Source organism: Mauremys reevesii, linkage group 13, assembly GCF_016161935.1.
Source record: "Mauremys reevesii isolate NIE-2019 linkage group 13, ASM1616193v1, whole genome shotgun sequence".
Classification (NCBI taxonomy): domain Eukaryota; kingdom Metazoa; phylum Chordata; order Testudines; family Geoemydidae; genus Mauremys; species Mauremys reevesii.
In genome coordinates, this window is record NC_052635.1 from 11,496,719 (window position 1) to 11,568,405 (window position 71,687).

Genomic DNA, 71,687 nt, shown 5'->3' on the forward strand with positions numbered 1-71,687 from the left:
GCCATCATGACTGCTCTGATCAGCAGTTTCAACTCCGCTGCCCTGCATTTACACAGGTATGTGCCACATGTATGCACTGTTTAAAGGCCCAGGATTTTTTGATATTCCACTTCCTGTTTGCTTGATGTGGACAACTCACGTAGCATCTTCTCAGCTGACTATGCTGGTTTATCGCAGCAAATGCACTCTGGCATGGAGTTCCCCAGATGTGTTGGGTCTGTGGGGAAAGGAGGCTGTGCAGTTGCAGCTCTGATCCAGACATAGAAACTTTGATACCTACAAGCAGATCGCTCATGGCACGGATAAAAGGGACATGCAATAGTGCCGTGCTGAGATCCAGGAGCTGAGTCAGGTGTACCGGAAGGCAAGGGAAGTCAGCCATCACTCTGGAGCAGTGCCAAATACATGCCACTTCTACAAGGATCTACACATCATCCTTGGCAGTGACCCCACCCCTACCACCAAGAGCCCTATGGATACCTTGTGAGGGACTGGAGGCAGCAGCTGGTGGAGTCAATGCCAAGGATGAAGTGGAGGATGAGGTACTCAAGTTGGAGGACGATGTGGGACAGGTGACAGGGTTGTCTGGAGGCCTGGCAAGCCAGGACCTCTTTCTAAACTACAGAGGGGTCTAGCCAGTCCCAATACTCTGGCTCTGATGTACCTGAAGCAGGAGAGGGAAGCTCTGGTAAATGCTCATTTTGGTTTGATATTGCACAGTGACATGAGGTAGATGTGTCCTTTATTTAGTTACATGATGCAAGTGGAAGAAGGGATAGAAATTAAGAACACTAGGTATTGTTTGCATCTGCATCTCTTTCCCCTGTGCTGCTACTCACTGGGGGCCCTGCAAAAAAGTTTGCCAATACACCCAAGGATCTCCCGGGAATCCTCCATTGTGAGCTCTAGGAAATTTTCCTGAAGGTACTCTGCAATTCTCTGCCGAAGGTTCTTTGGAAGATCTGCTTTATTTCTTCTCCCCTCTGTCGGGGTTTGATTCATCACCACTGGCGCCTCCTGCTGCTCGCTCTGCGAATTAGCTCTCTACTGCTGCGGACTGCCCTCGACGCATGGTGTCTTGCCCATCATCTGCTCTGCTGCCTTGGTACCCTGCTGCCCTGGGACTGCTCTTCGCTCGGCAGTGCCCCCTTCAGGACAGTCTTCGTTCACTTCAGGACACTGCCCTCTGGCAGTGCCTGCTACTCCAGTCTTACCCCCTTCCAGGGGGGTGTTAACAGCAGTGCCTCTGTCTGCACCTGCCTTGGTGGCAGGGCCGGCTCTAGGCACCAGCGGGCCAAGCACCCGCTTGGGGCGGCATCCTGGGGAGGGCGGCAGATGGCCCCGGTGGACCTCCCCCAGGCATGCCTGCGGGCAGGGCCGCCCAGAGGGGGGGGGGCAAAGGGGGCAATTTGCCCCGGGCCCCGCAGGGGCCCCCAAGAGAAAAGCGGAGGCTCCCGCCTCCGCCCCTCTCTTGGAGCCTCGGTGCATCGAGCGCCGAGTCTCCTGCCGAGCCCCTGAGCCCCGCCCCGCTCAGAGCGGCGTGGGGAGGGGGCGGGGCAGCTGCCTCCGCTCGGCGTGGAGCTCACAGCCCCGCCCCCCCCCCACGCGGCTCTGAGCGGGACGAAGCTCAGGCCCCTCCAGAGACGCGCTCCGGTAAGGGGGGGGGGAGCGGGAGCCGCCGGGGCCGGGCCGGGCCGGGCCGGGGCCTGGGTGGGAAGCGGCCGGGGCCGGGGCCGGGGCGGGTCGGACCGGACCGGGGAAGGGAAGGGAGCCGCCGGGGCCGGGCCGGGCCGGGCCGTGGGGGGAAGGGAAGTGGAGCCGCCGGGGTCGGTCCGGGCCGGGGAAGGAAGCGAGACCCGCCGGGCCGGGGGAAGGGAAGCGGGACCCGCCGGGGCCGGGCCGGGGGAAGGGAAGCGAGACCCGCCGGGGCCGGGCCGGGGGAAGGGAAGCGAGACCCGCCGGGGCCGGGCCGGGGGAAGGGAAGCGAGACCCGCCGGGGCCGGGCCGGGGGAAGGGAAGCGAGACCCGCCGGGGTCGGTCCAGGCGGGGGGGGAAGGGAAGCGAGACCCGCCGGGCCGGGGTGGGAAGGGGGACCGGCCGGGGCCGGGGTGGGGAAAAGAGGGACCCGCCGCCGCCGAAGCGCAGCCCGGTCTTCGGCAGCGGGGGGCCCCTTCTGTTCCGGGACCCGCCGCCTAAGTGCCCCGAAGACCCGCGGCGGGGACCCCCCCCTGCGGATCTTCGGGGCACTTTGGCGGCGGGTCCCGGAACGGAAGGGGCCCCCCGCCGCCAAAGACCCCGGGCCCCCGGAATCCTCTGGGCGGCCCTGCCTGCGGGAGGTCCACCGGAGCTGCCAACCCGCAACCGCCAGAGCGCCGCCCCCGCCCCAGCAAATCCTAGCCGCGGCTGGGAGTTAAAAGGCTCTGGGCTCCCCGCCGCGGCGGGCAGCCCGGAGCCCTCTGATTCCCAGACGCGGCTGGGAGTTAAAAGGCTCTGGGCTCCGCGCAGCGGGGAGCCCACAGCCCTTTAGACACGCCTGCCGCCCTAAGGGCGCAGGGACTGCCCCCCCCCCCAGCCCAGGGCGGCAATTCAGTGCGCTGCTTGGGGCGGCAAAAACTCTAGAGCCGGCCCTGCTTGGTGGCCAACCACAACCCTAGAGTCTAGCCCCTTGTCTCAGAGGCAAGTTGCTGTCTGTCTCGGCCCCACTCCTCGGTGGCCAGGTGCACTGCAAAGGGGGAAGGGAGGACCCAGGCCCACCCGCTACTCTGGGTCCTGACCCAGGGACCCTCTAGCGGCAGCCTCCCTCTGTCCTCCTTCTCTCCCCTCTAGTCTGTCTAGTTTCCCTGGGCCACTTCCCCTTTGGCCCTATGCATCTTCTCGACTCTTCTTAGCAGGGGCCGCAGCCTGGCAGGTAACTGGGCCGGAGCTCCACTCTGCTCCCCCAAGCCTGCCCAGCACTGGTCTGTCCAAGATGCTACTCCTTAGCTCAGGAGCCAGTCCTCCTCCCTCACTAGTCAGGGAGTAACTGCCTTCTCCTCTTCTAGGCAGCCTTTATATAGGACCCAGTGTGGTCCTGATTGGCTGTCTCCTCCCCTGCCCTGTTTGGCTCTCCTCAGGCCTTTGTTGATTGGCTGCTGGTCCGCGCAGCCTCTCTGGCCTGGCTCAGCCTTTTTTCTCAGGAACTGGGGCACCGCCCCACTACACACACACACACACATAGGAACCCCTGCCATGCCAATAGGCAATTACTTCAGCAGGAACGAAAGTAGCCCAAAGGCGATCAGCATACGACCCAGTCTGAAGCCATATGCATGCAGGAGTTGCATCCTTACATCCTCCATTACCCTCAATAGTGTGATATCAGCTTCAGTCTCCCCCAGCTGTGGAAAACATTGTAAGTGTTCAGAATAGTGTCCCTAGGCACTTGTTATGATCCTCTTCTGAATCCACCCTCACCCTTTGTTCCATATTGTACTATAGCAAGGAGGCGTGGCCTCCCTCAGAGATTGACAGACATGCCCTCTGGTGTGCAGAATCATAAAAGTAATGCCCGCCCCAACGGTAGCTGGAAGCAGAAATATAAAAGGCAGGACCTGCAGCTTAGTTGGGCTGGAGCATCCAAGGGAGACAGAGGCATCCTGCCTGCTGCTGGAATATGCAGAGAACCCCTGCCAAACTGAGGACTGGCCAGTTCTCTCTGGACCACCAGCTGACTGAGACACTGAGGAGCTGCTGGGGCTGCCACCTGAGGTCTGTCCAGAGCTACCTGAGGAGACAGAGGACAATCAAAGTATGGTGGTACCAAACCCCAGGGATGCAGGAAGTAGCCCAGAGAACTAGACTACTGTCTGGTTGAGTATTAACCTGATACCAGGTCAGCGTATTGCAGGAGGATCCCCGCTGACTCAGTGATGGACTACTCTGCCACTCTTAGGGCCATGGGCTGGGACCCCGTGGACCTGGGCCCCGTGGGTGGGCCCGGGTTTCCCTACCCCCTTGCCCTCTCCACCCTGGGGTGACAGCCTCCCCACCTTTAGGCCAGGAGACCTGTGTTTGTCAACCATCCACCAGAACTAGGATTGCACTGTTAAACAATAGAATACTAATTGGCATTTATTAAATATTTTGGATGTTTTCTACATTTTCAAATATATGGATTTCAATTACAATACAGAATACAAAGTGTACAGTGCTCACTTTATGTTATTCGCATTACAAATATTTGCATTGTAAAAATGATAAACAAAAGAAATTGTATTTTTCAATTCACCTCATGCATGTACTGGAGTGCAGTGGTTCTCAAACTTGGGCCGCCGCTTGTTCAGGGAAAGCTGGGCTAGTTTGTTTATCTGCCGCATCTGCAGGTTCGGCCAATCGCGGTTCCCGCTGGCCAATGGGAGCTGCAGGAAGCGGCAGACAGCACATCCCTCGGCTTGAGCCGCTTTCCGCAGCCCCCATTAGCCTGGAGCCGCAAACCGCAGCCAGTGGGAACCATGATCGGCTGAACCTGCGGACCACAGCAGGTAAGCAAACCGGTCCGGCCCACCAGGTGCTTTCCCTGAACAAGCAGCGGCCCAAGTTTGAGAACCACTGCTGTAGTGCAATCTCTTTGTTGTGAAAGTGCAACTTTACAAATGTAGATTTTTTTGTTACATAACTGCATTCAAAAATAAAACATGTAAAACTTTAGATCCTACAAGTCCATTCAGTCCTACTTCTTCTTCTGCCAGTTGCTAAGACAAACAAGTTTGTTTACGTTTTTGAGGAGAAAATGCTGCTAAACATTCATATGCCCCTTCATGCTTCGGTCACCATTCCAGAGGACATGCTTCCATGCTGATGATGCATGTTAAAAAAAAAAAGTGTTAATTAAATTTGTGACTGAACTCCTTGGGGGAGAATTGTACGTCTCCTGGTCTGTTTTACCTGCATTCTGCCATATATTTCATGTTATAGCAGTCTCAGATGATCACTCAGCATGTTATTCTTTTTAAGAACACTTTCACTGCAGATTTGACAAAACATAAAAAAGGTACCAATGTGAGATTTCTAAGGATAGCTACAGCACTCGACCCAAGGTTTAAGACTCTGAAGTGCCTTCCAAAATCTGAGAGGGATGGGGTGTGACGCATACTTTCAGAAGTCTTAAAAGAGCAACACTTTTAAGAGAAACTACGGAAACCAAACCACCAAAAAAGAAAATCAACCTTCTGCTGGAGGCATCTGACGCAGATGATGAAAATGGAAATGTGTCAGTTTGCACTGCTTTGGATCATCATTGAGCAGAACTCATCATCAGCATGGACTCATGCCCTCTGGAATGGTGGTTGAAGCATGAAGGGACATTTGAATCTTTAGCGCATCTGGCACGTAAATATCTTGCAACACCAGTTTAAACAGTGCCATATGAGCACCTGTTCTCTCTTTCAGGTGCTATTGTAAATAAGAAGCAGGCAGCATTATCTCCTGAAAATGTAAACAAACTTGATTGGCTGAACATGAAGTAGGACTGAATGGACTTGTAGGCGCTAAAGTTTTACATTGTTTAATTTTGAATGCAGTTCTTTGTGGTACATAATTCTACATTTGTAAATTCAACTTTCATGATAAAGAGATTGCATTACATTACTTGTATTAAGTGAATTGAAATACTGTTTCTTTTTACACTGCAAATATTTGTAATAAAATATTATGTGAGCACTACACACTTTGTATTCTGTGTTGTAATTAAAATCAATATATTTGAAAATGTGGAAAACATCCAAAAATATTTATATAAATGGTATTCTATATTGTTTAACAGTGTGGTTAATCACATGATTAATCATGATTAATTTTTTTAATCGCTTGACAGCCCTAATTTTTTCTGATGGCATTACACTGTTGACTCATACTTACCTAGTGATCCACTATAACCCCTCAGATTCCTTTCCACAGTACTCCTTCCTAGGCAGTCATTTCTCTTTTTGTATTTGTACAATTGATTGTTCCTTCCTCAGTAGAATACTTTGTGTTTCTACATATTGAATTTCATCCTCTTTACTTCAGACCATTTCTCCAATTTGCCCAGATCATTTTGAATTTTAATCCTGTCCTCCAAAGGACTTGCAACCTCTCCCAGCTTGGTATCACCCGCAAACGCTATAAATGTACTCTCTATGCCATTATCTAAATCATCGATGAAGATACTGAACAGAGCCGGACCCAAGACCAATCCCTTCAGGACCCCACTCAATATTCCCTTCCAGCTTAAGTACGATTTGATGATTACTCTTTGAGAAACGTTTTTCAACTAGTTATATAACCTCCATCTAGCCCAGGGTTAGACAACCTATGGCACGCGTGCCAAAGGCAGCAGGCGAGCTGATTTTCACCGACACTCACGCTGCCCGGGTCCTGGCCACTGGTTCGGGGGGCTCTGCGTTTTAATTTAATTTTAAATGAAGCTTCTTAAACATTTTAAAAACCTTATTTACTTTACATACAACAATAGTTTCGTTATATATTATAGACTTTTAGAAAGAGACCTTCTAAAAATGTTAAAATGTATTACTGGCACACGAAACCTTAAATCAGAGTGAATAAATGAAGACTCGGCTCACCACTTCTGAAAAGTTGTGGTCCCCTGATCTAGCCTATATTTCCCTAGTTTGTTTTTGCATTAATATGGAATGTGATAATCTATTGTGATTTACCAAATTAAAAGCAGCCAACTGACAGAGAGGCCAGAGTGAATAATTCACAGCTTAGATCCTTGGGATGTATCGACACTTCAGCCAGGGGTGTTAATGGTAATTCCTATAAACATAGCCACTGTAGCCATACGCTAGCTAGCTCGCAAAAAATATAAATGAGGAAACCATGCTACTGGCTTCAGTGCCAGCTGGACAAGCAAGAATGTCCTGTGAGCAAAGAGTGTCTCTGGGCAGCAGAGGGTGAGGGATGGGAAAGGAGCAGCTCTACTGTTGCATTGATACTAGGGATAGCAAAGATTGAGAAAGGGGCGGCTGTGCTGTATAATGGTCACTAGGGGGAAGCAGAGGTTAATGTGGCCAATGTTTTATGTATCCTTTCTAATGATCTCTAGGTGGCAGCTGATCATATGGAATGGCAAATAGACAATAAGAATTGTTAATCCTGAGATTTCAGTTTAAAATATTGCTTAGGTGATTAAGAGTCAATACATTTGGATATAAAAATGTAAGCCCTGGTGTGTGATGATTCAGGTCTATCCCTTGTATTATAGCCAACTTTCAGTTTAGACATGTATCCTATAAAGAATTTGGCAATGGGATTTCATCCCTAGCTAGTATGTTTGCCAGAGATTAATTAAATAACAACAAAAAAAGAAAACAAAACAAAACAAGCAGCCTAAGAGAGTTAGGTGCCAAACTCTCATAGCAGTGTCATGGGAGTTGAGTGTTTATTGTGTACATTACCCCCCGCCCCTCGTTTGACAATCCCAGCCTAAATGTGTAAAGCACCTTGTTGTCCTTGCATTTTATCTGAGTAATTATCAGACAACATTTTCAAAAAAACTTAAGTGAACTTCAAAGGTGTTTTAGGAGCCTAAAACCTGTTGACTTTCAATGAGGTTTAGGCTGCTAAGCCTTTAGTAACTTAAGGCACTTTTTAAAATGGGAGTTAGGCTCCTAAATGCTTTAGAATTTTTTTTAAATATTACCTGAACTTATTGAGTAAGTTTATTGGATGGGGACTGGGTACTTGTGTTTCCTGCTATCAAGGGCAACAGGAGGTTTGTTTAGAGAAAGTGCAAGCTCAGCTAAGTATGCTGAGATTTTTCAAAGCTGCCTCAGGGACATAAATGAGAAATCAGTGTATAAATCACATAGGCAGATTTGAAAATCTCTGATGTAAAATGTAGAATTAGTGCATTATTTCTTGACAGTCACCATAGCATTCACCCAATAAAAAGAGAGATTAATTTTAGGATTAGAAATTTCTTCCCTCTCTAGGACTTTCCCTTTGAGATTAGAGGTTTGACTCTACTGACATTTTCTAAAAACAAACCAAATACCAATTTTTCCTTGACTGTTACATTCCCCACAGCAGATGTGCCTCGGGAGACTGCACCTTCCCACAGGAGGATATATAACGAATCAGAAAAGACCTTCCCCATTCGGCGAAGGGTCTGAGGAACAGTGTGCATTACTATATGTGGCAAAGGAACCTCGGTAGCTGTTCTGGGATATGATGGTCTATTTACAGGGAACACGGAAGCACGTGAATGCGGTGGGGAGAGAAGCTGTACTGAATAACCTGGATCCTGACTCCTGAAATGCTGAGTGAAGAGATGTCAGCAGACTCCAGCTGCTGACTGACCCACCTTAGAGGTAAATCAACCTTTTCGGCCCTTCTTCTTGAAGCTCAAGGTTTTTGAAGCAATGAAACCTTGTTAGGTAACTAATCCACGGGGAATCCAAGGGGAATTTTGCAATGATCTCTCTCAAAATCCCCACTCAATGCAAAACGACTGCATTTTGAAAAAGGCAAGACCTGTCACCATGGTATCTGGGCACCTCACTGTCTTGAATGTATCTAGCCTCCCACCACCCTAGATGGGGACCTGGCACACAGAGGGACAGATGTATAGAGGGATGCAGACACCCTTAGGGGGAGTTGAAATCAATGGGCATTAGGTACTGCACCCAATCTGGCACCAATCCACATTTTTAGGTACCTACAGAGCTTTGAAAATCTGGTCTAAAAGTCACACACCGATTTTGTTACAAAGGAGGGAATTGAACTAACATCTCTCAAGTCCAAGGCAAGCTCTTCAAACCCTGAAGCAACCATCATTCCACTGCCAGCAACCTTGCTGGGGCATGGAGAGTGTTAACAAGATGGTATGGGTAAAACAGAGCTGATATTTGCTGCTGTGCTCAGTGCTCAGGGAGGAGACATTGACTATGAGTAGGCGTCACAGAATTTAGGCTTTTTTAATGCAATTTTGCTGACTATTATTGATTTTTTTCCTGATTTGTAGCTGTTTTAATTATTACGGTTGCAGGAAATTCAATGGGGGACAGGGGTAGGGTTAGGATTAGGGTTAGGGAAGCTCTGACAGCAGGGCTGCCAGGGGCTCCCAGCAGTGACCAGTGGCTTACTGGTGGCTCCCTGCATGGGCAAGAGGTCCAAGGCCCTGGGGTCAAAGGTGCAGGGAAGGCATCTCTGCCCCAGGCCATCAACCTTCCATGGCCAGGGCTGAGGAGGAGGAGGATGACAAACCCCCTGGTCATAGGGGTAGTGACTGCATAATTAAATGGCTCCATCGGTGGGCAGAAGCCATTCAGTAGTGGGTTGGACCAGACCATATCCAGGCACCCTTCTTCCCTTTCGCAGCCCAGACTGGAGGTCTTAGATCTGGCCAGCCGTCCCTGCACCTTGCACCTGCAGGGATGGGTGTCAGCAGCCTCATGGACGTGCAAGAAGCCCTCCGCAGCTCCACTGTCAGCCCACCCCCTGTCCTGATTATTCACACTTGCTATCTGGTCACCCTAGCTGTCACTGCCCCACTCACTCACTGCAGTGATGGCTGGGTGCAGAGGGTTCTTTGCACGGTCACAGGGCTGCTGAAAGCATTCCCGCAGGCACAAGATATGGGGGCAGGGGGAGGCTGCACTAATACCAACTGTTATTGATATTTTTTGTTGTTGATGTCAGCTGAGATCAATATTTACCGACATCTATTGATTGAAATCAAATCATGCCAAGCCAAGCTATAAATTTCATAGAAGGCTAATGGGATTAGTGTGCCAAATTCCATTAAAATCAAAGGATCTAAGTCTTGAAGTCAGTGGAAATTTTATCTTTAACTAAAATTAAAGATGGGGTATGGAGAGATGGCTCAAAATGAAGAGAATTATTCCTGGGGTGTAAAATTAACTCTGTGCAGAATCAGGTCCTTACTTAGCAGTTAATAAGGAATAGTAAATTCATCCAATAAACGATAGTACCTCACCCATCCTGTCTCTCTACGAATTAGTAATGCAAGAGAGACAATACTGGCAGATAAGACAGTTGCAAACAAAAAGAGAGACAAAATTCATATGTTTAACCAAACATAAAGCAAAAAGAACAAAATGTAGCGATGATAAAAACTGATGGAATATTTTTCTGTGAGAAAATACCAATTGGTCAAGATCAATACACTCCATGGCAACATATTTATTTCTGCAACATTTTCTTTAGGAAACAAAGTTGTTGTATTTTGGTTTATAAAATTAAATAAAATAAAAATAAATTTAATTTAAATACTTTTAAAATATGCAAGTAAAATGCAATCAAAGATAACATTTTAGCAATACAAAATATAAATCTATAAATAAAATTAATAATCACTACATTTTTAAGTCAAAATTGGAATTAAATGCAACATTTGATATCATGAAATTGCCCATGAAATGGAAATTTGGGTTCTCCACTGCTGTAATAAGAAGAAATGTTTGTTACAAATTTCCAATAGAAATCATTCATGCAAAAGAGGGTACATTTTTAGCTAAACTGGTGGTTTCTAGCTGGTGTTTTGTTTTTTTAAGTAAAGATTGGGTAGCTGTAGGACCAATAATAACATTTTCACCCCTGGGGGCTAACCACAGGGTATTTCAGATTTTATTCCTTTTTGCATAAGGTGGACGTCCTGCTGGGTCTTTATATGCCAAGTATCCTAGTACAGGACAATGGAATATTACCATAGGGAAGGACAGACATTCTTCTTTGTTTAGGATATGTCATAAACATGCAGCTAAGGGTATAGAATCATAGAATCTCAGGGTTGAAAGGGACCTCAGGAGGTCACCTAGTCCAACCCCCTGCTCAAAGCAGGACCAAACCCAACTAAATCATCCCAGCCAGGGCTTTGTCAAGCCTGACCTTAAAAACCTCTAAGGAGATTCCACCACCTCCCTAGGTAACCCATTCCAGTTCTTCACCACCCTACTAGTGAAAAAGTTTTTCCTAATGTCCAACCTAAACCTTCCCCTCTGCAACTTGAGACCATTACTCCTTGTTCTGTCATCTTCTACCACTGAGAACAGTCTATATCCATCCTCTTTGGAAACCCTTTTCAGGTAGTTGAAAGCAGCTATCAAATCCCCCCTCAGTCTTCTCTTCTGCAGACTAAACAATCCCAGTTCCCTCAGCCTCTCCTCATAAGTCATGTGCTCCAACCCCCTAATAATTTTTGTTGCCCTCCGCTGGACTCTTTCCAATTTTTCCACATCCTTCTTGTAGTGTGGGGCCCAAAACTGGACACAATACTTTAGATGAGGCCTCACCAATGTCGAATAGAGGGGAATGATCACGTCCCTCTATCTGCTGGCAATGCCCTTACTTATACAGCCCCAAATGCTGTTAGCCTTCTTGGCAACAAGGGCACACTGTTCACTCATATCCAGCTTCTTTTCCACAGTAACCCCTAGTTCCTTTTCTGCAGAACTGCTTCCTAGCCATTCGGTCCCTATTCTGTAAGAGTGAATGGGATTCTTCCATCCTAAGTGCAGGACTCTGCACTTGTCCCTGTTGAACCTCATCAGATTTCTTTTGGCCCAATCCTCTAATTTGTCTAGGTCCCTAAGAGTAGCGTAAAATCCCTCCTTTGCCTGTTAGGAGTTAAGAAGCTCAAATAACCTGGTTGGCACCTGACCAAAAGGACCATGAAGGGAAGAAGATCTTTTGAAATCTGTGGGGGGAGGTTTTGTTTGGGTCCTCTTTGTTGGTCTCTCGGACAGAGAGGGACCAGGGCAGGAAAAGCCATATCCTAAAACCGTACCTGAAATAAGCATCCAATATTACAAAATTTGTAAGTAATAGCGAGGAAATGTGTTAGATTATCTTTTGTTTTAGCTTGTGAATTTTCCCTATGCTAAGAGAGAGGTTTATTCCTGTTTTTGTAACTTTGAAGTTTTGCCTAGAGGGGAATCCTCTGTGCTTTAAATTTTATTACCCTGATTTTACAGAGGTGCTTCTTTTATTTTTTTCTTTATAATAAAGTTGTGCTTTTAAGAACCTGATTGGTTTTTAGTGTCCTAAAAACCCAAGGGGCTGGTCTGTGCTCACCTTGTTAACCTATTTGGTTGGTATATTATTCTCAAGACTCCCCAGGAAAGGGGGTGAGGGGCTTGGGGGAGATATTGAGGAAACAGGAACTCCAAGTGGTCCTTTTCCTGAATCTTTGTCTAACTCACTTGGTGGTGGCAGCAGTACATCCAAGGACAAGGAAGAATTTGTGCCTTGGGAAAGTTTTTAATCTAAGCTGGTAGGAATAAGTTTAGGGAGTCTTTCATGCGGGTCCCCATATCTGTACCCCAGAGTTAATAATGGGGAGGGAACTCTGACGGGATACAATTTTCAAAGGCTGACAATTTTTCTTGCAGTTGACTTGGAGTTGGCTGCCCACCCATTGCAATTCCCAGCCCTGTTTGCTTGGTTTATTTCTTTATTGTGGCTTCCCCTAAAATATAAAATCCTGACCCATTTCAGCAGTGTAACTGCAACCTACTTTGTTATGCTTTTAGACACCAGGAAGTGATGTATGTGACTATTTGAACCAGTATCTATCTAATCTGTCTGTGTGTCTGTACTGTTGTGTCTGAGCCTCTTCACCATCTGTGCCATCTGTCAAGGCACTACACGGGTTTCGAGAGAGATTAACATTTTATTTTAACCTGCAGTCTGCTCAGATATGAAATCTATTCCAGGGGTCAAGAGAGATGTCATTTCCTCTCCCCTGGCTTCCATTCTCCACTCAGCTATTGTTCCAATAGCCATCAGAGAGAGACAAGGAAAACAACGCTGATATTTATTGGGTGGATGTTGTTCATTTATGTTGCAGCATTAATTTATTTCCTGTAGTCACACCCCATGGCAAATCCAAAACAGGGAAATGAAACGTCCATCACAGAATTCATCCTTCTGGGATTCTGGACTCATCGTGATCTGCAAATTCTTCTCTTCCTGCTGTTTCTAGTGCTGTATATGGCAACCATGGCCGGGAACATCCTCATCATTGCACTAGTTGTGTATGATCAGCACCTCCACACTCCCATGTACTTCTTCCTGGGAAACTTGTCCTGCTTGGAGACATGCTACACCTCCACCATCCTGCCCAGGATGCTGGCCAGTCTCCTCACTGAGGACAGGACAATTTCCTTCAATGGGTGTCTCACACAATTATATTTCTTTGGTTCTCTGGTTGCCACAGAATGCCTTCTCTTATCCGTGATGTCTTATGATCGCTATGTAGCAATATGCAATCCAATGCACTACACAACCCATATGAGCGGCAAGGCCTGGCTCCAGCTTGCAGGTGGCTCTTGGATAGGTGGCTTCATAGGTAATAGCATAACAACACTGTCAATATCCCAGTTAACTTTCTGTGGCCCGAATCGTATTGACCATTTCTTTTGCGATCTTATCCCCCTGATAAAGCTCTCCTGTAATAACCCTCAGCTGATGGAAATGTTGGCTTTCACACTCTGCTTGATTTTCTCCCTGGTCCCATTCCTGCTTACCTTGATGTCCTACATTTGTATCATTGTGACCATTCTAAGAATCCCATCCTCCACTGGGAGGCAAAAGGCCTTTTCCACCTGCTCCTCCCATCTCATTGTGGTGATAATTTATTATGGAACTCTACTAATTGTCTATATGTTCCCAACGACCAGCATCCTGAGTGAGTTCAACAAAGTGATCTCTGTCATCTACACTGTCCTGACTCCCCTGGTCAATCCCCTCATCTATAGCCTGAGAAACAAAGAGGTAAAGGAAGCACTGAGGAAAGCTTGCAGGAAATTTGTGGTTGAAAAATGCTAACTGACCAATTGCCTTAGGTTAAAATAAAATAAATATAACATAGGCTGGGATAGGGCCTGAACCGAAGCCTGCTGAAGTCCAGGGTCCTGTTTCCATTATATTATAGGGTTTCATGTCATAGTCTTACAGAGTTACAGCCCTGGAGAAAGTGGAAACAGAGAGCCCTCTAAAAACCTGTTACTCATTGTTTTTAGGACCCATATCAGATTTCACAGGTGGGTACTACTGGGCTGGTGGGAGACTGCCCCTTCCCACAGAAGGATATATAATGAATCAGAAAAGACATTCCCCATTTCTCATAGGGTATGAGGCACAGGGCATGTTACCAGGCATGGCAATGGCGCCTCAGTAGCTGTTCTGGGATATGACATTCTATTTACGGGGAACTTAGCTGTGATAGGGCCACACACCTTTGGACTGGAGAGCCAGGAGCCAAGCCAGCCCAGGTTAGAGAAGAGTCCCCATCTCAGGGGAATCAGGCAATTTCCAATAAAAGAGCAGAATGGGGATGTAGGAAGAGGCAAGCTCGGGAGTCTGAAGAGAAACTTTAGAGAGTGAATGAGGGAAAACCCTGAGACTGGGGGAGCTGCTCTATCTAGAAAGAGCTGGGAGATGTGTGCAAGACTCACAGGAGATGGGGGTAGTTTGGGATGTAGGAAGCCAGAGGGAAGATGTCTGTGTTTAGTTTTGAAATTTAAGTTAATAAATGAAAATAAACTAAACCTAAATGACGACTGTTGTTATGAGACTGGACAAACCTGTGTGGAGTTTATTTAGGGAACAAAGAAGGGCATCTGAGTTGAGGATCTACATTCGGGCCTGCCTGAATGCCTCCAGGGAGTGCCCTGAAGGGGTAACTCATCTACTCTGATTGATTTTGTTGGGGATTGGTCCTGCTTTGAGCAGGGGGTTGGACTAGGGAAGGGGAATAAGCTATACCACCATAAGGGACCACAACATTGGTAAACTGTGTCCATACTAGAGGTTGTACTGGTAGAATGATTTCCATAACAGACTTACACCACTAACCAGAATAGTTATACCGGTGCAAAATCTGTGTGGGGACCTCGCATATGTGAGTCCCTGTGAAAATATTTCAGTGCATTCATGGCTTTGAAAAGTACTCCAGTAAGCCAAGGAAACTGGCTTTTGCATTAAAATATAATGCTGATAATCTACACTGATTAGCAAAGCAAAAGCAGCTAAGTCAGTGGTCCCCAACCTTTTTGTCTGGCGGGTGCCAGACGAAAGACTGTGGCAGCGGTGGAGCACCACCGAAATGCCACCGAATTTCAGCGGCATTTCGGCAGTGACACCTCTTGATGACGTCACTTGTCGGCGGCAAGCGGCATCATTGAGAGGCGGATGCGCCATTGCCAGCCAGGACGTGGGCGCATTTAGATGCCCCCACGGGCGCCATGGCGCCTGCGGGCACCACGTTGGGGACCCCTGGGCTAAGTGATAGAAAGAGGCCTGAGTGAATAATCTACAGCTAGGCACTTATACACTGCAGCGGGTAGGGGGAGGAGTGAGGAGACCATTGAATGGACAGTAAACATCACTACAGTAGCTCTACTCTAGTTAGCTTGCTAAAAATACAAGTGAGGAAACCACAGTATCAATGTGCTTTGGGCAACCAGATGTGCTTGAGCAGCAGTTGCTGAACTCTGCATTGAGGGGTAGCAGAGGGTGAGGGATGGGAAAGGAGCACTTTATTGTATAATGGATACTCAGGATAGCAGAGGACAAAGGCTGGGAAAGGGGTGGCTATGGTATATTATGGGCACTATGGAGAAGCCAAGGTTAATTTGGTCAGTGTTTTATGTATTCGTTCTTATGATCATTAGATGGCAGCTGATGATAGGGAATGACAAATGGACAGGAATAAATACAAAACCTGTGATTTCAGTAAAAAAAAATATTGTGTAAGTGATTAAGCGTCAAACTTGGAATTAAAAATTTAAGCCACAGTGTGAGCAGATTCAGGTCTATCTCCGTATTATAATCAATTATATCCTTCAAAGGGTTAAGCGATGGGATTTCATCCCTGCCTGCAATATTTTGTAAGGGATTAATTAAAGAAGAAAACAAAAACAAAAAACATTTAAAAAAAACCAATTATGTGTGCCACAAGTATTCAGAATTAGGCATTATGAAAACAAAGTGTTGGCAGCACAAAATTATTCACACAGATGTGAATAACAATCATCTAGTTTGTTTTGCATTCAGAAATAAGTGGATATTTGTATTCTTCTGTAAAGGCTGGAACAAACCTTTCCTTTGGGGGAAGAGTAGTAGTATGTCAAAAACTTCATGCTGAGAAAGCCAAGTTTTTTAATCAAATTGCAGAATTCCATAGTACACACAAATGAAATGATCCTATTCACTGTATCCAAATAGGGCCATGAACTGGCTGGTGGGAATATATAACCAATTCTGTAGAGGAGACAAATCAGTAGTGTTCTGAGGCTTATCATACATTCCAATATGCCAACAAGGGACCTATAGTTTTGGTACAAGATTCTCTAATTTGTATAATTGCCATGGAACTGAAGAGCCCTGAAACTTTTCGGGGATATGTGAAGAAACCATTTGCACTTTATAATCCCAGGTGGCTAGCAATTCAGTGGGAGCAGGGTGTTTATTGTATATATTGTCCCCACCCCTTTGAAAATCCCAACCTAAATGTGTACATCTCCATTTGTTCTTTTCCATAATGCCTGACCAGGGCACCTTGAACTAAGGGTAACATTTTGAAAAACACTGGAGTGAATTTCAAAAGGGATTTAGGAACCCAAGATACATTGACTTTAGCTTTAGCTAAGACACTGTTGAACATTCTACTCTAAATGGCAGCACCCTCTTCAGTGGGGTACTGAGAGGGCTAGCAAGATAATGTGAGTAACACAGCACTGATATTTGCTGATGATGATGCTCTCAGTTCTAGGGTTTGGGATATTGGCTATAAGTATTGAAGAAGGCTAAAGTTGTTAGCTGTCCAAATCCCATTGAAATCAAAGGCTGCAATCCTTTCAGTCAGTGAGAATTTCATCTTCGACCTCAGTGAAAGAAGGCTATGCATCAACACAATTATCCCAAGGTGTAAAATTAACTATGCATAACTCTATGCATGATCAGATGCAGGATTAGTAATGGCTGGCAGGCAGCCAGAATGTAATGGCAGACTAGACAAGATATCCACAAAAAAGAGGAGAGAGAGAATTAATATTTTTGACTAAAGAAAACAAAGAAAATATAGAGATGATTAATAATTTTATAATGGAATATTTTTCCATCAGAAAATATCAAATTGTCAGGATCAAAATTTTCTATAGGAAATTTCTACAAAATTTTGTTTAGGAAAAAAATAATTACTGTGTATTATTTTATAAAATATTACAAAATGAAATATACAAATACAATAGTAGGATAGAATAGAACATTAACATAAAAAGTAATACAAATGAAATAAAATAATCTCAAAGTAAAATTCAAAATATATTGTTACAAAGTTACTCCTCTACCTTGGTGGGTCCTGCGCTTATTGGCAGATTTGCTCACCTCAGTGATCTTCCCCACAGTCTGGGTCAACTTCTCCTGTGTCTGACCAGGAGTTGGGAAGTTTAGGGGGAACCCAGGCCCCCCCTCTACTCCGGGTTCCAGCCCAGGGCCCTGTGGATCGCAGCTGTCTATAGTACCTCCTGTAACAGCTGCATGACAGCTACAACTCCCTGGGATACTTTCCCATGGCCTCCTCCAAACACCTTCTTTATCCTCACCACAGGATCTTCCTCCTGGTGTCTGATAATGCTTGTACTCCTTAGTCCTCCAGCAGCAGCACCCTCTCACTCTCAGCTCCTTGTGCCTCTTGCTCCCAGCTCCTCACTCACACTTCCTCTCCTCTGGCTCCCCCCCCTCCCTGACTGGAGTGAGCTCCTTTTTAAACCCAGGTGCCCTGATTAGCCTGCCTTGATTGGCTGCAGGTGTTCTAATCAGCTTGTCTGCCTGAATTGGTTCTAGCAGGTTCCTGATTACTCTAGTGCAGCCCCTGCTCTGGTCACTCAGGGAATAGAAAACTACTCATCCAGTGACCAGTGCTCTCTTCCAGTCTCCTGTACCCCACTGGCCTGGGTCTGTCACAATATATATTTTTGAAAAGTCAGAAATGGAATTAAAAGAAAAATTTGAACTCATGGAATTCCCCATGAAATGAAAATTTTGGTTCCTGAATAGCTCTAATAATGAGAAAATCACCACATTTCTGACAAATATCATACAGAATTTATTTGTGCAAAAGAGGGTAAATTTCCAACTAAAGGGACAGTACATTATAACAGGCCATCATCTAGTGTTTCATTATTAAATGAAATATTTTCCCTGATGGGATTTCCTCCCCTTTTATAAGGAAACCATAAGTCACACTAGGCAATGTTGACAACAAAGCACTGGGGAGGTGCCAGTTGAGGCTGTTAAGTGTGGCTTCCTGGTGGCAGGGGAGAAGCTTCTGGACTGGGAATATAGAGGGGTCAGAGGGCTCTGGGCTCTGGGACTCACCCAGATGGACTATGCTGTAACTTTTTGTTTTCCATGGTAATTAGAGATATTCTACACTGTGTTCTAGACATCTAATAAACCCTCCTGTTTTAACAGTGCTGGCTGAGAGTCACTCCAGAATCAGGAAGATGGGGTGAATTGCTCCCTTTGGGTGTGAAAGTCTTCCCCAGGTGTCCAATTCAAGTGGAATGGCTGAGGGGAGCTCACGGGGAGAAGCAGGAATGCTGAATGCTCTGAAGTTGGGTCTCAAGAGGTCATGAATCCAAAAGTCCTACCCTAATGACTGTGTGACCCTAAGGGGACTGTCATACTGAAAGGGCCCTCCCAGGGGCTGTTCCAGAGCCATTCATGACCACCAGACATGTGGATCCTAAGGACGGAGTCATCCATCTGCCAACCAGACCAGGAGACTCAAGAAGTGTTCTGCTTGCCTGGAGCTAGAATCCAGGATGTAATGGAGTGTCTGCTGAGACTGATCAAGACCTTGGACCACTACCCCCTCCTACTTCTCCACGTGGGCACCAGTGATACTGCCAAGAATGACCTTGAGCGGATGACTGCAGACTACGTGGCTCTGGGAAGAAGGATAAAGGAATTTGAGGTGCAAGTCATGTTCTCGTCCATCCTCCCTGTTGAAGGAAAAGGCCCGGGTAGGGACCATCAAATTGTGGAGGTTAAAGAGTGGATACGCAGGTGGTGTCAGAGAGAGGGCTTTGGATTATTCAACCATGAGATGTTGTTCTGCGAAGGATTGCTAGGAAGAGATGGAATCCACCTAACAAAGAGATGGAAGAGCATCTTCACAGGCAGGTTTGCTAACCTAGCAAGGTGGGCTTTAAACTAGGTTCAACAGAGACGGTGACCTAAGCCCAGAGATAAGTGGGGAAATGGGATACCGGGAGGAAACACAGGGATGAGGGTACATGATGGGAAGCCTCCTGATTCATACTGAGAAAGTAGGGCAATTGGCTAGTTATCTCAGGTGAATGTACAGGAATGCAAGAAGCCTGGGAAACAAGCAGGAAGAATTGGATGTCCTGGCACAATGAAGGAACTATGATGTGATTGGAATAACAGAAACTTGGTGGGGCAGTTCAAATGACTCGATTCCACTGTTCCACTGTCATGGATGGATATAAACTGTTCAGGAAGGACAGGTACAGGAGGAAAGGTGGAGGAGTTGCATTGTATGTAAGAGAGAGATATGATTGCTCGGAGCTCCAGTATGAAACTGGAGAAAAGCCTGATGAGAGTCTTTGGGTTAAGAAAAGAGGTGAGAGCAACAAGGGTGATGTCATGGTGGGTGTGTGCTATAGACCACCGGATCAGAAGGATGAGGTAGACAAGGCTTTCATTGGACAACTAACTGAAGTTTCCAGATCACGGGCCCTGGTTCTAATGGGGGACTTCAATCACCCTGACATCTGCTGGGAGAGCAGTACAGCAATGCACAGAGTTCAGGATCCTGACAAAAGGAAGAAAGGAGAGTAGCAAAATACAGATCCTGGACTTCAGAAAAGCAGGCTTTGACTCTCTTAGGGAACTGATGGACAGGATCCCCTGGGAGGCTAGTATGAGGAGGAAAGGAGTACAAGAGAGCAGGTTGTATTTTAAAGAAGCCTTATTGAGGGCACAGGAACAAAACATCCCAAAGTGCAGAAAGAATAGCAAATATGGCAGGGGAGCAGCTTGGCTTAACAGTGAAATCTTTGGTGAGCTTAAACTCAAAAAGGAAGCTTACAAAAAGTGTAAATTTGGACAGATGACTAGGGAGGAGTATAAAAATATTGCTCAAATATGCAGGGGTGTAATCAGGAAGGCCAATACCCAACTGGAGTTGCAGCTAGCAAGGGATGTGAAGGGTAACAAGAAGGGTTTCTATATGTATGTTAGAAACAAGAAGAAGGTCAGGGAAAGTGTGGAACTCTTACTGAAGGGGGGAGGCAACCTAGTGACACATGATGTGGAAAAAGGTGAAGTATTCAATGCTTTTTTTGCCTCAGTCTTCACAGACAAGATCAACTCCCAGACTGCTGCACTGGGCAACACATTATGGGGAGGAGGTGAGCAGCCCTTAGTGGTGAAAGAACAGGTTAAGGACTATTTAGAAAAGCTGGACATGCACAAGTCCATGGGTCCAGATTAAATGCATCCAAGGGTGCTCAGGGAGTTGGCTGATGTGATTGCAGAGCCATTGGCCATTATCTTTGAAAATTTGTGGCAATCACGGGAGGTCACAGACGAGTGGAAAAAGGTAAATATAGTGCCCATATTTTAAAAAGGGAAGAAAGAGAACCCCGGGAACTACAGACTGGTCAGCCTCACTTCAGTTCCTGGCAAAATCATGGAGCAGGTCCTGAAGGAATCAATTCTAAAGCACTTCTAGGAGGGTAAAGTGATCGGGAACAGTCAACATGGATTCACCAAGAGCAAGTCATGCCTGACCAACCTGATTGCCTTCTTTGATGAGATAACTCCCTCTGTGGATATGGGGAAAGCAGTGGATGTGAGATATCTTGACTTTAGCAAAACTTTTGATACGTCTCCCACCATATTCTTGCCAGAAAGTTAAAGAAGTTTGGATTGGATGAATGGACTATAAGATGGATAGAAACCTGGCTAGATTGCCAGACTCAACAGGTAATGATGAACAGCTCGATGTCTAGTTGGCAGCCAGTATCAAGCAGAGTGCTCCAGGAGTCGGTCCGGGGGCCAGTTTTGTTCAACATCTTCATTAATGATCTGGATGATGGGATGAATTGCACCCTCAGCAAATTCATAGATGACACTAATCTGGGTGGAGAGGTAGATACGCTGGAGGGTAGGGATAGGGTAGGGATAGGGTCCAGAGTGACCTAGGCAAATTGGAGGATTGGGCCAAAAGAAATCCAATGAGGTTCAACAAGGACAAGTGCAGAGTCCTGCACTTAGGAAGGAAGAATCCATGCACCGCTACAGGCTGGGGACCGAATGGCTGGGCAGCAGTTCTGCAGAAAAGGACCTAGGGGTTACGGTGGACGAAAAGCTGGATATGAGTCAACAGTGTGCTCTTGTTGCCAGGAAGGCTAACAGCATATTGGGCTGTATTAGTAGGACCATTGCCAGCAGATCAAGGGAAGTGTTTAGTCCCCTCTATTTAGCATTGGTGAGGCCATACCTGGAGTGTTGTGTCCAGTTTTGGTCCCCCCACTACAGAAGGGATGTGGACAAATTGGAGAGAGTCCTGTGGCGGTTAACGAAAATGATTAGGGGACTGGGGCACATGATTTATGAGGAGAGGTTGACGGAACTGGGATTATTTAGTCTGCAGAAGAGAAGAATGAATGGGGATTTGATAGCAGCCTTCAACTACCTGAAGGAGGGGTTCCAAACAGGATGGAGCTAGGCTGTTCTCAGTGGTGGCAGATGACAGAACAAGAAGCAATGGTCTCAAGTTGCAGTGGAGGAGGTCTAGGTTGGATATTAGGATACACTATTTCATTAGGAAGCACTAGAATGGGTTCTCTAGGGAGGTGGTGGAATCTCCATCCTTAGAGGTTTTTAAGGCCCGGCTTCACAAAGCCCTAGCTGGGATTATTTAGTTGGTGTTGGTCCTCCTTTGAGCAGGGCTTTGGACTAGATGACCTCCTGAGGTCTCTTCCGACCCTAATATTCTATGATTCTATGATTCTATTCTAAGATCCGTGACAGGTGGTAGCAGAGGATGCTTGGTGAATGCACACAGTAGATGGTTGGCTACTGAACGCACCAGAAGAATCTTGTGGTAAGTGAGTGGCAGCAATAAAACAAGAGCAGTTGAAGGAAACTGTGAGGAAATGACGTATAGCCATCTCTTTAAGAAGAACATTACAAACCTGTGCAGAACGAGAGGGTTAAGTGTAGGGAAGCTCCACAAGGTGCAGCTGATTGCATGGATTGAGAAGGATGACCAGGCCAAGTAGCAGGCTTCAGGCCCAAGCAGGGTTTCGGGAGACTCTGGGAGCAGCAGAGGCAGTAGCCCGAGCAGAAGCAGGGCATCCATGATACCTCATTCTCTATGCACCAGGAGGTCTTCATGACCTGGCTCCCCATTGGTAGATTTGAAGTGGTTGGAGTTGTATCTGAGAGCAAAGGAGCCAGAGGACTGGGAGAAGCAGTGAAAGCATGAACTGGAGATGGAGAAGCAGAGGAGCAAGAGGACCCACTGATGAGAAAGTGGGGAAAGGCCCCAGGATGCACATTTCAAAGGGAAACTCGATTCCAAACTGTTGTCCCAGTGTACAACAGCCCTGAGACCACTGCCCTTCATAGATGCACCTTCTCAGCAGGTAGCTATGGATATAATGAAGCCCCTCAGCAAGGTAACCTGGTCAGGGAAGGAATGCATTCTGGTGGTGGTAGATATCGCTCTGTCCTCCATCAAGGCAGACTCAGTGACAGATGTGCTGTTGACCATTTTCAGCGCTGTGTGGCTCCCCAAGGAGATCCGTACAGACCGGGGTGAAATTTCATGCCATCCCTGCTTTAGTGCTTGTGGGATAAATGTGGGGTCCTGCACACTGGGACTTCTGTATATCTCCCTCAGTCCAGTGGGGCTTCTGGGAAAATTTAATGGGACTCTAGAAGATGATGCTGAGGACTTTTATTCATCAGCATCTACAGGACTGGGACAAGCATTTACTCCATCTTCTGTTCACTTATAGAACAGAGAAGAGTGAGGGGACCCTGGGACTTGAGGGACAAATGGAAGGAAAAGGCCTCTCCCAATGGGGGATAAGTGGTTGAATATGTCCTGTCTTTTTGGGAAAGGCTCACCAAGCACTTGGGTTTGGCCAGGAAGAACCTAGCCAGAGCCCATAAGAAACAGGTCTGGTATGACTGCATAGCACATGCCCACTCCTAGGGCAACAGGCACCAGATGATGGCTCTCATCCCTATAAGCTCCAGGCTGCCTGGCTTGGACCCTTTGTCATCAAGCAGCTGAATGAGGTGAACTATGTGGTGCAGTTGTCAAACGGGGATCCCTGCCACTGAGTGTAGCATGTTAACATGATACAGCCATACTTGGAAAGGGAGAAGTTGGTGCTGGCTGTGTGTGGGCAATGGGAGGAGCAGGGGGATGATCCCTTCGTGGACTTCTTCCCTGAGACAGTAGCTGGCCTCCTGCTGGAATCATTTCCCCTTTCTGACCAGCTAACCCTTGCCTGGCAGGCAGAGATCAGAGAGGTGCTGCAGTCCTACCAGCAGCTATTTTCCAACTGGCCTGGGCTCACTAACCTACCTGTATCCCACCCTCCCATAAGGTGTTCCCCATTCAGAGTCACTGAGAAAACAGCCCAGGACCTGGAGAGAGAGAGGTCAAAGAAATGCAGGCTTTAGGGGTGATCCAGATGTCCACCAGCCCATGGGCATCTACCATGGTGCTGGGGTGCAAGAGAGATGGATCAATCAGAGTCTGTAGGGACTACAGGAAGCCTAAGGCCATCATGGTGTCTGATGGCTATCCGATTCCTCACCACTAGTATCTCATCAAAGGCTACTTGCAAGCGTGTTTGGATCCAAAAAGAAGTCTGCCTTCATCACCCTCTAGAGCTCTTTGGGTTCCTGGACCTGCCTTTTGGCCTCAAGGGGGCACCTATCACATAGAATATCAGGGTTAGAAGGGACCTCAGGAGGTCATCTAGTCCAACCCCCTGCTCAAGGGGGGAAACCAATCCCAATACAGATTTTTGCCCCAGATCCCTAAATGGCCCTCTGAAGGTATTGAGCTCATAACCTTGGGTTTAAGCAGGCCAATGCTCAAACCACTGAGCTACCCCTGCCCCTGCTGGGTCAGTTACTGAGGGGAATAGTGGACTTTGCCCTGGCATACATTTATGATAGCTGTATCTTTCACCAGACCTGAGAGGAACTCTTATCCCAAATGAAGCGGGTGCTGGGTCTCCTTGAGGAGGCAGGACTGAGTTTAAAGATTGGAAAGTGTAAGGTGGGGATGGTAGAGGTGTCCACCTGGATCACATGGTGGGGAGCGACTGAATAAGGCCAGAGCCTGCCAAGGTGAAGGCGGTAAGAGATTAGCCCACTCCCCAAACCAAGAAACAGCCCCAGGCCTTTATTGGGCTACCAGAGGTTTGTACCCACCTTTAGCTCCTTGGCAGCTCCCATCACTGCACTATGTAAAAAGGGTAAGATGGACAGGGTGGTCTGGACCTCTCTGAACTGAAGGAGGCTCTAAGTCATTGCCCAGTTCTGGTAAACCCTTCCTGTTGCTCACAGAGGCCTCAGACACAGGCTCGGTGTGGTGCTGATGCAAACCAGTGCTGAGGGGGACAGAAACCCAATTGTATATCTAAGTGAGAAACTGCTCTCCCAGGAGAAGAAACATGCTGCTGTAGAGAAGGAATGCCTGGCCATGGGGTGGGCTCTTAAATAGCTGCAGCCATATGTATTTGGGAGACACTTTGCAGTGTCTACTGACCACTCTCCAAGTCGGCTGCATTAAACGAAAGGGGCTAAAGCCAAGCTTCTGAGATGAAGACTGATCCTCCAGGATGATGATATGGAAGTGATTCATGTTAATGGGAGAGAAAATATTATAACAGATGCTTTGTCCCCGAAACAGGTAGCAGAACTTCCCGAGGTCACTGGCTGAACTGACCCCGCTCAGTTCCATCTCCAAGGAGGAAGAGATGTGACAAAGTGGGAATTTTTTGTAATGTTTTTTATGAATTTTGTGTGTACCTCAGTTTCCCTTTGTGGAGCATACTTACCTAGGTGTGGAAAAGCATTGTTTACTCCCGGCAGAGATTCAGAGACATAGGTGTGACCGGCATCTCCCAAAAATGTTACCTGTGTTTCATCATGATGTAAACTGTTTTCCACATAGGATCATTAGACTTTAAAAAACATACAAATATACAAATCATGCTGTAGAAGTCCCACTGGGCATCATTAGCTACAAACCTTTGAAGACACCAAGTGAACCAAGTGGGAGAAAGGTTGAACTGGGACCATATTAAAAAGCATGAAGACCAAATACAAATATGGGACAGCATTTACACGTTGTAAATCAAAGCTAATTTTCCACAGGTAGAGCAAATGCACCGGCTCATTCCTTCATGCAACTGTAGGTTTTTTCGTGGAGAAAAATCCAGTTTCTCCAGAAAATGGAGAGACAAGAACCTCAGCTGAGGAATCTGGCATCCAAACTCTGAGAAATAAGAGCTCATCACTTCAAACTTGGTCTGTCCTGTGGTTACAGGTGAGTATTATCTTCCTGACTGCATTTCTATACCACCTTCCAGAGAGAGGCATGGATATAGTTTGTGAATATTTCAGGGACAAGGTATGTAAGGGGATATCTTTTATTGGACTAGCTTCTGTTGGTGAAGGAGAGAAGCTTTCAAACTAAACAGAACTCTTCCTCAGGTGAATATTAACAGTTTTAGCCTCAGTCACTTCCCACAGCCATGGCCATCAGCATTCATAACACCATTTAGCAGAGATGGAGCTTGAGATCCATGTCTTGTGTCAGGTCCTCAGCTGGGGATCTGTCCCACTGCCACAAAAGGAGCTACCTTGAGTAACAACAACTGAGGGTCTGGCTCAGTGTGTGTCCCAATGAGGTGTCAAGTGGTGACAGAGTCTTCCTATTCCTGTTTACACATGGCAGATGGTTTCTAGACTTTGAGTTCAGGGATAGCATCTTCCTTCCCACCCCAGGGTCTTTCTTGTTCCTGTATTGTCATACCACAGTCAGTATGGAGGGTGGAGAGTTATTTTCCAGTTAGGGCTTCATATCAGTCTGGTTCTGCCCATTCCTAAGAGCTACCCTCCAAAGAGCTGTATTTTATCACTGCTACATAGTGAATATCGGGAAACACGTCACTGTCACCAGCACATGAACGAAGGGATAATTTATTCCACATCATAATTTATGGCATAAATTGATCTCTTGTGAGGGGGTGAAACCTGAGCTGCCCAGGCCAGGCACATCAGCAGGCGTCCATGACTTCCGTGACAAACACAGAGCCTTACCAATGATCTGTTCTCAAACTCAGACTCCTGGCACTTAGCTCTGACATCTACATTTAGCTTTTAAATTTCAGCCAGTGACAGGAGAGTTTATGAATATTTATGGAATTAACTCATGAAAACTGATTAACTCTTAACTCTGAGTTCTTCTGATTCAATTGTAGTGTTATTGTTCCTGGACTCAACCAATGGCAGGCTCACATTGGAGAAATCAAACAGTTGTCACAGAATTCATCCTCCTGGGTTTTGGGGATCTCTCTGACCTGCAAAATCTTCTCTTCCTGATGTTCCTAGTAACCTACATCGCAACTGTAGTTGGGAACGCCCTCATCGTGGTGCTCATTGTGGCTGATCAGCACCTTCACACCCCCATGTACTTCTTCCTGGGGCACTTGTCCTGCTTGGAGACCTGCTACACTTCCACCTTTCTGCCCAGGTTGCTGGCCAGTCTCTTGACTGGGGACAGAACCATCTCAGTCAGTGGCTGTTTCACACAAATGTATTTCTCTGGTTCCTTGGCAGCTACTGAATGCTATCTCCTAGCAGCTATGTCTTATGATCGGTATTTAGCTATATGTAAACCCCTGCACTATTCAGTTCTTATGAATACCAAGTTTTGCCTACAATTGGCTGCTGGGTCATGGTTCAATGGTTTTTTGGCGATTACCATCTTTGTCCTATTCATATCACAGCTAATATTCTGTGGGCCAAATCAAATCAACCATTTCTATTGTGATCCCATTCCACTGATGGAACTGTCCTGCAGTGACACACGCCTGATGTTATTGTTCAATTTCATTTTAATTTCTGTATTCACCCTGCCACCATTCCTACTAACCTTGACATCCTACGTGTGTATTGTTGCCAGCATCCTGAGAATTCCTTCCACCACCAAAAGGCAAAAGGCCTTTTCCACCTGCGCATCTCACCTCATAGTGGTGACAATTTTCTATGGAACCCCAATGATTGTCTACATGCTACCGAAACGTAATACACTGAGAGACCTGAACAAAGTGCTCTCTCTTTGCTTCACAGTCCTGACTCCCCTGGTTAACCCTCTCATCTACAGCCTGAGAAACAGAGAGGTCAAGGAAGACTTGCGCAAAGCAGTCAGTAAATGTGGTTTTCAAGAAAACCATGCCGAGACTCCGAGATAATAATTTAACCTGAGGTTTTCAATGCTGCTTGGATGATTGAAGCAATCAGTCCCCATAAAAATTAAGTTGAAAACTCTCAGTGAAAATCTCAGCAGTCGGTGTTGTCCAGCTCGGTACATGGACCAATGTAGGTGGTGGCCATAACCATGAATCATAGAACATCAGGGTTGGAAGGGACCTCAGGAAGTCATCTAATCCAACCCCCTGCTCAAAGCACGACCAATCCCCAACTAAATCATCCCAGCCAGGGCTTTGTCAAGCCTGACCTTAAAAACCTCTAAGGAAGGAGATTCACCAACCTCCCTAGGTAACCAGTGGTCCATGGGCTCCTTATTCCATGGTCCCCTTATTGAGTTTTTTAACTGGGAACCAAGAAAAGTGGAGACAGAGTAGAGGAATGAGAAAGGTGCAGCCAAAGTGGAAGGACAAGAAAGGAGGAAATTACGTAGTTGGTCCCAAATGACCAACGGAGGGAAGTAGATAGGGAGGTGAAGCTGTATAGTGGTGTATGAGTGGTGAGGAAAGAGCACTGAAGAGAAAAGGACTTCTATGCTATGTAATGATCTGTGGATAGTAACACTTGTTGTAGCTCTTACACTCAATAATGGCCACCAGGTGACACGAGTCACAAATTGGAAAGAGGCAGCTATAGCAAAGTGTTGCCGAGTCTCACGAGAAAAAAAAGTGACCTTGCCATTCAAAACAAGAACAAAACAAGCCCAACCCATTTCAGAGGGAGGGGAGTATGGGTGTTTATACAAATTAAAGTTTTTTTAGTAGTTTTAGTTTTGCTGTGTACAACATTAAGTTATACATTTAAGAAAATAAGAACAGCTATACTGGGTCAGCCCAAAGGTCCATCTAGCCCAGTATCCTGTCGTCCGATGTGACCAATGCCAGGTGCTTCAAAGGGAATGAACAGAACAGGTAATCATCAAGTGATCCATCCCCTTTCACCTAATCCCAGCTTCTGGAAAACAGAGGCTAGTAACACCCCAGAGCATGGTTTGCATCTCTGCCCATCCTGGTGAATAGCCATTGATAGACCTATCCTCCGTGAACTTATCTAGTTCTTTTTGAACCCTGTTATAGTCTTGTCCTTCACTACATCCTCTGGCAAGAAGTTCCACAGGTTGACTGTGTGTTGTGTGAAGAAATACATCCTTTCGTTTTTTAAACCCGCTGCCTATTAATTTCATTTGGTGACCCCTAGCTCTTGTGTTATGAGGAATAAAATACACTTCCTTATTTACTTTCTCCACACCAGTCATGATTTTATATACTTCTATCATATCCCCCTTTAGTCATCTCTTTTCCAAGCTGAAAAGTCCCAGCCTTATTAATCTCTCTTCATATTGAAGCCATTCTGTAGCCCAATACCTTTTGTTGCCCTTTTCTGAACCTTTTCCAATTCCAATATATGTTTTTTGAGATGGGGCAGCCACCTCTGCCCGCAGTATTCAAGATGTGGGTATACGAGGGATTTATATAGAGGCAATATGTATTTTCTTTCTTATTATCTATCCCTTTCCTTATGATGCCCAGCATTCTGTTAGCTTTTTTGACTGCTGCTGCGCATTGAGTGGATGTTTTCAGAGAACTATCCACGATGACACCAAGATCTTTTTTCTTGAGTTGTAACAGCTAAATTAGACCCCATCATTTTATATGTATAATTTGGATTATGTTTTTCAATGTTCATTACTTTGCATTTATCAACACTGAATTTCATCTGCCATTTTGTTGCCCAAACACCCAGTTTTGTGAGAGCCCTTTGTAACTCTTCACAGCCTGCTTTGAACTTAACTATCTTGAGTAGTTTTATATCTTCTGCAAATTTTAGCACTTCGCTGTTCACCGCTTTTTCTAGATCATTTATGAATATGTTGAACAGCACTGGTCCAAGCAGAGACCCCTGGGAGACACCACTATTTACCTCTCTCCATTCTGATAACTGACCATTTCTTCTTACCCTTTGTTTCCTACCTTTAAACCAGTTACCAATCCATGATAGGACCTTTGCTCCTATCTCATGACAGCTAACTTTGCTTCACAGCTTTTGGTAAGGGAGCCTGTCAAAAGGCTTTCCAAAAATCTAAGTACACTATACCCACAGGATCACCCTTGTCCACATGCTTGCTGACGCTCCCCCACCCCAAATAATTTTAGTAGATTGGTGAACCATGGTTTCCCTTTACAAAAAATGTGTTGACTCTTTTGAATTCATGTGTGATGCATATGTGCAGTTGCAATATTTCTGTAGTGGGGTGGTCACCCGCTCCTGCCCTGAAGGGCTTGAAATCAGCCCTGACAGAGGGCTGCAGTGGTAAAAGCAGCCCTGGAGAGGGCTGTAGCTCTGAAGGCTGGGCTGATTGGGAAGCAGCCACAGCTGTAGCTGGCTTAATAAGGGACCAGCTGGCCCTATATAAGAGGTTGGGAGCCAGGAGCTATACAGTCTCTCTCTGCCTTCAGAGAGAGAGGAGCCTGGCTGCTGGGAAGCTTAGGGTGCCTAGAGTGAGGCAGGGGTGGGGAAATGCCAGAGGGGCTGGGGAGCTCCAGGCTGGCAACTCCCCAGGGTGCAGGGCCTTGTCCAAGGCCCCACAGAGAGTTGGAGAGAGAGGCAGCAGGTCCAGACCCAACCTTGCCTGTCATGAGTTGCTTATACTGCAGTCTGCCCCATGGCACAGGGGCTAGCTGGTGACTGGCAGTAGCCTACAACTGAGGCGAGGTGTGGGTGGGGGTTCCCTGGTGAGGGGAGACCCTGAGACTGAAGGGTGTACAGCCAGGGGGCAGCTCCCCGGATAAAGGGGCATCGGGGTCTGGGAGGGACATGGGGGCCAAGCAGCAGTGGGATACCAGCCTGCAGAGGGCGCTCCAAGGCTTGGAGGGCTAATTCCTGAGACGACCAGCAGGAGGTGCCACAGGGGCAAGTTCAGCACTGCTACAATTTTCTTAGGAAATGTCACTCAGTAGTAAAAAATAAATGGGTAACTAATACAGTTAGTCTCATGTTTATTTTGTTCTCTCTTCTGTCCTCGTACTTAGTCCTTCTAGATTTCACTCTCTCCTGTTACCAGATTTTGGCCAGGTTTAAATTACGTAGTTGGGCTGGCATAGCTATGTGAGTCAAGGGTGTGGTAAAAACCACAACCCCTTACCAACATAGCTATGCCGGCAAACACTCCAGGGTAGGCACAGCTATGCTGGCAGAAGGCTGCTTCTGTCAGTGTAGCTAATGCTGGCAGAAAAACTCCTCCTGTTGGCATGTGCTTTATCTACATTAGGGAGCACTGCCAGCATATCTATACAGACAAAGACAAGGCATCTGTTTCTCTTGCCTCTTTGGGGCAAGGCTGCAGATTTTGAGACATGGCAGGTCAATTATCCCTGTGGAGCGGAAATGAGTGACACGCTCCCAGGGTAGTTTCTTCGTGTTGTTTGTTTAATTACAAACTGTATACAAGTCACCTTACCCTTACCCTGACCAGTGGATGGTAGCCATTGCCAATGGCTCTCTTTGGCAGAAAGCAATGCGAAGGTACCACTGTTCTGTCCCAGCATCTCTGGAGTCCCACACAAATATCAATTGGTTTACCAAACACCTTCTTCCTTCTGTCCCAGACTCTGAGTTTCCTACATGGGACTGCCCTCGGGCTGGCGGTTCTTTGATTTCCATGGGAGCTAAATGCCTCAACGCCTTTGGAATGTTTGAAAATCCCAGTAGGCATCTCTCTTTAGGTGCCTAAATAACAGAGCTGGTTGGGAACCGGAATTTCTGTTTCACAGGGAATTCTGACATTGAAAAAAAAATCATTCCAAACCAGAACAAAATGTCAAATTTTGAATTTCTCATGAAACGGAACTTTTGGGGAAAAAATCAGTTTGGGTCAATCAAAATATTTTTTATTTAGACTTTTTATTTTATTTTATGTCTGGGTTTTATTCAGTTTTGGCACTGAGTTTCTGTCTCTCAGTTAATAGGGGAGAGTTAACTGTCTCTACACAGCTAACTGACACAGCAGACTTTATTCGCACAGCCCACAAAGACCACAATACTTGGTTTAGTAGTGAAGGCACCCCCTGCCAGGTTTATTGTCAACCAAGCATAGTCCTAGCTCCCCCAATCAGTGTCTACAGTTACAATAGCATGTGTATGCCTGTTGCAATTGATTCAGCTTAGTGAATGGCGGGTCCCCCACTCTGAGACAAAGAAGGGTGGGATAGCTCAGTGGTTTGAGCATTGGCTTGCTAAACCCATAGTTATGAACTCAAACCTTGTTGGGCCCACTTAGGGATTTGGGGTAAAATCAGTAGTTGTTCCTGCCTAGTGAAGGCTGGACTTGATGACCTTTCAAGGTCCCTTCCATTTCTATGAAATAGGTATTATAAGAAGTTACACATTGTCCCCAATGTGTTACCACCATTTACCTTGTACATGTTGGTTTGAGCAAAACATCTCTATCCATCACACTGTTATCCTGACCTTATCTCTAAGAAAGGTTAACATTTTCCTATCTTCAGGAAGTGTGTTTGTACCATACTTAGTATCAGGGTGTTCTGTTACCATTCTTCTAGAATGTGTTTGTGTGAGTGTCCTGTGTCTAGCACTTCTCAGGAATGTGTGTATTTTTGCAATACCAGCCCTGCTCTTGCCAGGTTCTGTGAGCCTGCATGCAGGCAGAGCCTGACTTCTGCTAACAGCCTGACTTTTGCTAAGTTTGCTTTATATTAGCAAGGCTTGACCACTACTTTAGTTCAAGCCTCAGGCCTCATAATGTGTCTCTTATACCAGGCCTAATGTCTCAGGCTCTTTCTAGTACAGCCACCTTTGTAGATATTAAAAGAGTTGTGTAAAGGCAAAATTATATTATTACCATCCTCATGGCAACCCCAGGCTGCAATGAAATTTTCTGTAAAGCAAGATTATTTGCAAGCACAGGGTAGATACAACTCATGGCCCATTCTGTTACTGGCCTCTCTGCTGAGCACATGAGCAGGAGGTTGCATTTTTCAGATGAGGACACCCACCGAAATGGGGAATACACCGGGACCCATATAATGGTCAGAAAATCCTTATCATATAGGGACAACTTTCAGTCAGTGCCAACCTTAAATGCCTGCTGGATTCACTGAGGGATATGGTAGATTTTCTGTCAAGTGAAGACTTTAAATCCAGATCAGGTGTCTCCTTCTAAAGGATATGCTTTCCCGCAATCAACAGGTATTGGGACTGATGGAGGAATAACTAGGGAAAATTCTCTGGTCTCTGTTATGCAGGAGGTCAGATTAGGTTATTATAATGGTCCCTTCTGGCCTTAAACTCTGGATAGATTTGATCCAGCAACCTACTGGTGAAATTGATTCTATCACTGTTTGGTATCCAGTTCCCTTTCCCATCAAACTGATGGAAAGATCAGCTGCTTTGGCCAAAGCGTTCCACTGTCTCCCAGGTCCCAGCACAAGCAGCCAACTTTCCTGTGAGTTAGCTGTTTTCCTTTGCTTTCACCGCATCTTGTTCACTGCCCATCTCATGCTCCCCTACAATAGTTCTTCTTCCTCCGTAGAGTGTGTGTCCTTCAGACGGTCACAGCTCCTCTTGGCAAACTGGAAAGGGAGGAAAGAAACACAATAAGAGAAATAGCTGGCCTGTGTTTTACAAGTATTTTGCCTACTTGCAGCTTTGGTGATTTCCCCCAGTTCCTGACACACAACCCCCAGTCCTGGGCTCCCCACTCTGACAGCTCTGCCAGTGCCCCTCAATCCTGACCCACAGCTTTGGGCTCCTCCCACCCACCCACTCAGCTCTGCCAATGCCCCTGAATCTCTACCCACAGACCCACTGCTGTTCCAGCCCTGGGCTCCCCCACTCACTGTCCTGTCAATGCGACTCAGTCTCAACCTATAGCCCCCCTGCTATCTCTGCCATGAGCCATCCTCCTCACTGCATATGCTCAGTTCTGCCAATTCCCCTCAATCCCCATCCTCAGGCCTGCAGGCTATTCCAGGCTCCCTAGTTCTGCTGGTGTCCCATAGTCATTCTAGATTCATGTGCAGTGACCCTGGCCCTGGCACCAACACCTGCAGCAGGGATTCTGTTAGGGCCTGCAGCTGTGCTGCAGCAGTGTAGAGTGCTGTGCTAGAGAGAGAGCCAGGCTGTGAGAGGGCTGACCCAGCTGGGGAAGGGGCATGGGAGAGGAAGTAGTGGGAAGGCGGGTGGAGAAGAAGGAAATGAAAAGGGACAGCCCTTGGCAAAAAGGGGATTTGCTGAGGAGCTGGGAGACGTAGGTCCGTGGAGGGCTGTGTGCAAGGACCCCGGCTGAAAGGGGCACCAAGTGTATGACCGGTGATGTTGCCCATTGGGACCCTGATGAAGGGATATGGTTTGGGTGCTGGGGAACAGGTGTGTGTGAGGAGCTGTCACCTGTGTGTGGTCCTGTTGGAAAGAGGTGAGGTCACTGCAGTGTTGAAGCAAAGGATCGTCGCAAGGCAAAGGAGGAACAGCTGGGGTGAAGTTTGCAACCAGGGAGAAGAGCTAGGTTGTTGAAAAATGTCTTTTATTGTGATGGTAATTTACAGTTTATTATTTTCCTGGGTAAGCAATGGATGCTACTTTATATTATTTCTATTCTGTTATTATTCCTGACACGTTTCTTAGTTTTCCATTTTTTAAATTAAAAATTTAGGGTTATCTCCGTTGTGTTGGTTTGCCTCTGCCTCTCATCACAGCAGGCGTAGTGGGCCACTGCACATATCCCCCTCTTATCCTGCCCCGGGCCTCCACTCCACACATCTCTGCTGGTGACTCTCAATCCCAACCTTCAGCCCTCGCACCAACCCCGGGCTTTGGCTCCCTGCCCCCTCCCGCCAGAGCTCTGTGGATGCAACTCATTGCTGACCTAACTGCGTCCACTTCACCTGCAGAGGCCTCCCCAAAGAATGCTGTACTGTTACCTGCTAAATGAGCCCTGGAGTCATTGCTCCTCCACTGCTCTGCACATGCACCTTAATCCTGATGTGAAGCTCCGTGTATTCTAACCTGTGTCTATACTACACAGGTCTGAATATGTCCCTCACTCCTGATCCCCAGCACTCATTGTTATTCCAGTCTTTGGCTCCCCACACTCAGTTCTGCCGGTGCCCCTGAATTCTGAACTACAGTCCCATCCCAGTTGTTTCTATTCTGTCTGTAGTAGTGCTCTGTGATCCATGATCTACCAAAGCTCTGCACAGCAGAGGAAATCATGATTTTCAGCTGCATAGTTTAAAGTCCCCAATTGCTAACAAGAGCCAGCTAAAAGCCAGGCTGGAGAGACTATTGTGCACTTGTGCAGAGATTGGGGAAAAATGTAAATGGAATATTTTTGTACAAGTTGATGAGATAAGCAGATCTCAGGCCAGTATCCCTCCATGAGTCAGCCCTGCAAAATGTAGTATTGTTATATATGAGCATTTAGGCCTTGCCAGATCTGAATAATCTGAAACTGGTTGTTCCAGACTTGATGGAAAATTGGTCTGTTAGTACAGAGAACAGAGGTACTGGACTCGACCCGACCAATTTTTTTTTTCCAGTTGCAAAAATGGCATTTCATTTAAATCTAAATTTTCCATGGGAGTGTGTCAATTTCAGTGAAATGTTGTTGAAAAAAAATTAAAATGCAGAATTTTGATAAGGTCAAAATTGGAATATTCCAATTTGTCACTTCAAAATGATTTTTGCTTGAATATTATATTACATATATTATAAATTAGAATACGCATGAAATAAAATGTCTAAATCAGGATGAAATATTCTGATTTTATCAAAACTGATTATTTCAGTTGATGCAAAATGAAATATTTTTGAAAAAATAATTTGTTGGGATTTTCTATTTTTTTTTGTTTATGTTCTTGTACAAATAATTAGATAAATTCATGGAGCATAGCCAAAAGCATCAGGGATGCAACCCTATGCTCTGCATATCCCTAAACTGCCAACTGCCAGAACTTGGGACTGGATGACAGGGTGGATCACTCAAAATTACCCTGTTCTGTTCATTCCCTCTGATGCGCCTGATACTGCGACTGTCAGAGACAGGATACTGGACTAGATGGACCATTGGTATGACCCAGTGCGACCATTCTTACATTCTGATTTGGAATGATAATAAAATTTGAAATGCCAGAATTTCCTGCAGAATGTACCTTCCAAGTTCTAGACAGCTCTATGTAGGACATAGGGAAATCATAGATGAACAATTGCTTTATTCTGATGTTAGAGAGGAAAGGTGGGTGAGGTAATATCTTTATTGGACCAGCTTCTGTTGATGAAAGACTTGTTCATCAGGGCTGTATAGCTCAAAAGTTTGTCTCTTTCACCAACGGAAGTTGGTCCAATAAAAGATGTTGCCTCACCCACCTTGTTGCCTCACCCACCTCTTTAATATCCTGGGACTGACATGGCTACAACACCGCTGCAAACAGCTATTCTGATGTGGCAGAAATATGGGGCCCCAGACTACATTGGTCTAATGGTTATGTCATTGGAATGGATCTCAGGACACCTGGCTGTTAAATACTGGCTCTGCCATTGACCTCCTATATGACCTAGGTCAAGTCACTTCCATTCCTTGTGCCTCAGTTTTCCAATTTGTAAAATGTTGATAATGATATTCTTGGTAAAGTGCTTGAATATCTGCTGATTAAACTCATAGGAGCTAAGTATCATTATTAGATAGGTCAATGGTTTGATCCAGTGCATCAGGGGGAGCGGATACTGTACTGGATGGACTGAAACCATGATCCTTCATGGTAGGCTAGCTCAGTGGTTTGCACATTGGTATGCTAAACCTAGGATTATGAGTTCAATCCTTAAGGGGGCCACTTAGGACCTGGGGCAAAAATCAGTACTTGATCCTGCTAGTGCAGATAGGGGGCTGGACTTGATGTCCCTTCCAGTTCTAGGAGATAGGCATATCTCCTATTATTATTACCATGAGAGTGGAAGAGAGTAAGTGGATAGTGACCTTGGAGAGTTAGCTGTAAAAGATTAAATAACAGGAGGTGCTAGGGTTCTCTCCTCACTCTGAACTTTAGGTACAGATATGGGGACCCACATGAAAGACGCCCTAGGCTTATTCCTACCAGCTTAGGTGAAAAACTTCCCCAAGGCACAAATTCTTTCTTGTCCTTGGATGGTATCACTGCCACCACCAAGTGAGTTAGACAACGATTAAAGGAAAAGAACCACTTTGTGTTCCTGTTCCCCAAAATACCCCCCCCAAACCCCTTCATCCCCTTTCCAGGGGAGGCTTGAGAATAATATACCAACCCAATAAGTTAACAAGGTGAGCACAGACCAGCCCCTTGGGTTATTAGGACACTAAAAACCAATCAGGTTCTTAAAAGCAAAAAGATTATGATAAAGAAAAAGTAAAAGAAGCACCTCTGTAAAATCAGGATGGAAGGTAATTTTACAGGGCAATCAAAGTCAAAACACAGAGGATTCCCCTCTAGGCAAAACTTTAAAGTTACAAAAAATAGGAATAAACCTCCCTCTTAGCATAGGGAAAATTCACAAGATTGGCCTTGTCATCACTGGTTCTCCACTTGTAAGGTAACTCCCTTCTCTTCATGTGCCAGTATATTTACGTTTGTGTCTCTAATTTTCACTCCATGCATCTGAAGAAGTGGTTTTTTACCCACAAAACCTTATGCCCAAATAAATTTGTCTTTAAGGTACCACTGGACTCCTCATTGTTTTTGTGTATACAGACTAACACAGCTATCCCGCTGATACTACACTTAGGAAGGAAAAATCAAATGCTCAGCTACAAAATGGAGCATAACCGTTGATCAACCCTAATTGTGAGTTTAATGTCCCAGGCTCTGCTCTCATAGCCACTGGAGGGGTGAGGAGCTAACAGGGTTTCTTAGTGTCTAAACACAGTGCTTGTGCACTGTGTACAAGGAACAAGAATGTGTCAGTGAAACTTGTAGAGAAACAGAAGCCAGAAGATGATCTTTTCTTAGAATGGTGCCAAGGTTCCTGATTTGGATTTGAGCAAGGCATACTTTGTACAAAACATATCATAATTACATCGCCATGGTAAATATGGGCTGCTTTGGCGTGCAGAATGTCACACATACCTGTGAACTCAGTGACACCTAAGGGCTGGATTGAGTGCTGCTTATTGATTTGTGTTGTAATATACAGCCATGGTGCAAAGGCTCATGGGCTTGGCCAAGGAGAATCTAGCCAGGGCTCAAGGGAAGCAGAAGGTCTAGTACAACCACTCAGCATGGGCCCGCTCCTATGACAACTGACAGGTGATGGTTCTTATTCCTATGAGAAAGAACCAACTACAAGCTGCCTGGGATGGGCCCTTTAAGTTCATCAAGCAGCTGAATGAACTATATAGTGGAACTGTCTAACCAGGCTCACAGCCACCGGGTGTACCATGTCAACATGATGAATCCGTACTTTGACAAGGAGAATTTGGTACTGGCCATGTGTGGCCAATGGGAGGAGCAGAGAGCTGATCCCCTGGTGGACCTATTCCCTGAGACAGGGGTTGGCTCTTCACTGGAATCAATTCCCCTCTCTGACTTGCTCGCCCCTGCCCAGAGGGCAAAGATCCGAGGGTGCTGGGTTCCTACCAGCAGCTATTCTCCAACCGGCCTTGGCTCCCTAACCTGCCTGTCCACCAGGTGGAAACAGGAGCTCACCCACCTGTAAGATGCTCTCTATTCTGGGTCACTGGGAAAAAAAAGTCCAAGATCTCGAGAGAGAGGTCAAGGACATGCTGGCTTCAGGGGTGACCCAACCATCCTACAGACCTTGGGACTCTCACGTGGTGTTGGTGACCCAAGAAGGATGGGTCAATTCAGTTTTGTGTGGATTATTGGAGGCTTAATGCCATCACCAAGTTCAGTGCCTACCACATGCCTAGACCAGATGAGCTCCTAGACAAGATGGGCCCAGGGGGCTCATCTCACTACTATGGATCTCACCAAGTGCTACTGGCAAGTACCTTTGGATCAGAATTTCACCAGCAGCTTTGCCATTCGTTTCAATGAGGGCACTAAGGGCTGAAAGTAAAGCAGCAGGAAAGGGCTCATTGAAAATGTTCAGATTTCAACAGCTGTATGCTCATAAAAACCAGGGCTGGTTCTAGGCACCAGCAAAGCAAGCAGGTGCTTAGGGCGGCACATTTTCAGAGGCAGCAGGGATCCAGCATGGGAGCTGAGAATGAACAGTGGGCCCTGAGAGCTGTAGTTCCTTGGTTATCTCCCTGCCTATAGAGACAGCCCTGGAGCAGAGAAAGAACTACATTTCCCAGTGTTCCCTTGGCAGCTATCAACAGGAAAGGGAGGGGGAGGGAGTGAGGTGCTGCAGCTTGCTGTGAATGGAGAGCTCACTGCTAGAATGGGGTGGCACTATGAACAGTAGGGATACCATATTGTACCATTCAAAACAGAAGACATTCCATTGGGGGTAGCCCCGCCCCCTATCCACTCCCTCTCACATCCCATACCTGACTACCCCCCACAGAACCCCCAACCCATCCAACCCCGCCTGCTCCTTGTCCCCTGATCACCCCTTCCCGGGACCCCTGCCCCTAACTGCCCCTCAGGACCCCACCCCCATCCAAGCCTCCCATCTCCTTGTCCCCAACTGCTCCCTCCTGAGATCCCCCTGACCCTAACTGACCCCCTGGGACCTCACTCCCCTACCTGTCCCCTGGCTGCCCTGACTCCTATCCACACCCCTGCCTCCTGACAGACATCTGGGCTCCCATGCCTATCCAACATCTGCCTGTCCCCTGTTAGGCCTGAATAAAGATGTAGCACAAAACCAGTTATGCCAACCTGACTGAAGTCAGGCTAACAGAGGTTTCTGGGTAATCCCAGAGTGGAAAAATACTGAGAAGCATCATTGTCTCACAAAGCCCTGGGAAAGAGTGAGATAAGTGAGGGGCTGGTACCAGCTGTGTTATGTGGGAAACAGTGTTTGAAGAACTGATAAGAAACACTATCCCACAGTTCTGACTCTAACTCCCCGGTTTAGCTTTCGGTGTGTTTAACTCCCTTACATTCCTAACTTTTGGCGCTTGTTAAAATATTAACAATTCAATATTGTAGAGACTAGGCATGCGTATATATTAAAAGGTGTCTAATTTCTAGTTGCTAGACAAAGGGGGGTGGGTTGCTCAAGTGAATGATCTATGACGTAATAAAACTGTCTATATAGGCTAATACTAAGCTGTAAAGGGGGGTCTGGTTCTCTCTGGAGCCGAGCTGCTCTCTATTGATGCGTGCACTTGTCAATAAAAAGCTTTTAATCGGACCTTGCTGGTGTTGCCTGTCTCTCTGTGGTCAGACAACGAACTTCGCGGTTGGGGTTCGAGTCCTTGACACCCTGACTGCCCCCCAAGAACCCCTGACCCATGTAACCGCCTCTGCTCCCTGCCCCAGACTGCCCCCCGAACATCCACCCCATCCAACCCCCCCACACCCTGTCCTCTGACTGCCCCACCCTCCTCCACACCCCTGCCACTGACAGCCCCCCCACAGAACCCTCAACCCATCCAACCACCCTGCTCCCTGTCCCTTGACTGCCCCAATCCCTCTACATCCCCTGACAGGCCACCCCCTGAACCTCCGACCCATATGACCCCCCTGCTCCGTGTCCTTTGACTGCCCCTCGGGATCCCATGCCACTTCTCCAACCCCCTGGCCCCCTTACCAAGCCGCTCAGACCAGCGTGTGTGGTTCCCCGCAGAGCCAGATGCGTTGCTGCGCTTCCCCGTGGAGCAGGCAGATCCGTCCCCCCAGAGTGCTGCCGGCATGTTGCGCTGAGGCTGCAGGGGGTGGGGTGTGCTCTGGCTGCTGGAGGCCCTGATGCGAGTGGCTCAATCTGGCTGGGCCACCCTGTCAGCCACACCGTGCTCTGCATCGGGAGGGAAATCCCTGACCTTTTGAGAGTTTTACAGATGGCTATTTAAAACCCCCAAACCCGAACATGTCCGTGAAAATATGGGCATATGGTAGGTAACCCTAGAACAGAGAACAAGAATTCCCAAGGAGTAGAAGGCTTTGGCCCAGGTATCGCCTTCAGAAGACATCCCCAGACTGGATTAGGGATACTGGTGTGACCTCACCTGGCAGCCCCCAAAGAACAAATTGGGGGGACTAAATGGAGAGTGCCCCTCTCTATCTGAAGCCTAGCATGGGAGGTATGTGGATCCCATTAGAATTTAAAAAGAAAAGTAAGAGAGGGGAGGCTCTACTAGCTTTTCGTGCAGTACCAGACACGAAGGAGGATTTCCACTTCTAAGGCATGGAAGCAGAAATTGATTTTTCCTTTTGAGATTTATCTAATATTCAGAAAGGGAATCTAGCACCCGCCTTCCAGATTTGAACACCCTCAAAATTCAGAAGTGCTCAAGCTCAATTTGGGCAGCTGTTACTTCATGTCTCCAATATATACTGATCCACTGTAACTTGCTATAGAAAAAGTAGGATAAAATTGAGCAAGAAATGATTCCCAGTGATTATTAGGAATGGAATTGCTATTTTCAACAGCCATTGCTTCTTTTTTCTTTCTTTTTTTTAAGTTTTATTTGTTTAAAAGGAAGACAGCGATATTGCATTGGCAAATTCCCTATAGAAACAAAGAGTGGAACAAAAGAATAATAAAGGCACCTCAACTTTTCCTCATGTATGTAGGACAGTCTAATAATATGCATCCAGATATCCTCAATCACACAAGCTGAAAATTGTTCCACTTTACTGCAGCTCTGTAACCATACGGGAACAAATCCTGTCTGTGTTCTGTGCACATCCAAAATGTCTGCTGAATGACCCACCCCTGGGAGCAATTTACCAGTGACCCAGGGCTGGGGTGGAAGGAGGGTGCAGTTGGGTTGGGGGAGAGCCCAGAGCTGGAGTAGCAGGGGGTGTAGGTGGAGGAGAGCCCAGGGCTGGGGTAGGGGCCAGCCAAAAATCTAGAGCTGGCCCTGATAAAAACCCTACTGGTAAAACATCCTAGTGCAAATGTGTTCATAGGAATTTAGGTGTAACTCCACTGAAGTCAATGAAGTCACAGCAGTGTTCAACCCAAATAACTGAGATCAGCATCAGTCCTCAGCTAAGCAGTGGTTGGTTGCTTGCAGTTTAGGGTTATAGAATTTTGAAGTATCATTCTCCTCAGGGCTTTATGGATATCTTTGCTTCTCAGGCTGTAGATGATGGGGTTCAATGTCGGGGTCACCACAGAGTAAAACAGAGCCAGATATTTATCCCTTTCGGGGGCATAGCTGGATTTGGGTCGCAGATACATGGCGCTGGCGGAGCCATAGAATAGAGTGATCACTATGAGGTGGGAGGAGCAGGTGGAGAAAGCTTTGTGTCTCTGCTGGGCTGATGTGATCTTCAGGACGGTAGAGACGATTTTACTGTAGGACACAAGGATCAGCATAGAAGGGATGAGCAGAATTAAGACACCGGCTGCAGATACAGCGATTTCATTCATGGACGTGTCTCCGCAGGCCAGGCTCAAGAGGGGAGTCACGTCACAGAAGAAATGGTTGAGCTGGTTGTCCCCACAGAAGGGCAGGGTGACTATCAGTGAGGTCTGCACCAAGGACAGCAGCAAACCACTGACCCATGAGCCAGTCACCAGCTGGACACACCGTCGATTGTTCATTACAACGACATAGCGCAAGGGATGGCAGATGGCTGTGAAGCGGTCGTAAGCCATGGCGGCAAGGAGGAAGCATTCAGTTGGCCCCAGGGCAATAAGAAAATACAGCTGGGCAGCACAGCCAGTGAATGAGATGGTTCTGTCCTCTGAAAGCAGGTTCACCAGCATCTTGGGTATGGTGACCGAGGTGTAACAGAGATCAACCAAAGATAGATTGGAGATGAAGTAGTACATGGGGCTGTGAAGGGCAGGACTGAGCCTAATTATTATTCCTATGAGGATATTCCCCGTCAGAGATGTGATGTACATGATTGAAATCACCACAAAGAGGAAGCCCTGCAGCCTGGGTTGGTTGGAAATTGTCACAAAGACAAACTCAGTAGTTTGGTTTTTATCTGCCATATGCACTGGAATCTCTGCCTGTAGAGATAACAAACAATGAGATATCAGTGGTGTGATCATAGGGCCTGATTAGATCAGACCCAAGCTCCATCTAACTCTGCGTCCAGCCTTCAACAGTGGCTGGGACTAAACACTTCAGATGAAAGTGTAATAAACTCCAGAGTGGAAGAATACAAAATATTCTGCTCAAAGGGGAAGTTTCTTCCTAACTCGCCTACGAGTTAGAATGTATATTATGCCCGAAGGCATGGGGATTTATGGGCTCCATCCAATCACAAATATCACAAATGAAGTGAATGGCTAGACATTGGGTATGTCCTTATTGCCACTCTATATCTATCTCTTGTAAATATGGGTATTCTCATTGTGCATCCCCATTTCGAAGAGATTTTTGAATTCCTACTGAATTTTTATCACATGGATAACAAGCTCATTAGCTGAATGATTTATTAGTTATTGATTTAATTTTCATGTTTTAGAACAGTAATACACTGTGTCAAGCAGCTGCATGGGCCACCAAATAATTGACAGATTACAATCATAGCAACACAGCTCTATATGTGGAAGAAAAAGAAGGAGGAGGAAGAGGAAGAGAAGGAGAAGAATTCACACTTTTTTCCTGTCACATGTTGTAGAAGAAGTGAAACCCAAAGAAAGGTCTAGGTTCATTCACCTACACTTTGACTAAGTAATTAGATGCTCAGATGATACCTCAAAGAATAGCTCTTCAGTGTTCTAGCCACTTTTGATATATGTTAAAAATAAAACACATGGAAATATCAATGAACCCTAGAGCTTGTCCTCACCCACCTCATTTAAACTAATGATGCAGAGGAATAAAGAATTGACATTGCTCCACATATACAATAACGATGGCAAACTCCCCCCGTTCATTTCCATCATCACTCACTCCGCTATCTTGGGGAAACAGACTGGGTTGCCATGGGCTCTAAAGATCAGACCAAGTGCTCAATCCTGCATAGGGCTGAAAGTCCAGGCCCTGACCACCAAAGAACATTCAAGCTTTTAAGTACATGAATAGCCTCATTGAGTTCAGGACTGAGTCCCAAGTGTGGGTTGTGACTTCCAAAGTTAAGGGCATCTCAAGAGGACTGTCCTGTCTTCATTAAGCTGAGGGGAAACCAGCCTTACTCTCAGTGGTTATCACAACAGCAGCAGTGTGGCACAGAGTGCAGTCGTGGACACTTCAGCTGCTGTGGATACCCAAACCACTCCTAGAAATATGTGGGGGGGAGATGCATGCATATTTTTAACCTTTTAATTTCCATTTTCTCCCAAATTTGATTTTTTTTTAAGTTGAAATTAGTCACAATTTGAAATTCTAAAATGGAAAAAAGAGGCTGACTTCACCTCAGTGTGCCTGAGCATTATATCTGATGAAGGCAGAAAGCATTCTTCCAACGACTGGACCCAGAGAGGTTCTGCAAATTAGCAGCTCCCATTATAGTCCATGACCTCAGTAGTATCTCAACCCTACAACAACTGAAATCAGTGTGTTCTTTGCTCACCATGGCAACAAAGTGGTCAAGGATAGGATCCTTCAAATGCAATATCAACCAAAATGGCATTGCCATGCCTTATATCATATTTGTATTCAACGTTTATGACACAAACAATACAGATGGGCACAAGATTGCTCTATTAGTTTGCTTAAAGTGACAAAGAAAATCTAGTGTATTTGAAAAAATCTACTCCATCTACTTTTATAGTGTGGGGGTGAAAATCACCTAGTTGTATACATGCAACAAAAAGGCATTTGCTTGTCACATTAATGGCAAGAAAGCAATGCAAGGGGATGATTATTCTGTCAGTTACACTGACCTTACATTGGAAGTAGATAGCTCGATTGATCGATCGATCGCATACTTTAAGATGACATATTGAACAAATTAGACTAATCTACAAAATTGTTAATTCACATGGATTGATTAGTAATTACTATTACTGATGACTATTTTTGGTAACAGAAATGCAATATTTTTTACCCCATTAAGTATATTGGCCTTATAGCTTCATATTATTAAGGAAAGGATTTTTAGGAGAACTGGAATGTTACATATTTTGTCACATGAACATAGAAGCAAAACATTCTATCTACCCACCTCTCCACTCTTAACACTGCCTCTACCTCTCCATTCACTCATTTGTCTATTCACTGCTTCATAGATTTTTTCCATTGTTCATATATTTATATATAGCAAGAGATATGACAGATAGAGAGAGAGAGAGAGAGAGAGAGAGAGAGATATGGACAAAGAAACAGCGATAAATATACCTGGTGGAAATGCCCAGTATTTCAGCTTTTCAGCTAGTAACCCATTCCCATAATACCATTAATGTATTTGGCCAAGCAATCTCCATGAAGTGCTTTGAAACACAGATGGGGACTCCGGTTCACTTAGAGCTATGTCTAGTCTTGTATTGGAGATATTTGTCACCTACCTTCCAAGTTTCCAAGAGGGTCAGCATCTCACTGGCTTCCTGAAGGCAGCTCTTGCATGTGGAGTATACATTCAGGTCCCGTTAATGACAGCTGGGTGAAAAACCCTTAAATAGATGTCTTTGAATATTCATTGGGGGAAAATGACAATTCAGGCAGTTCCAGTGATGAGCTATAGCACAGGAACACACCTAGGGGAGCAGGTTTCAACCAATTGCATCATATCTGCTGCTAATTTTTTGTACAAAGAACTGAGTGTTATATAGACCATTAGCTTTATACGTAGCGCGGGGAATCCATTGTGCTGAAGGGATATGGGGAAAGCATTTCCCATTCTGATACAGATAACTTGGTCTAAACTGAGAATTTCAAATCACAAAAAGCACTTAGGGTACGTCTACACTGCAAAGAAATAACCTGTGGCACTGAGTCTCAGAGCCCGGGTCAATTGACCTGGGCTCACGGGGCTTGGGTTAGGAGGCTAAAAATCTATGTTGCTATTTTTAGACCCACAGCTCTGACACTCAGGTCAGGTCTACAGTACAGAATTAGGTTGATGCAAGGTAGCATATGTTGACCTAACTATGGAAGTGTCTACACTTACATTTCAGTCCTGCCAATGTAAGTGCCCTACTACGCTAAGTTAATAACTCCACCTCCGCAAGGGGCATAGAGTCAAGGTCAATGTAGTTAGGTCGACGTAGAGTCAGCATAGACACCATCTTGCTTATGTCGACTGTTACTGGTTGTCAGAAGCCTTCCCACAATAGCCCATACTGACACTACAATCAATGCAACACTTCTGACAAGGATGTGCACTGCCAAAACCAGTAGCAAAGTGTAGACACGCAAAAGTGCTGTAATTACTGTGACAACTGTTTGTTGACGTAAGTTAGGTCGACTTAATTTTGTAGTGTACACGTGGCCCCAGTGTGATGTGTTTTTCTTTGCAGAGTAGACTAGATTCACGAAGGGACTTAGGCATTGTGATGCTCAGTGTCACCATACCTAACTTCTAGGCCCCTAGAAAAATCATTGAGGGCCAAAAAGCCTGATGTAGGTCTGTCATAAACAGATAGTTAAGGGTTAAGGTCTCTTTTACCTGTAAAGGGTTAACAAGCTCAGTAAACCTGAGGGACACTTGACCAGAGGACCAATCAAGGGACAAGACAATTTCAAATCTCTGTGGAGGGAAGTCTTTGTGTTCTTTGTTTTGGGGGCTGTTCTCTCTTTGGATCTAAGAGGGGCCAGACGTATATCCAGGTTCTCCAAGCTTCCTGAAGTATTCTCTTCTATTCAGTATAGTGAGTATTAGAAAGGCGGATTAGTTTTTTTGATTGATTTCTGTATTTGCAAATGTGTGTTTTGCTGGAGAAATATTTTATTTTTGGTTGCTGTATTTGTACTGATGCTAGCTCTCTGGTTTTTATAAGCTGTATACCCTGTAAACTCCCATCCGGATTTTACAGAGCTAAATTTTACCTTTTCTTTTTTTCTTTAATTAATAGCTTTTCTTTTTAAGAACCTGTTTGATTTTTTCCCTTGTTTGAAACCTCAGGGGATTAGTTTGACTCACCAGGGACAGGTGTGTGTGGGGGAGATTACTCCCTCTTTGTTTAGATTCAAGGTAATTTCTCCCAATGACTAGGGGAGGGGGAAGAAGGTGGGGGAATGGTTTATTTCCCTTTGTGTTAATATCCAAGGAGTTTGGATCTATGATCCCAGGGAAAGTTTTGGGGGAACAGAGAGTGTGCCAGACACTGAAACCTGGCTGGTGGCAGCAAGTACCAGATCTAACCTAGGATTTAAGCTTAGAAGGATCTATGCAGGTCCCCATCTTTTGGACGCTAAAGTTCAAAGTGGGAAATAAACCTATGACAAGGTCCCTGTATGGTGAATGGGGAATGTGATGCATCTCGGAATGGAATCCACAAAAGAGGTGAGGAAAGCTCTAAAGAGGGAGTGCAGAGAAAAGGACTCCCCTAAGAGTGATCAAGTGTAGACTGGGTCAGGCCAGCTCTCAGCCCAATCTTATAAGAGGCTGAATGGATCCAAATCCCTGAATGACCATATCCCATTGATTTCACTTAGTTAAATCTCCCCATTGGGCCACGTTCAGAGGTTTTCATTCAGTCAATGGCGAGGCAGAAGAGAAGGCTCTGGAAGTATAATTCCGAGCCAAAACTGGTTGTCCCGGGCTAAAGGTTCGGTCTTTTGCTCTGGGTGCCCATCTGATGACTTGATATTGCTGCTGATGTTGCACATTTTGTCAGGGTTCAGAAGGTTTCAGCAGATCAAAGCAAGTGCGCAGCTGTCGTCCCATCATTAGAAAGGCCGGGGATGCCTGGGTCGTAGCATGAGTTGTGTTTCTGTAGGAAAGTAAGAAGGTATCCAGACGCTTTTGAATGGAGTGTTGTCCCCTTGCTGATTTCAAAGCGTGTTTCATTGTCTGCACAAATCTTTCAGCTAATCCATTGGTGGATGGATGATATGCTGCTGACGTGATGTGGTGTATCCCATTTGCCTTCATAAAATTTTGAAACTCCTGAGAGATGAACTGTGCTCACAAGTTGTTCTGGCAGACCAAAACTACTAAAGAGTCCTCGTAGTTTTTGGATAGTACTCTCTGCAATAGTGGACTGCATTATAGAGACTTCTGGCCATTTAGAATGGGCATCTACTGCCACGAAGAACATTCTTCCTTCAAGGGGGCCAGCGAAGTCAATGTCAATATGTTGCCACGGGTTTTCAGGCTAGTCCCATGGGTGTAGGGGTGCCCACTGGGGTGCATTCCTCACACCCTGACATGACATACAAGCTTTTGCCTTCTCTACAATAGCACTGTCCAATCCAGGCCACCAAAAATAGCTTTGTGCAATTTCCTTCATGCGCACTATTCCACAGTGACCGGAATGGAGCTGTTCTAACATCTGTGATCTCAGTGGTGGTGGAATAATGACACGTCTCCCCCACAACAAACAACCAGATTGGACCAATAACTCCGTCCTCCTGGACATGTAGGTAACAAGGTTGGATGAGACCAGAGAGGTTTCTCGAGTTTTTCCATGCATCCCCAGGTTCATAACTTGGGACAATACTGGGTCAACGCGAGTTGCCTTCTTTATCTGAGTAGCAGTGATGGGTGTATTCTCTACCTGTTCAAAGTAGAAGATTTCCTTTTGGGCACTATCTTGATGTTTGACCAGGAAAGGCAACCTTGAGAGGCCATCTGCATTGCCGTGCAGTGTGGATTTCCAATATTTGATTTCATATGTGGGTTCTGAAAGTAACAATGCCCAACGTTGCGTACGACTAGCAGCTAATGGGGAAATGCCTGTGTATGGTCCAAAAATTGACATCAGAGGTCGATGGTCTGTGAGAAGAATAAACTTTTGCCCAAACAGGTACTGATGAAACTTCCGAATTCCAAAAACAATTCCTAATGGCTCACGTTCGATTTGGGCGTAGTTAGTTTCTGCTTTGCTTAGAGTGCGTGAAGCAAAAGCAATAGGTCTTTCTTCTCCCGAAGGCATAATGTGTGACATGACTGCTCCCACTCCATAAGGGGAGGCATCGCAGGCCAATTGTAGGGGTAAGGATGGATCAAAGTGCGTTAGAACTTCAGAATTTAGCAATGCATCCTTAGCTTTGTTAAATGCAACATCACAGGCTTCAGTCCACTTCCAGGCCTTGTTCTGCCCAAGGAGCTCATGAAGTGGTTTTAGCAGTGTGGCTAACTGTGAGATGAACTTTCCATAATAGTTCAGTAGTCCTAGAAACGAGCGCAGCTGGCTTACATTTCGAGGTGGGGGAACCTCCACAATAGCTTTAACTTTTGCAGGGGCCTTATGAAGACCTGCAGAATCAATGATGTGTCCCAAATATTCAACAGAGGGCTTGAAGAATTCACACTTGTCTTTGCGAACTCGTAGGCCATAGTCTTCCAGTCTTTGTAGCGTAGCCTCTAAATTCTTTAAGTGATCCTCTTCATTTCTTCCAGTGACCAGGATATCATCCAGATAGCACTGAACTCCTGACAAGCCACACAAGATCTGGTCCATAGCCCTCTGGAACAGGGCGGGAGCAGACATTATTCCGAAGGGTAGGCGACAGTATCGATAAAGCCCCTTATGAGTCACAATAGTCAACAGCTCTTGGCACTTTTCATCAACATGCATCTGTAAATATGCTTGACTCAGATCAATCTTACTGAACTTTTGTCCCCCAGCCAGGCCTGCGAAGAGGTCATCGATGTGGGGAAGCGGGTATTTTTCTTCACACAACACTGGGTTGACAGTGATTTTAAAATCACTGCAAATCCGGAGAGAGCCATCTTTCTTCACTATTGGAATGATAGGAGTGGCCCATGAGCTATGGGTAACTGGTATTAGGACTCCATTGGTGACCAGGCGCTCCAGGTCTGCTTCGACTTTTGGCCTGATGGCATTTGTCACAGTTCGGGCTTTCAGATATTTTGGTGGACTGTCAGATTTAATGTTCAATGTCACAGTGATTCCCTTCATATTTCCCAAATCATCTCCAAAAACAGCAGCATGTTTCCTTAGTATAGGGGTTAGACTGGTTTCTTCTTTAGTCATCCGGTGCACTTCTGCCCAGTTCAGTTGAATCTTCCCAAGTCATGACCTACCCATTAAGGCTGGGGTAGATACCTCTCACCACAAACAGTGGCAATTTAGCAGCCTGTCCATTGAGCTCCACCTTAACATCAATAGTGCCCAACATGGGCACAGCTTCTCCCGTATATGTCTTCAGAACAGTTTTTGTTGCCTTAAGCGGAAGATGCTGTAGCTTTTCTTTACGCGCAGTCTCGGAGACCAGCGAGACAGCTGCACCGGTGTCCAGTTCCATGCGTATAGGTTTGCCATCCAAAAACGGGGTTACCTAGTATTCATGTGAGCCCACTGCCAAAGACAAAACATGCAGTGGCACTTCCTCTTGCGATGAGTTGTCACCTTGATCATCCTGGGTCTGCACTAGGGTATGCAGGGTTCCTCTTTTTGTCAGCCACACCACAGGCCTCTTTTTCTTTTGTTTACAGGCACACTCAATGTGTCCCTTTTTGCCACAGTGTCGACACACCAGGTCCTTACACCAGCATTCTGATGTCTGGTGTCCCGGCTTACCACAGAGGTAACATTCTTGACTCTGCACAGTTTTGTGGGTCGGTTCTTGTGACACTTTTTGCACCCTAGGGGATGCACCGATGTATTGTGCCTCCCTTGTAGCCAGTTCCATGGAGACAGCAATATCAACAGACTTCTGTAATGTAAGCTGAGCCTTTGTCAGTAGGCGCTTCCGTATAGCTTCACTGTAGAGGCCACACACTAACCTGTCACACAGGGCATCATTTAACATCTCTTTAAATTCACAGTGTTCTGCTAGCTTTTTAAAAATTGCTACAAATTGTACAACTGTTTCATCTTCCTTTTGGTCTCTTTTGTGGAACCTATATCTTTCAGCAATTACCAGTGGTTTGGGGGAAAAATGGGACCCCAGGATTTCCACAATGTCACTGTAAGATTTCGTCTCAGGCTTAACAGGGTGTAGTAAGCTGCGTAGCAGGAAGTAGGTTTTAGCACCTACAACACTTAAGAATATTGGCACCTTCTTCGCTTCTGTAATGTTATTTGCAATAAAAAAAAGCTGAAAACGCTCAATATACACATGCCACTGCTCTATATTCCCATCAAAAGGTTCCAGTGGCCTGGTCAGAGTAGCCATGATTTTTAGTTTTACTTTTACAGTCAGTACAAACAAGCAGTATTTTTGTTTGTTTGTTCTTTACCTTGACTTCTACTTCCTTCTGTTACTGGAGCAGCACCGGAATCCCATCCATCGTTGCCATTTGTTATATCCTTGGGGGAGCCGGTTTAGGAAGAAATCACTTGAGGCCAGACAGCAGAAAGCTAACAAAACTACCATTTTATTTACAGACACAGAGCTCACTCAACCGGCCGAAGCTGGCCGGGCTATCCCCTAATAATCTAACTCAGTTGCCATAGGAACAAAAACCATGACAAGCAAATACACAACAGTAATAGAAATGCTTCATCGTGAATAGGAAGAGGGGGCAGATTAGACTGTAAACAATTTGAGACAGGGACTGGTTTTTTATTCTGTTTTTGTACAGCATCTACAGCAATGTGGGTCCATTAGGTTGAATGAGGTTGGTTTAACTACATTGGTCAGGGATGTAAAAAATCCACTCTGTGGAGCAGCATTATTAAACCAGCCTCAGTCCCCACGTAGACAGCACAAGATCAATGGAAGAATTCTTCAGTTGATGTAGTTGCCTTCACTCGGGGAGTTGGATTACCTAGGAGGATGGGAGAATACTTCCCAGCAGTGTAGTGGTTACTCTGAAGTGGTACAGCTACAGCAGCACAGCTCTGCCACTGTAGCATTTTAAGTGGAGACAAGCCCATAGACTATGTTCAGAGTTGGGTTTAAAAAAATGAATAAAATAAAATACCAAAAAAATCTGAATTTTTCTCCCCTTAATTTTGAAATGTCATTGAAATGTTGAAGTCTGAACATTTTCTACGAGTCCTTTCCTGCTGCTTTACTCATTGAAACGAATGGCAAAGCTGTTGGTGAATTTCACCTGTATCCAGAGAAACCTCACAAGGCCTATGCACCACTTTTGTCTCCTTTTGATGATTAAATCTAACATAAGTGTTATTTTGAGGATTTAACACTGATTGAACTGTTGAGTTGGCCAGCTGCAAAGAAGCAAATTTAATCCTCTGTAGATTCACTAGGAACAAGGCATGTCGGGAGGCAGCAGGGAGAAGGGATGATTGGGGGGAGATCCCGGAGAGGCAGAGAGGGCCAGGGATGATGGTGGGGGGAGCCTCGGGAGGCAGCAGGGGCCAGCAACACCAAAATACAAGTTCTCCAAGGGTGCCATTTTCCCTAAGGCCTGCTCAGCCACTGCCCCTCACTCACAAACAGTCCACAAACACCTACAACTCCCCAACAGACCACACTGTAAATTTTAAGCAAGCTAAAAGAAAAAACAAATAGGCAAACAAGCTCACCCATTCAACCCAAGAATTAGTGCTTGCTCCTTCTTCAGCAGGGGATCTCCCTCTCAAACTCCCTTGAAACAATTGGCTGAAAAATGCCAGAAAAATTATTGTTTTTCAGCGAAACACTTACAAGTAAACAAATAAAAATCTGTTGAAAACAAAAAATATTCTGGTTTCAGCTACACATTTTCAAATTTGGAATTTTGGGATGTCTGAGGAAAAACTGAAAACATTAATGGCAAATGGAATTGAATTGAAAACCCAAATTTGTCTGTTGAAAAAAATCTTGCATAGCTGTGGAAAAGTATTTCTTTCTGGTCATGTATTGAGAAGCCATGTGTGTGTGTATATGGGAGCGGGGATGGGGACTGGACTATGAAGCCCATCTATTCCCCACACAATTCAGGGAGCTCCTATCATTGAACGTGCCTATTGTTTCTTGCCTATTTCCCAGTGGCACAATCCTGTGCAGCAGAACATGCTTAAGAGCCTTGAACACCTGGAAGATGACAGCCCCTGCTGTAGACTTGCCAGCATCCAAACTAGTGGCCCCCTGACTAATAGCAATCCAAGGTTGCAAGCTTCCAGAGCATTCTCAGCACCCATTTCTCTGCTGTTAAACAGCGCTTATTTTAGTGTCTGAGCTCTGCAGAGCTGTGGCAGGCTGGACACACAACTACAGGAATGTGGCCTTCCACATCCAAAACTTCTGCAGCCACTGCTGGCCACTACAGCTTTGCATCTTGATGCCATCCCGATCCCACCAATCACTGCCGATTAAACAGGCCCAGAAGCCCATGTGAATGCCACCTGGAGATTTTGCATTCTCTGCCCCCATCATTCATTTCTCCTCCCCCTTTCATTCCTTATTTTTGCTGCTGTAGTAGCTGCTGAAGTTCCCCAGTACGAAAGAATCAGGCACCCTATCTGCAAAACAGATAAGAGAGCTCTGGGGAGCTGTTTGGCATCTGTGCTTCTGCCTGTAGTGTGGTGGAGATAGAAAACAGCATGATGAACTGTGGGTATTTTTTTTAAAAAAACTGAAAAAAAATGATTATGAGATGGAGCAGAGGGAATTGTGGGAACTTAACCCCAGCCTCCCACAATTCCCTGGGGAGAGCACTGACAGCCTACAATGCACTTCCAAAATATCCCACAAGGCAGTGTGCTGGATGGTGTCGTAGGACACCCTGGGATGCCAACCCACAGCTATGCAGTGTGTCTTTTGCCAGTGCAACCTCTCAGAGTGGAGAGGCAGCACCAACAGAGGCAGCCAAGTGTGCACGTGTTATAGTGACATTACACTGTCAACAGCTGTATGCTCATAAAAACCAGGGCTGGTTCTAGGCATCAGCAAAGCAAGCAGGTGCTTGGGGCAGCACATTTTCAGGGGCAGCAGGGATCCAGCATGGGAGCAGAGAACGAACAGTGGGACCTGAGAGCTGTAGTTCCTTGGTTATCTCCCTGCCTATAGAGCCAGCCCTGGAGCAGAGAAAGAACTACATTTCCCAGCATTCCCTTGGCAGCTATCAACAGGAAAGGGAGGGGGAGGGAGTGAGGGCTGCAGCTTGCTGTGAATGGAGAGCTCACTGCTAGAATGGGGTGGCACTGGGAACAGTAGGGATACCATATTGTAACATTCAAAACAGAGGACATTCCACGGGAGGGTAGCCCCACCCCCTATCCACTCCCTCTCACATCCCATACCCTGACTACCCCCCACAGAACCCCCAACCCATCCAACCCCGCCTGCTCCTTGTCCCCTGATCGCCCCTTCCTGGGACTCCTGCCCCTAACTGCCCCTGGGGACCCCACCCCCATCCAAGCCTCCCATCTCCTTGTCCCCAACTGCTCCCTCCTGAGACCCTCCCGACCCTAACTGACCCCCTAGGACCTCACCCCTATCTGTCCCCTGACTGCCCTGACTCCTATCCACACCCCTGCCCCCTGACAGACACCTGGGCTCCCATGCCTATCCAACCGCTGCCTGTCCCCTGACTGCCCCCCAATAACCCCTGACCCATGTAACCCCCACTGCTCCCCGCCGCAGACTGCCCCCTGAATTTCCGCCCCATCCAACCCCCCACTCCCTGTCCTCTGACTGCCCCACCCCCTCTCCACACCCCTGCCTCTGACAGCCCCCCCCAGAACCCTCAACCCATCCAACCCCCCTGCTCCCTGTCCCTTGACTGCCCCACCCCTCTCCCACACTCCCCCTGACAGGCCACCCCCTGAACCTCCGACTCATATGACCCCCTGCTCCATGTCCTTTGACTGCCCCCCGGGATCCCATGCCCCTTCTCCAACCCCCTGGCCCCCTTACCATGCCACTCAGACCATTTTGTGTGGTTCCCCGCAGAGCCAGATGCATCGCTGCGCTTCCCCGCGGAGCAGGCAGCCCCATGCCCCCAGAGTGCTGCGGGGGGTGGGGTGTGCTCTGGTTGCTGGAGGCCCTGATGCGAGTGGCTCAATCTGACTGGGCCACTGTCATAGGTTTATTCCCCACTTTGAACTTTAGCATTCACAAGATGGGGACCTACATAGGCTCTTCTAAACTAAAATCCTAGTTTAGATCTGGTAAAGCTGCCACCAACTAGAAATTCCAGTGTCTAGTACACTTCCTGTTCCCTCAAACTTTCCCTGGGGAACACAGATCCCAACTTCCTTGGATCTTAACACAAAGGGAAATAATCCATTCCCTCCACCTTCTTCCCCCTCCCCTTGTCCTTGGGAGAGATACCTTGATTCAAACCCCTTGAATCAAACAAAGAGGGATTCACTTTTCCCCCTCCCCTTCCCCTGAAAATCCAAACAAGGGAAGAAATCAAGCAAGTTCTAAAAAGAAAAGATTTTATTAAAGCAAGAAAAAATTACACTATCTCTGTATTACCAGGATGAAAAAATACAGGGTTTAACTTATAAACCTGGAGAGGCTTCCCCCCCCCCCTTTCTCAGAATAATCAAAGTAACAGCAAACAGAAATAAAGATATTTCTTCAGCAAACACACAATTGCAAATGTAGAAATCAATTATAAGACTAAACCGCCTTCTAATACTCACTATACTGAACAGAAGAAAATACTTCAGGAAACCTTGGAGAACTTGAAGAATATGTCTGGCATCTCTTAAACCCAAAGAGAGAACGGCAATCCAAACAAAGGACACAGACAAAGCCTTCCCTGCACAGAGATTTGAAATTATCTTGTCCCTTGATTGGTCCTCTGGTCAGGTGTTCCTCAGGTTACTGAGCTTGTTAACCCTTTACAGGTAAAAGAGACCTTAACCCTTACTATCTGTTTATGACAGCCACCCTGTCAGCCACGCCACACTCTGCATTGGGAGGGAAATCCCTGACCTTTTGAGAGTTTTACAAATTCCTCCCAGACGGCTATTTGAAACCCAAAAGCCCGAACATGTCTGTGAAAATACGGGCATATGGTAGGTAACCCTAGAAAAGGGAACAAGTATTCCCAAGGAGTAGAAGGTTTTGGCCAAGGTATCCCCTTCAGAAGACACCCCCAGACTGGATTAGGGATACTGGTGTGACCTCACCTGGCAGCCCCCAAAGAAGGAACTGGGGGGACTAAATGGACAGTGCCCCTCTCTATCTGAAGCCTAGCAAGGGAGGTATGTGGATCCCACTAGAAGTTGAAATGAAAAGTAAGGGAGGGGAGGCTCTACTAGAGGACCTGGGCAGCTTTTCGTACAGTACCAGGCACGTAGGAGGATTTCCACTTCTGAGCCATGGAAGCAGAAATTGACTTTTCCTTTCCAGATTTAGCTAATATTCAGAAAGGGAATCTAGCACTTGCCTTACAGATTTGAACACCCTCAAAATTCAGGCATGCTCAAGCTCAATTTGGACAGCTGTTACTTCATTCATCCCATATATACTGATCCACTGTAACTTGCTGTAGAAAAAGTAGGATAAAATTGAGCAAGAAATGCTTCCCAGTGGTTATTAGGACTGGAATTGCTATTTTCAACAGCCATTGCTTCTTTTTTTTTAAGTTTTATTTGTTTAAAAGGAAGACAGCAATATTGCATTGGCAAATTCCCTATAGAAACAAAGAGTGGAACAAAAGAATAATAAAGGCACCTCAACTTTTCCTCATATATGTAGGGCAGTCTAATAATATGAATCCAGATATCCTTCAATCACACAAGCTGAAAATAGTTCCACTTTACTGCAGTTCTGTAACCATATGGGAACCAATCCTGTTTGTGTTCTGTGCACATCCAAAATGCCTGCTGAATGACCCGCCCTGGGAGCGAGTTACCAGTGACCCAGGGCTGGGGTGGCAGGAGGGTGCAGTTATGGTGGGGAGCCCAGGGCTGAGGTGGGGGGGCAGCCAAAAATCTAGAGCCAGCCTTGATAAAAACCCTACTGGTAAAACTTCCTAGTGCAAATGTGTTCATAGGAATTTAGGTGTAACTCCACTGAAGTCAAAGCAGTGTTCAACCCAAATAACTGAGATCAGCATCAGGCCTCAGCTAAGCAGTGGTTGGTTGCTTGCAGTTTGGGGTTAAAGAATTTTGAAGTATCATTCTCCTCAGGGCTTTATGGATATCTTTGCTTCTCAGGCTGTAGATGATGGGGTTCAATGTTGGGGTCACCACAGAGTAAAACAGAGCCAGATATTTATCCCTTTCGGGGGCATAGCTGGATTTGGGTCGCAGATACATGGCGCTGGCGGAGCCATAGAATAGAGTGATCACTATGAGGTGGGAGGAGCAGGTGGAGAAAGCTTTGTGTCTCTGCTGGGCTGATGTGATCTTCAGGACAGTAGAGACGATTTTACTGTAGGACACAAGGATCAGCGTAGAAGGGATGAGTACTATTAAGACACAGGCTGCAGATACAGCGATTTCGTTCATGGACGTGTCTCCGCAGGCCAGGCTCAAGAGGGGAGTCACATCACAGAAAAAATGGTTGAGCCGGTTGTCCCCACAGAAGGGCAGGGTGACTATCAGTGAGGTCTGCACCAATGACAGCAGCAAACCACTGACCCATGAGCCAGTCACCAGCTGGACACACCATCGATTGTTCATTACAATGACATAGCGCAAGGGATGGCAGATGGCTGTGAAGCGGTCGTAAGCCATGGCAGCAAGGAGGAAGCATTCAGTTGGCCCCAGGGCCATAAGAAAATACAGCTGGGCAGCACAGCCAGTGAATGAGATGGTTCTGTCCTCTGAAAGCAGGTTCACCAGCATCTTGGGGATGGTGACTGAGGTGTAACAGAGGTCAACCAAAGACAGATTGGAGATGAAGTAGTACATGGGGCTGTGAAGGGCAGGACTGAGCCTAACTATTATGCCTATGAGGATATTCCCCATCAGAGATGTGATGTACATGATTGAAATTACCACAAAGAGGAAGCCCTGCAGCCTGGGTTGGTTGGAAATTGTCACAAAGACAAACTCGGTGGTTTGGTTTTTATCTGCCATGTGCACTGGATTCTCTGCCTGTGGAGATAACAAACAATGAGATATCAGTGGTGTGATCATGGGGCATGATTAGCTCAGACCCAAGGTCCATCTAACTCTGCATCCAGCCTTCAACAGTGGCTGGGACTGAACACTTCAGATGAAAGTGTAATAAACTCCAGAGTGGAAGATTACAAAATATTCTGCTCAAAGGAGAAGTTTCTTCCTAACTCGCCCACGAGTTAGAATTTATATTATGCCCGGAGGCCAGGGCCAGCTCCAGGCACCAGCATTCCAAGCAGGTGCTTGGGGCAGCAATCTGCAAGGGGTGCAATCCGTGTGTTTTTGCCCCCAAGCAGTGCACGGAATTGCTGCCATGGACGGCAGGGGCAGTCCATGTGCCATTAGGGTGGCACGCATGTTTCCGCAGCGGTGGCAATTCGGCGGCAGCTTCTATGTTCAGCTGTCCATGGCTGCGCAGCTTCTGTCTTCCGGCTGAAGACAGGAGCTGCCGCCAAATTGCCGCCGCCACGGAAACGTGCTTGCTGCCCTAACGGCACACGGACTGCCCCCGCCATCCATGGTGGCAATTTGGTGCGCTGCTTGGGGTGGTGAAAACAGTAGAGCCAGCCCTGCTAGAGGCATGGGGATTTATGGGCTCTATCCAATCACAAATATCACAAATGAAGTGAATGGTGAGACACTGGGTATGTCCTTATTGCCACTCTATATCTATCTCTTGTAAATATGGGTATTATCATTGTGCATCCCCATTTCGAAGAGATTTTTGAATTCCTACTGAATTCTTTATCACATGGATATCAAGCTTATTAGCTGAATGATTTATTAGTTATTGATTTAATTTTCATGTTTTAGAACAGTAATACACTGTATCAAGCAGCTGCATGGGCCACCAAATAATTTACAGATTACAATCATAGCAACACAGCTCTATATGTGGAAGAAAAAGAAGGAGGAGGAAGAGGAAGAGAAGGAGAAAAATTCACACTTTTTTTCCTGTCACATGTTGTGGAAGAGGTGAAACCCAAAGAAAGGTCTAGGTTCATTCACCTACACTTTGACTAAGTAATTAGGTGCTCCGATGATAACTCAAAGAAGAGCTCTTCAGTGTTCTAGGCACTTTTGATATATGTTAAAAATAAAACCCATGGAAATATCAATTTACTCTAGAGCTTGTCATCACCAACCTCATTTAAACTAATGATGCAGAGGAATAAAGAATTGACATTGCTCCACATATACAATCCCGACAGCAAACTCCCCCCATTCACTTCCATCATCACTCACTCTGATATCTTGGGGAAATGGACTGGGTTTGCCATGGGCTCTAAAGATCAGACCAAGTGCTCAATCCTGCATAGGGCTGAAAATCCAGAACCTGACCACCAAAGAACATTCAAGCTTTTAAGTACATGAATAGCCTCATTGAGTTCAGGACTGAGTCCCAAGTGTGGGTTGTGACTTCCAAAGTCAAGGGCATCTCAAGAGCAGGGCCGGCTCTAGGCACCAGCGGGCCAAGCACCCGCTTGGGGCGGCATCCTGGGGAGGGGGGGATGGCCCCCCCCTGTGGACCTCCGCATGCCTGCAGGGGCGGGCCCGGCAGGGGGGGGGGGGGGGGGCAATTGCCCCCCTGCCCCCCCCCCAAGAGAAAAGCTGAGGCTCCCGCCCCCCCTCCTTCTCTCCCTCTCGGTGCATCCGAGTCCCCCCGCCGAGCCGAGCCCCGCCCCCCGCCCCCCCGGGGGGGGCGGGGGGAGGGGCGGCAGCTGCTCGGCTCTCCGGCCCCCCCCGCCCCTCCCGCCCCCGCCCCTCTGGGCGGCTCCCCCCCCTCTCTCCAGACGCGGGGAGAAGGGGGGAGGGAGCCGCCGGGGGGGGGGGCCCGGGGGGGCCGGGGGGGAAGGAAGGGGCGCCGGGGTGGGGGTGGGGGGGGGGGGGGGGGGGGGGGGGGGCCGGCCGGGGGGGGGGCCGGGGGGGGCCGGGGCCGGGGGGCGGGGGGGGGGGGGCCGGGGGGGCCGGGGGGCCGCCGGCGCCCGCCGCCGCCGGGCCGCCCGCCGGGGGGGGGGGAGGCCCGGGGGGGCCCGCCGGGGGGGGCGGGGGGGGGGGGGCGGGCCCCCGGGGCGGCCGGCCCGGGGGCGGGCCCGGCGGGCCGGGGGGCCGGCCGGGCCGGGCCGGCCGCCGGGCCCGGCCGGGGGGGGAGCCGGCCCGGGGCCGGGGGGGGCGGGCCGGGCCGGAGGGGGGCCGGGGCCCCGGCGGAGCCGGGGGGGGCGGGGCCGGGGCCGGGGGGCCGGGGGAGCCGGCCCGGGGGGCGGCGGGGGCGCCGGGGGGGGGCGCCGGGGGGGCCGCGGGCCGGCCGGGGGGGGGGGGGGGGGGGCCCGGGGCGGGCCCGGGGCGGGGGCCGGGGGGGGGCCCGGCCCGGGGGGCGCCGCCCGGGCCCGGGGGGGGGGGGAAGGGGGGGGGCCGGGCCGGGCGGGGGGGGCGGGGGGGGAAGGGGGCCGGGGCCCGGGGGGGGGGGGGGGAAGGGCGGAGGCGGGGGGGCGCCCCCCGCCGCCGGGCGGCAGGGGAGGGGCCGGGCCGGGGGGGGGCCCGAGGGGTGGGGAACCGCCGGGCCGCCGCCGCAAGACGGGCGGGCCGCCCGGCGCCGGGCGCGCGCCCGCCGCTGGGCCTGCGCAGCCGCCTTTCCCCGACACCCGCCCGCCCCAGGGCCCGCTGGGACTGCCCAGGCTGCCCAGGCGGCCGCGGCTGCCGCGGCTTGGGGCGGCCAGCTCCCTGCCCCCCCGGGCCTGCTCAAGAGGAATGTCCTGTCTTCATTAAGCTGAGGGGAAACCGGCCTTACTCTCAAGTGGTTATCACAACAGCAGCTGTGTGGCACAGAGTGCAGTCATGGACACTTCAGCTGCTGAGGATGCCCAAACCACTCCTAGAAATATGGTGGTGGGGGAGATGCATGCATATTTTTAATCTTTTAATTTCCATTTTCTCCCAAATTTGATTTTTTTTCAATGTTGAAATTAGTCACAATTTGAAATTCTAAAATGGAAAAAAGAGGCTGACCTCACCTCAGTGTGCCTGAGCATTATATCTGATGAAGGCAGAAAGCATTCTTCCAACGACTGGACCCAGAGAGATTCTGCAAATTAGCAGCTCCCATTATAGTCCATGACCTCAGTAGTATCTCAACCCTACAACAACTGAAATCAGTGAGTTCTTTGCTCACCATGGCAACAAAGTGGTCAAGGATAGGATCCTTGAAATGCAATATCAACCAAAATGGCATTGTCATGCCTTATATCATATTTGTATTCAACGTTTATGACACAAACAATACAGATGGGCACAAGTTTGCTGTATTAGTTTGCTTAAAGTGACAAAGAAAATCTAGTGTATTTGAAAAAATCTACTCCATCTACTTTTATAGTGTGGGAGTGAAAATCACCTAGTTGTATACATGTAAGAAAAAGGCATTTGCTTGTCACATTAATGGCAAGAAAGCAATGCAAGGGGATGATTATTCTGTCAGTTACGCTGACCTTACATTGGAGGTAGATAGCTTGATCGATCGATCACATACTTTAAAATGACATATTGAACAAATTAGACTAATCTACAAAATTGTTAATTCACATGGATTGATTAGTAATTACTATTACTGATGACTATTTTTGGTAACAGAAATGCAATATTTTTTTTTTTACTCCATTAAGCATATTGGCCTTATAGCTTCATATAATTAAGGAAAGGATTTTCAGAAGGAGAACTGGAATGTTACATATATTGTCACATGAACATAGAAGCAAAACATTCTATCTACCCACCCCTCCATTCTTAACACTACCTCTACCTCTCCATTCACTCATTTGCCTATTCACCACTTCATAGATATTTTTCCATTGTTCATATATTTATATATAGCAAGAGGAAGCTTTATGATAGATAGATAGATAGATAGATAGATATGGACAAAGAAACAGCGATAAATATACCTGGTGAAAATGCCCAGTATTTCAGCTTTTCAGCTAATAACCCTTTCCCATAATACCATTAATGTATCTGGCCAAGGAATCTCCATGAAGTGCTTTGAAACACACACGGGGGCTCCGGTTCACTTAGAGCTATGTTTAGTCTTGTATTGGAGATATTTGTCACCTACCTTCCAAGTTTCCAAGAGGGTCAGCATCTCACTGGCTTCCTGAAGGCAGCTCTTGCATGTGGAGTATACATTCAGGTCCCGTTAATGACAGCTGGGTGAAAAACCCTTAAATAGATGTCTTTGAATATTCATTGGGGGAAGATAACAATTCAGGCAGTTCCAGTGATGAGCTACAGCACAGGAACACACCTATGGGAGCAGGTTTCAACCAATTGCATCATATCTGCTGCTAATTTTTTGTACAAAGAACTGAGTGTTCTATAGACCATTAGCTTTATATGCAGCGCGGGGAATCCATTGTGCTGAAAGGATATGGGGAAAGCATTTCCCATTCTGATACAGATAACTTGGTCTAAACTGAGAATTTCAAAAGCACAAAAAGCATTTAGGGTACGTCTACACTGCAAAGAAATAACCTGTGGCACTGAGTCTCAGAGCGTGGGTCAATTGACTTGGGCTCATGGGGCTTGGGTTAGGAGGCTAAAAATCGATGTTGCTATTTTTAGACCCACAGCCTGATCTGTGGGTCTAAAAAATGACTCACCTGAGTCAATTGACCCTGTCTCTGACACTCGGGTCAGGCCTACAGTACAGAATTAGGTTGATGCAAGGCAGCATATGTTGACCTAACTATGGAAGTGTCTACACTTAAATTTCACTCTTGCCAATGTAAGTGCCCTACTATGCTAAATTAATAACTCCACCTCCACAAGGGGCATAGAGTCAAGGTCAATGTAGTTAGGTTGACGTAGAGTCAGCATAGACACCATCTTGCTTATGTCGACTGTTACTGGCCGTCAGAAGCCTTCCCACAATGGCCCATACTGACACTACAATCAATTCAACATTTCTGGCAAGGATGTGCACTGCCAAAACCAGGAGCAAAGTGTAGACACGCAAAAGTGATGTAATTACTGTGACAACTGTCTGTTGACGTAAGTTAGGTTGACTTAATTTTGTAGTGTACACGTGGCCCCAGTGCAATGCGTTTTTCTTTGCAGAGTAGACTAGATTCACGAAGGGACTTAGGCATTGTGATGCTTAATATAACCATACCTAACTTCTAGGCCCCTAGAAAAATCACTGAGGGCCAGGAAGCCTGATGTAGTTCCCTATATGGTGAATGGGGAATGCGATTCATCTCGGAATCGAATCCACAAAAGAGGATTTATCCTTCTATTCCCATACATAATCTGTTGCCCCACTCTCTTGATACTTCTCTATTCTAACCATACTCATCATCCTGACATCTGAGTAATTTGCAGGGCTACTGTCATCTCCCCTACATGGGGGTATTTATTTATAGTTCCCTTAGAACAGACCAAATATTCTTATTACCTCTCTTTGGTAAGAAAGCTCTGAAAAGTCTGCACAAGGTCTGCCTTCTCCCAGGGTGGTGCTAAAGCAGTTTTGTGTCTTATTTTTCTTACTGCCTTTGATATGCTTTGGAGTCAGATGCATGTTGCCAAGAAGATAAACATTCACTCTGTGTATTGGTTCCAAGTCCACATTTCTGGGTAACAATTTTGCCTTTCTCCAAGGTACATGAGAGAAGACAATTGGCTTTGGAATATCTACAGGTGATGTATGTATGGATAGTCATATGTTGCTGCACAAGCCTGCTTAGGAGCCAACTGTTGAGTTCCTTATAAGTATTTAATCAATCAAAACTCAAAATTTGTCCCACTGTGAATTTTCCCTGAGTAGGGACTGAATTAAAAACTCACCAGTTTTTCAGTGTTGCCTGGTATAATAGAATGGAGAATATAGCCTATAGGATGGCAAGGTTTCATGCACATGGTTTGAATGAGAACTGTGCACAGTGCAGATCTCTGCTTTAATGTTTTAGGAAAACAATACTAATAGCTACTTGTTATTGTCTTGTTGATGCAATGCCATTTCTGTTGCTATCCCTATAAATAGGCTCGGAAGGATTCGATTTTTATCACAAAATGTTGGCAAAGGTCAATTTCACTGTACACGCACAAACCAACAAAAATATTTCCATCACTAATAATCAAAATTTACAGATAAGCAAAATAAGAAAAACGCTGCCTGATAGCTTATTAAAGTTTGATTTAAGGCTATTTACTTTGTATATTTTAATATGCTGAGAAATTGGGCTTTAATGGTATATAGCTTTAATTTTTTGAATCTCAATATGTACTGACATTAAATAATTATTGTCTGACCCCCTCCATAATTTCCCACAAATGTGAACATTTAAATTGATAAAAATTTAAATAAAATGCTTAATAATAATCAATATTATCTGTTAAAATGATATATAAAATGGTATTGCCTATGGTCAGCGTTTTTGTCTGTATTTTATTTAGAAAAGTGGTATCTAAAGTTGATTTGAAACAATAAATGTAAGCCCCAGTTCAGCAAGCTACTAAACACATCCCCAGTTTTAAACTTTTGAGCAATGAGGTGTAACACAGACAGATATAGGGACAAAAGAATAAATAAAGAGCTAATGACACAGAGCTGAAGTCAGTTCTAATCTCATTGACATCCTCTATGTCCTTCGCAGGGATAAGAGAGACAGGCTTTGGCTGGGGGCTTCAATTCTCTGTACTAGTATGTTTAATATCAATGCTGTTTGCTGCCAACTTTCCTGCTTACTAAATTTTATGAATCACCAAGTATCCCTTTGAAACAGAAATAAACATCATTGAAAGAGAGTGACGGGGTTCAAATTATACTATTATTGGACAGTATCAATGTTCCCACTCTCGCTTACATATAAGTTTCCAATCTGGTGTATTCATACATTTTCTGTTAACCACTACAGGGCCATCTGCTGAAACCTGTTCCTAATTCACTCAAACTAAATAAAATAAAAACTATAAATAAGCCATTTAACCCAAAATAGGAATGTTTACACATGCACATTTGCTATGGTTTATAGAAATTGGTTTAGAATCACAGTTTGAAAGTTGAAAAGGCCTCACCCACTGAACTGTGTATCAGAAGCAACTCCACTGGAGGCATTGTAAAGCCAGAATGACTCCATTGCAGTCAATGGCTGTCAAATATATTGGTGTGTCCAGAGCAGATCCAGATATACCAATGGACTTGCACCAGTTTTACAGTCAGTGATAATAGAATCAAAGATGTAAATGACTCCTTGAGTTTGCAGAGATGAGTGTTTGGGCCTTGGAAAATCTTACCCCTTAGGGCAATTAGGTGCCTAACTATCAGTTCCATGTGGTTTGAGTGCCTAAATGCTTTGGGCATCAGATGACTGTAGGATAGTTAATGTGATACCAATATTTTAAAGAGGCTCCAGAGGTGATCCTGCTGATTACAGGCTGGAAAGCCTAACTTCAGTACCAGGCAAATTAGTTGAAACTATGGTAAAGAAGAGAATAATCAAACACATAGATGAACACTATTTGTTGGGGAAGAATCAAGATGGATTTGTAAGGGAAATTCAGGCCTCACCAATCCATTAGCATTCTGGCTCTGTGGAGGGGGAAGACACAGGAAGCCCTCCACCCATCCCTTAACACTGTTCAAAGTAATCACCGATCCAGGCCAACTAAAGGAACGGCACATTAGGAAAACCATGGAGGGATCAGGAATTCAAGGTGGATGGATGGAGCACATGCTGTATTGTTTGCAGCATGAGCACTTATAATGAAAACTCCCTGTTTCCCCTAGGCCACCCTATGTTGTTATCCTGAGGATAACAGAGGCAGCAAGGGAGCAGATGCTCCAAGAATCTGGTATCAACCTGGTCTTTATGCTGCTATGCTGCATACCGTAATGATGCCAGCAGAGCTAATACTGTAGTGGCATTGGAAAATGTCCTACCGGGGTGGAAGAAATAAGGCAGCCCTCCCCAGAAACCTTCTGCAAAGGATTGGAGAGTACCTCAATGAAAGTTTCTTAGAGATCTCAATGGAGGATTCACAGACCATCCCTATGTGCCCTCTGCATAGCTGGAGCAGCCATTGGGAAGCAGATACCCACATCCCCTCCTCTTTTGTTCAGAGTAAGCATAAAATAAAAAAGAATGTTACCCCTTGTGACAGGGTCAGGCCAGATGGCTGCCGGAGAGTGCTCCTATTGGGAACCAGGAAGTGGGCAGGCGGAGTCCGCCTACTGCTAAAGGACCCCCTCCCCCAGGCTAAGGGCAGCAGTGGGGGGGGGCAAGGGGGACACAGATGGACCAGGGGGCAGGCTCCATGCCACACCCCCTGTGTCCCCACAAACACAGTCCAGACCCCCACCACAAGATCACAGTTTGAAAATTACTCGTCTTAAGTGCCCCCTCCATGGTGGTCTTCAGAATCTCTGTGTGCTACCCCAGCAGCAGGTGGTCCTCTTCTTCTCCTCCTCAGGCCTCCAGCAACTCCCCAGCAGCAAACACAGCAGCTCCAGGTGGTGGCCTGGTGGCCAGGCAGGAGGAACCCCGCTCAGATGGTGGTAATGTCCACAGCAGCAATAGCTTGGGCTGGGGTCCCTCACTCCCCTCCTCTGGGGAGCAGGCTAGTAGCCCCCCCTCCCAAGGGGCTGTAGCTGGAGCAACAGCAGCAACTGAAGGGGGGGGGGTCAGCAGCCAGCCAGAAACTGGTTAGCAGAGAAGGAGGTGGGTGGTGGTGTCTGGCCCAGCCAAGGGAACAGCTGGAGCAGTAACAACAAGGGCCCAGGGCCCAGCAGCAGCAGGAGCATCCCCCTGCTTTCCACCACCCTCCAGGCCAGAGGGCAGCAGGAGTGTTAGAAAGAAGAGATCTACTAGTCCCAGATTAAGTAGATCCCTTTTCCCTGGGTAAGGTAACAGGGGTAGTTCCAGAACAAGCAGGAACTTACTGGAACCAATTAAGATAGGCAGGCTAATTAGGACTCCTGGAGCCAATTGAGAAGAAATTGCTAGAATCAATTAGGACAGGCTGGCTAATCAGGGCACCTGAGTTTAAAAAGGACCTCACTTCAGTTTGTAGTGTGCAAGTGAGGAGCTGGGAGCAAGAGGCACTAGGAGTGGGAAGGCGTATTGCTGGAGGATTGAGGAGTACAAGCATTATCAGACAGCAGGAGAAAGGTCCTGTGAAGAGGATAAAGAAGGTATTGGGAGGAGACCATGGGGAAGTAGCCCAGGGAGTTGTAGCTGTCGCGCAGCTGTACCAGGAGGCACTATAGACAGCTGCAATACAGAGGGCCCTGGGCTGGAACCCAGAGTAGAGGGCAGGCCCGGGTTCCCCCCCCCCAAACCTCCCAACTCCTGATTAGACACAGGAGGAATTGATCTAGACTGGGGGTTCTACCAGAGGGGAAGGTCTCCGGGCTGTTCCCTGACCCACATGGTGAATCTCCGAGGCAAACAAAATTGCCAATAAGCGCAGGACCCACTAAGATAGAGGAGGAACTTTGTCACACCCTACAGTAAGCTAAGAAATGTATACTCACCAGAGGTGCCTTCCCTGACATCGCGCACGGCCTCCATGCTCTTTTGTGACCGGCTGGGCTTAAGGGTTAAAAACAGCCCCTGGCTCTAGGGAAGAATGGATCCACTGCTTGCCTGTCTCCTATTCTCCTCCTCTTCCTCTTCCTTGTCCACAATGTCCTCATTATTGTTGCCTGATGTGTCCTGGGACTCAAACTCCTGAAAGGTATCCGTGCTGTGTTAGAGGACAGTGGTGAGGTCGTTGCTGACAATCACATGCAGCTCGTTGTAAAAGCAACATGTCTGTGGTGCAGAACCAGAATGACTGTTTGCCTCCCAGATCTTCTGGTATGCCTGCCAAAGTTCTTTGATTTTCATGCAGCACTGATGTGTATCCTTGGTGTACTCTTTGTCCTGCATGTACTGAACAATCTTTCCATAGATGTCACTGTTTCTTCTGCTGGATCGGAGCTGTGCTTGGACAAACTCTGCTCCGCACACAGCAATCAGATCCACCATCTCCTGTGTACTCCAGCTGGGCCATGTTCGAGGCATTAACTGTCCATGATCAGCTGTGCTGGTGAGCTCTCCACACTGATCAAACAGGGAAGGGGAATTCAAAAGTTCCTGGGGCTTTAGTGGGGGACGGAATGTTTCCTGTGTACCTGGCTGACATGCAATGGAATTTAAAACAGTCTCAAAGCAGCCGCAGCAGAGCATTGTGGGACACCTACTGGAGGTCAATGAAATTGAATTACGCAATGTTGCTATGAGGGGTTTGTCCTGGGGTGCCACCTGGAACTGCTGTATTACTGCTTGGGCTCCTTTTACACTGTACTGCTGTGACCATCCTGCCAAGCCCTCTCCCAGGCTCCAGCACACATACAGGTAGGGGCACACCCAGCTGCAGTACATACAGTGCTGAGTTTTGCATTGGGAGGCTACAGATAAGGAACTGCCTAGCTGCTCAATACACACACCCCTCTGGGTCTTGCACTGCACAGAGAACTGTGCAGCATAAGCTCATGAAAATCATCCCCTCCCTCAATGTGGAGAGGAATATGCAATAGCTTTCTGCCCCAAGTTATGACTCCCACATGCTGGTTTTAGACAAAGCAAAAATAAGTTTATTAACTACAAAAGATAGATTTAAAGTGATTATAAGGTATAGCAAACAGGTCAAAGCAGATTACCCAGAAAACAAGCAAAACACGCAAACTAAGCTTAATATACTAAAGACACTGGATATGAGTAGCACATTCTCACCCTAAATGATGATTCAAGCAGGTTACAGAGATTATTAAAGGGCCAGTTGCACTTGCTTACAGTTTAAAAACACCAGGTGTTACTTTCACAGGCTAAAAATCCCTTTAGCCTGGGTCCAGCATTTCTCCCCAGTTCAGTCCTCATTCTTCAAGTCTTTCCAAGAGTCGCTTTGGGGCAGGGAGTCAGTGAAGAACCATGTTGATGTCACTCCCCTTCCTTAAACAGCTTTTGCATATAGCAGGAACTCTTTGTCTCTAAACTTGGTTCCCACGCCAGTCAGTGGTAAACCTCTTGTATTTCAAGATGGAGTCCAGTACCAGGTGACCTGGTTATATATCCCTGTAGTGCCACAGCAGCCATTGCTCGGAGGCTGTTTGTAGCATCCTCAGGAAGATGCCCAGGTGGAGAATAAGCTTCTTCTAAGGCCTGTTGGTCTCCCTAATGGTTCATTAACATGAATGGGCCCTTCCCAGCTGGCCATCTAGACTGACAGTCTTTTGCCTAGTGGGCATTCCCCAGGTGTAATCACATTTGTAATACAAATACATAGTCATATTTCTAATTTTAGATACAAAAATGATACATACATACAAATAGAATAATCATATTCAGTAATTCATAACCTTTCCAATGATATCTCACATGACTTATCTTGCATAACATAATCATATGATAATATCACTGTGAAGAATATGGGGTGCATTGTCACAGTTGCATCTACACTACCTCTCATTCAGCCCGTCAATATTGAATTAAGTGCTATGCCGTTCTCAGAGATGGAATACAGAAGTTGACATTACAGGCAACTAAGGTTTGCAGACGGGACCCGGTAGTGTAGATGCATTCATTATTAGGTCAACTTAAGGCAGGTGCTGTTGACCTATGTTTGTAGTGTAGACCAGGTCTCAAACTCGTAATTGTCTAGGGGTCATTTTTTCGCAACCAACTTGAGACTCCTTCAAGGGTCTTGATTTCCAGGGGATTGGGACTTTCTGAAGATCAGGTGCCATGCTCACATATCAAGTTGGACACTCCAAAAATGAAGCAATCAACATCATCATTCACTTATGAAAATCTTGGTGCTATGCAGAAAATCACAACCAAGAGCTTTGCCTGAGTAAGAAGAGAGGAAAATCTGAATGAGGCCCTCCGTATTGCCAAGTAAACGTCTGTAGGAGTCTGTATCACTAAACAAGGAATCAATCTGCATAAGGACTTGGAATTAGAATGTAATTGCTGAGATTTTCAAACTGACTACTTTCCCCCCCCAAATTCCTTTACATGTTTTTAAGAAGAAGAAACTTGAGCAAAATCTATAAATATGGCTGGCAAAACCAACTGCTCCATGAATGCTACCAACAATGTTGAATTGTTTCTTTCTATATCCCGTGGCTCCTCTTGCAGCTGTGCAAACATTTCAGGTTCATGCACCCTGTTCTTGTCATGCTCATGACATTAGTGTTGACCTGTGTAGGCTCCATAAGGTTACTGGAAAGAAACTTCCAGGCCCCTTATAATACTCAAGACATGTTGACAAAGTACGAAGCATTTTTTTTTAAATTGGCTTGGGTCAAAACTTGAACTTCTGCCTGAATAATCATTCAGGCAAGATTCCTTGGAATTAATTTGCCATTCTCATTCAGCTTGTACTCACTTCTTACTCAGAGGAAATTTCAACTGGCATCACTAGGAGCATTTCCTGAGTAAAGCCTGAGAAAGAATATCAGGATTTGGTCCCTACAAAAGATGCATGTGCCCAACAACTATTTAAAATATTGATTTCAAAGGAAACTTGACTGAAGAATGAGCAATATCTTAGCATGGAATTGATAGGTGCAAAGCAGTGATTTCTTGCTATGATCTCACTGAGAGTTGGTTGTGTTCTGAGGGATGACTACAAGACTTGGTACATCTTCATAAACAAATGGATTAGCAGCATCAGGCATTTGAACTGCATAGGACCAGACAGTGATGTTGGTGAGGGCTGTGCATGTGGCTGTTGCGCTTGTTACCCCAACAGAGTAAGCCAGAGTGTGTATGAAGAGAACTAGTTACCTTATAAGGCCATACCATGTGAGGTCTCATCTCCCAGAGAACTAGATAGATGGGGTGAGGGAGACCAGCACTGCCAGGACTGAGTCAATAATAAATTTTATTGCTTTGGAACGGATTTCCAGCCCAATGGTTTCCCAGAATACCATGCCTACAGGTTGTCACTCATCTTATTGGATTTTTTAAAATGATAGATCATGTCACTAACTTAATACTACTAAAGGCAGACTTCAGATACCTCTAAACAATTTGGCCATAAACTTTAAAAATAGCCCAGTTTCTGGGTGAACCTGTTTCAAAGTTTCAAAGAAAGACAAAGGCAGCTTGATCAGAAGGGATCTCATTTACCGTCTGAAATAAATAACCAGATTGTCTCTTCAGAGGTCACAGTGAAATGGGTAAAATTGCCTATGGCAACAGCTACAGAAACATATTAATAGATCCCTTTGGTAGCACATGCCACAATATTTGTAAAATCCATGGAACAGGAGGGAGTGGGAAGTGGGAGGAGAGAGAGAGAGAAGTAGAATCTCTTGGGTCTTAGTGATCTGAAATAAACAATGAAAAGCCACTGGACCTCAAAGCCAAAGATTCTTTCCTGAATGAATGTTGGCAATGGACCATTCTGAGGATTTACATCATTCTGTCTGATATAATGGTGTTTGTCTTGAACATGGTTGAGTACATAATGGATGGATAGATGCTGTGTGCTTTATGAGAGAGAGTTATTGCCAATGGAATATGTCTGATTACTGCTCAATACAGAATGGATGAATTATCAGTATCCACAACAGGTAATTTTTTTTCTTTGTTGATGTTTTATTTTTTGTTTAGTCTAAATTGATACTCTATTTTTTCTTTTCAAAATATATTTTGATGGGAAATAGCTTTTTGAGGAGACACAAATTTCACCAGAGTAAATTGCTTCAATAAAAAAAAAGTGTTCTCACCCAAAAAAAGAAAATCCAAAAAGTGGTAGGTTTGTTTGGTTTTGACAACCAACCTTTCCCTCCCGCCAAAATTGGGGGATTATTTTTTAATGAAAAATCCAAGCATTGAAATAATATTTTAGTTTTATTTTCATTTTCATTTTCATCAAAATTATTTATAGGGTAGAAAATATCTTCATTGCTAGCCCTACTTAAAAGTCCCTTTTATTTCTATCTTCTCAGCAAATATTTTTTATCCATTCAATCCTTTTTTCCCCCCATCCGAATCTGAACTTCCTCT

The 71,687-nt window shown here is 46.3% G+C and overlaps 4 protein-coding genes across 4 annotated transcripts; 2 read left to right on the top strand and 2 right to left on the bottom strand.

The window, feature by feature from the left end:
- Window positions 1-12,879: 12,879 nt before the first annotated feature.
- LOC120380011 (olfactory receptor 1020-like) lies at window positions 12,880-13,830 on the top strand. The gene has a single exon (XM_039497517.1). The coding sequence runs from the start codon at window positions 12,880-12,882 to the stop codon at window positions 13,828-13,830; it is 951 nt and encodes a 316-aa protein (XP_039353451.1).
- An 11,644-nt stretch (window positions 13,831-25,474) lies between these two features.
- On the top strand, window positions 25,475-27,558 carry LOC120379765 (olfactory receptor 2AP1-like). Its single transcript, XM_039497279.1, has 2 exons — window positions 25,475-25,624; window positions 26,562-27,558. The coding sequence occupies exon 2, from the start codon at window positions 26,586-26,588 to the stop codon at window positions 27,552-27,554; it is 969 nt and encodes a 322-aa protein (XP_039353213.1). The 5' UTR covers window positions 25,475-25,624; window positions 26,562-26,585; the 3' UTR covers window positions 27,555-27,558.
- A 14,124-nt stretch (window positions 27,559-41,682) lies between these two features.
- Window positions 41,683-42,639, bottom strand: LOC120380012 (olfactory receptor 2G3-like). Its single transcript, XM_039497518.1, has one exon. The coding sequence runs from the start codon at window positions 42,637-42,639 to the stop codon at window positions 41,683-41,685; it is 957 nt and encodes a 318-aa protein (XP_039353452.1).
- Window positions 42,640-56,646: 14,007 nt separating this feature from the next.
- On the bottom strand, window positions 56,647-58,967 carry LOC120380013 (olfactory receptor 2G3-like). The gene is made up of 2 exons (XM_039497519.1): window positions 58,891-58,967; window positions 56,647-57,621 (listed from the first exon to the last, which is right to left on the bottom strand). Exon 2 carries the CDS (start codon window positions 57,601-57,603, stop codon window positions 56,647-56,649), a length of 957 nt encoding a protein of 318 aa, XP_039353453.1. The 5' UTR covers window positions 57,604-57,621; window positions 58,891-58,967.
- Between the last annotated feature and the right edge of the window lie 12,720 nt (window positions 58,968-71,687).

Excerpts from the sequence above, each read along its gene's own strand:
- LOC120380011 (XM_039497517.1), top strand. The coding sequence starts at position 12,880 with ATGGCAAATCCAAAACAGGGAAATGAAACGTCCATCACAGAATTCATC.
- LOC120379765 (XM_039497279.1), top strand. The coding sequence starts at position 26,586 with ATGGCAGGCTCACATTGGAGAAATCAAACAGTTGTCACAGAATTCATC.
- LOC120380012 (XM_039497518.1), bottom strand. The coding sequence starts at position 42,639 with ATGGCAGATAAAAACCAAACTACTGAGTTTGTCTTTGTGACAATTTCC.
- LOC120380013 (XM_039497519.1), bottom strand. The coding sequence starts at position 57,603 with ATGGCAGATAAAAACCAAACCACCGAGTTTGTCTTTGTGACAATTTCC.